General features: G+C 41.2%; 5 protein-coding genes and 2 pseudogenes across 5 annotated transcripts; 3 read left to right on the forward strand and 4 right to left on the reverse strand.

Annotated features, from left to right (window-relative positions):
- Positions 1 to 12,694: 12,694 nt before the first annotated feature.
- LOC130140858 (jacalin-related lectin 3-like) lies at positions 12,695 to 14,706 on the reverse strand. Its single transcript, XM_056321392.1, has 4 exons — positions 14,647 to 14,706; positions 13,801 to 14,220; positions 13,191 to 13,640; positions 12,695 to 12,958 (listed from the first exon to the last, which is right to left on the reverse strand). The coding sequence occupies exons 1-4, from the start codon at positions 14,704 to 14,706 to the stop codon at positions 12,695 to 12,697; spliced, it is 1,194 nt and encodes a 397-aa protein (XP_056177367.1).
- LOC115670068 (uncharacterized) lies at positions 13,827 to 19,354 on the reverse strand (annotated as a pseudogene).
- A 14,017-nt stretch (positions 19,355 to 33,371) lies between these two features.
- LOC115670074 (uncharacterized) lies at positions 33,372 to 37,689 on the reverse strand. Its single transcript, XM_030591271.2, has 4 exons — positions 37,350 to 37,689; positions 36,063 to 36,165; positions 33,929 to 34,090; positions 33,372 to 33,771 (listed from the first exon to the last, which is right to left on the reverse strand). The coding sequence occupies exons 1-4, from the start codon at positions 37,622 to 37,624 to the stop codon at positions 33,607 to 33,609; spliced, it is 705 nt and encodes a 234-aa protein (XP_030447131.1). The 5' UTR covers positions 37,625 to 37,689; the 3' UTR covers positions 33,372 to 33,606.
- A 2,800-nt stretch (positions 37,690 to 40,489) lies between these two features.
- On the reverse strand, positions 40,490 to 43,871 carry LOC130140859 (uncharacterized; annotated as a pseudogene).
- LOC115669828 (probable nucleoredoxin 2) lies at positions 43,855 to 48,141 on the forward strand. The gene is made up of 3 exons (XM_030590970.2): positions 43,855 to 44,088; positions 46,135 to 46,632; positions 47,187 to 48,141. Exons 1-3 carry the CDS (start codon positions 43,936 to 43,938, stop codon positions 47,814 to 47,816), a joined length of 1,281 nt encoding a protein of 426 aa, XP_030446830.1. The 5' UTR covers positions 43,855 to 43,935; the 3' UTR covers positions 47,817 to 48,141.
- An 11,502-nt stretch (positions 48,142 to 59,643) lies between these two features.
- On the forward strand, positions 59,644 to 66,780 carry LOC130134420 (calcium-dependent protein kinase 29-like). The gene is made up of 8 exons (XM_030590965.2): positions 59,644 to 60,542; positions 64,436 to 64,579; positions 64,798 to 64,950; positions 65,302 to 65,417; positions 65,697 to 65,864; positions 65,978 to 66,105; positions 66,371 to 66,470; positions 66,567 to 66,780. Exons 1-8 carry the CDS (start codon positions 59,840 to 59,842, stop codon positions 66,642 to 66,644), a joined length of 1,590 nt encoding a protein of 529 aa, XP_030446825.1. The 5' UTR covers positions 59,644 to 59,839; the 3' UTR covers positions 66,645 to 66,780.
- Positions 66,781 to 67,950: 1,170 nt separating this feature from the next.
- LOC115669804 (probable nucleoredoxin 2) lies at positions 67,951 to 69,793 on the forward strand. The gene is made up of 2 exons (XM_056321154.1): positions 67,951 to 68,451; positions 69,003 to 69,793. Exons 1-2 carry the CDS (start codon positions 67,978 to 67,980, stop codon positions 69,621 to 69,623), a joined length of 1,095 nt encoding a protein of 364 aa, XP_056177129.1. The 5' UTR covers positions 67,951 to 67,977; the 3' UTR covers positions 69,624 to 69,793.
- The last annotated feature ends 1,741 nt before the right edge of the window (positions 69,794 to 71,534 follow it).

Genomic DNA, 71,534 nt, shown 5'->3' on the forward strand with positions numbered 1-71,534 from the left:
TCATTTTAATTAACAAATTTCACTGTTCACAGGAGAATGTATATGCTGTGAATTCACGTTCTTGCCCTTGTATTAAACAAAATTACTATTTTATGCCTTTACATGCATAGTTTCATAATTCTACCATCTTTAGTCATCAAAGTCATTCAACATAATATAGTCATGATCTATAGAATGACTCATATCATCTTCTAATGTTATCATGAACATAATGGACATTTTATGTATTATTAATAATAATCTCATGACAAAAGCACAAAGTAGGCATTAACAAGCATCAATCTCATCTTAAATCAACATTGCATCACCCATGATAGAACATTATATAAAGTCATACATACATATAGTCGTGACCTTTATTAGTTCATCATGTAATCCCTAATTCCTTATAACAACATGGATCTATAATAGTATTTTACGTTAAAATCAAATGAGCATCAAGAGTGCTAAGTGGATCAACCCACTTTAGTCCCTTGAGACTCACTCACCTTGGATGGAAAGTTTTGAGGGAACATAGAGCTTGATCCACCTTAAATTCAAGTGATATGATCTTTAATAAACACTAGTTAAGCACATCAAACACCTAATCTAACAATTTTGAGGTGAACGAAACTTTGAGGGAGATAATCTTACTTCAAAGATAGCTTCACTCGTGCTAGTATTATGAATATATCCAAATGGAAGCTTCTAGAATTTGAACTTTTTGGATATATGAAATTTTTTAGTGTGAAATTGGGTATAATAATTTAAGATGATGGTTTGAGAGAGGATCAAGGTGAAGCTCAAGGCCACAACAAGGAAATGAGAAAGAAGCCTGACATTTTAGATATCTAAGGCATTACTTTAACCAAGGTTAAAGTAATGCCATGCATGATGTGATCTCATGGTTAAAACATATGGTTGAAAATTGAAGAGATGTAGCAAGATAAATTAGTGATAAGTGGCTAACTTCAGTTGGCAAAGCTTGTGGTACAATATTGTTAAGAGTAGCTAATAAATTGTGGTTATGAGAGAAGGAGAGAACATGTGATAAATATCAATGATCATGTGGAACAATATGGGCCTCATGTATATATTAATTAAAGTTTGTGCGTCCTAAAGTCATTTTGGGCATTTTCTATGTGCAATAATCATGGCAACTATGACACTATTGTAAGATTCCATCAATTTAGTGGTACTTTTGTAATTATAATGAAATGCTCATGAAATTTATGCAATTTAATGTACGCTAGATCTAATATCATAATCAGAAAGTGCTAAGCATACCTTATGCATTGTAACATATATGTCATGTAAGGCTTATCTTTGACATGCTAATGGTGTTTTACCTTAATTTTAATGTGGAATCTTATCTCCATATAATAGAATAATTGATACTGTAGTAAATATGAGAATTTAGGATGTCGCACCTTACATGGTCCCCTTTATCTATGGCTGGATCAAAGAATAAATCATTTATTTAGGAAATACTCAAGTGTAAATAAGAACAATTTTAGGACAAAGTCAAGTGCAAGTGAATACCGGCATCTTCTTCCTTCCCATAGATGATAATGAGCTTGAATGTTGCCGAAAATTGAAGTAAGTAGGACCGTCTCATGTTGTATATTGATTGGGTTGAGGGAGTGATTTTTACCACATCTGGTGAGTATGAACGCGATGTAGAAGCCAATGATGTCCTAAACGGAGATGTACAAGCTCATGTTGTTGATGTTCATGCTATTGTTGTTGCTACCTCTATTGATCTTTATTCCGTCTCAAACAAAATCTATATTGTGCTTCAGGCATTGAATTTGCTAGTGCTTATACCAATTTCTTTTGCTTGTCACATGAGAAAGTAACCGGCTCTCTTTTCTTTTCTTTTTTGGACAAGCTGCAGCAATATAACTAGAGCTTGGGTGATTGGGCTTCAACTTGTATTTTTTTTTTGTTTGGCCCATTTGTTATGTTTTACCATCTTTAAAAGAAATTTTGTCCTTGCAATTTGAACATACCATAATTTTCAAACAAGTGAGGGTATTTGTACATTGCCTCGTTCTCGAGCTCTCAAATAGCCTCTTTCTTAATGCGGTTTTGCTGTTGGATCTTCACATAAGAAATGGTTCAACGTCGCAACACCTGATCATTTCTATCGATAATGCAAATAGATTGCTCCTCATATATTAAGTTCTCCTTTAGATTCAAAGGCATTAAATTATGCACATATTCAGGATTGACATATATTTCCACACAAAAAAATGGGTTAATATTATGGGTGTCAACGATTCGGTTCGGTTCGGGTATTCGTGATACCCGAACCGAATACGAAGGACAAAAAGCAAACTATGACACGAACCGACCCGAGAACCAAATATAACCCAAACCGATAAAACGATTTTGACTAGCGAGAGCGAGCCTCGCCCAGATTCTTTTTTTTTAGTCTGGGTGAGGCTTGACCTCGCCAAATCTGGGCAAGGCTCGCCCTCACTAGCCCTCACCTCTGACCGGTCATTGAGGTCCGCCGACCAACTAGAGGAAGAAGGAAGAAAAAAAAAAGAAAGAGAAATAAAAGAAAAAAGGGAAAATAAAAGAAAAAATAAATATTAAATATTAAAAATATTATTAAAAATTGTCCACGTCAACGCTGGCCGTGCCACATGGAATGGTTAGTGTCCATATCAGCGATTTTTTGCCAAAATTAGTCAGATGGATTGAATTGGCACAAATACAAAATGTTTAAGACTCAATTGGCTAAAAAAAAAGGTTTATGACTGAATTGGCACAATCGCAATATGTTTAAGACTTTTTGGTAATTTTCCCAAATTATTTTTTATGGTGACATTTTCTTTTCGAGCCACATCAAAATTTGTTCTTCTAACAAAGTATTTCGTACCAACAGCAATGTCCCGACCAAGTATTTTCACCAACAAAGCATATATGCAAAGTCATTTTGCTAAATTATGTATCTTTTGACAAAATTTGTTTGTCTCAATAAAATGAATTTCATCTAAACTATTATTTAGAGGGAAAAATATCAATTTAGTCTTAAACCTATTTTACGAATGCTAGTTCAATCCTGAATATTTAATTTTGCCAATGCAGTCCTAAACCATTGCATAAAATTCCAATGCAGTCCTCTTGGCTAATTGCCGCTGGATATCACTAACGTAGCGATCCACAAGCTATCCACGTCAACGTGCCATGTAGGATGATCGCGCGAAAATTGGACACCACGTCAGCGATTTCCAGCAGCAATTTGCCGGAAGGACTACATTAGAATTCCACATAGAGATTTAGGACTACATTAGAAAAATTGAAAATTTTAGTTTTAAATTGACGTATGTATTAGGACTGAATTGGTAATTACACCTTATTGAGACAAAATAATTTTGTCACCATAAATATGACATTGGTGACATTTTGATTTGTCACGAGTGAATTGAGGTCACAATATTGTTGGTCACGATTCTAGAATTATAATATGGCACTCTGCGAACAATTATTTAAGTTAGTGGACACATTTAAATACTGGACAAAAATCTGCCATGTCACTTTGTAAATAAATATAGCAGGCGAGTCTTGGCAGCATTCCAAATTCAAGTTGACTTCGGAGGAGTAGGATTAGATAAACAATACGCCGTCTTTTTGAGTTCATTTAGTGATTACTTCTTAATTAAGTACGTCTCTTTAGTTTAGAATTAGGCGTAAATTCAGCTTTAGATTTAGCTCGTAGGGTTCTTGTCCCGAGGCTTAATAATAAATCACATATATTCTTTACCCTACTTGCATTAGGTCAAGCTCATGGGGATTATGTCTCGTAGCTCAAAACAAGGCTATGTAATATACTTTGTCACCCCCGAACCCATCAAGCACGCGACACACCTCTTTGGTCGAATAACGCGACGTCCCAAAATATCGTCGACCCAATTCAACTTATCAGAGATTTAAAGCATCAGCGAAAGTCACAAACACCAGACAATAATTGACTAGGGGTAAAAGGGAGAATAAACATCCATTACTTATCCAAACTTATACAATATCCACCATATACAACCATATAATACGCATGCACACCGAACCTCTACACTATGCACCACCGATATCAAAAAGATCAGTAGCCTGGGTACCCTAACTGCCAAAAATAGAACACTTCAAAAAGCCTACACTCAACCCCTAAAACTAACCCCTACGCCCCCTGGATGGCGTCCACTTCGAGTCTGACTCCTCAGGATCCGAGTCTAAATCCCCTTGAGCCATCTACTCCTCTGAGGACTCTGAATCAGCCTCGATCTCGATCGGGTTGTCTACATCACCCGACTCCACCGGAACCTCCATCCGTTCCTCCTCATCAGACTCCTCTTCAGGCTCTTCCTCTGGCTCATTCCCTGGCTCATCCTCTGGTGCGTCCTCTGGTTCCATCTCGGGGTCTTCTTCTGGCTCATCTTCGGGTTCTTCTTCCAGCGCCTCTTCAGGTTCTTCCTCAGGGTCTTCTTCTTCTGGTTCCTCCTCTGGTATTACATCGAGATCCACTTCCATAGGATCATACCCTGCCTGTGACTCCTCCGACTCCGGATCAGGCTCAACCATGGGAGGTTCAAGTGCTGCAGGTGCAGGGTGATGTCCGGACTGGGCGAGACTAGTATCCAAACTAGTCATCTCGCCATCAGGAGGGGGTATGGCTGACGAATCCCAATCCCCTACTCCGTCAAACGGAACGTCAAATCCACGGACGGGGCCAAACTCATCCATCCTGTCCCTAAACATCCAGGCGGTGTAGGTGTGGGCCTGCCAAAGAGGTAGCCCTACGTCTACCTAGACTACGGTAGTATGTTTGACCCGGGTCATATTTTCGTCTATCGGGTACTCTACAACATTATGATCGGTGTGCATCGGAATCTCAAAACGCTGCGGCGGCGGCGGAAGGTTCATTGCTCAGGCGGGGGTTCTGAAATTATTTGATTGAAACAACCATGAGAACACGTCTCAATAAGTACACACCCTAAACCCCACCTAGGCTAACACGTACCTCCAGACAAGACCAATACAATATCACCCAATAAACACATCTTGCACACAATTGCACTTACCTGGGCTTTTGATACGCACAATCTGCAGGTTAGTCTCAACTATATAATTTCCAATCACATGCACATTTCAAATTAATTTTATACTCGATACACAAGCCGAACACATGGCATTTCAATTCCACATTTCCACACACTCATTCCTGCCTCATCACACTATTTTCACCCGACTCGCCAATGACCCGCGTAATAGTACCGCCTCAAATTCAATGCGACCATCTCATATTCACAACACTCCTTAGCCCGCGTAATGGTACCGCCTTAGGCTATGTATCTTGCCCGCTTAATGGTACCGCCTCAGGCTCAACATCCACCACCTACGGCACAACCCGCGTTGAAGTACACGCCTCAGGTTGGCAGTCTTCTGGTAATACCGGGCATCGTCCCGCGTAATAGTACCGCATTAGGGACTTTCGTGACCACACATACAACCTCACACACAATTTCTCATTTATTCGCTCGCTCGATTTACACGCCAACAGGCCAATATACTAGCCGATCAAATTCGGCCCATGCACTCACCAAACCACACGCATTTCACATGCTTAATAAACACCCAATCACGTTCAATTGCCAATCAATTCAATTCAGCACATGCGCGCACATAATGGTCCACATTTAAATCAATCAATTCACAATTCAACAAACATACAAGGCCGCCATAGGGCCCACAATCACAGCCACTATCGTGAACCTAATTTCAGCATTTCCAAGTCTATTTTCAACCATAACAACCATCACAATCCAGCCACAATATAACACACCCAACCGACACAAATAGTCCCTAAATCGGACCATATGCTCACCAATGCGAGCCCCAATTTCCAGCACCCAATTCAGCCTCAATTCAATCCCGAACCATCACTATTTCACCCACAATTCAACCAATTCCAGTCCCTAAATCAGTCCGCCAAGTTACTCCCTAAACAGCCCCTAAATAACCCCTAAACCGCCACTAATCAACCCGATTTAGCCCCTAATCAAGTCCATCGATACCCGATATCTTAAATAGGGTTTAAGGGGTGACTTACTTGGATTCCTAAGCTAGTTCGGCTGAAGGGGAGGGGCGGCTGACCGGCGGCCACTCGGCGGCGAACGGCGACGGCGAGTGGCTGAACGGCGGCGCACGGCGACGGCGAGCAGCTGGCTGGACGGCGGCTGGACAGGACAGAATGAGGATGATGGTGCTTCCGTGGAGACAGAACAGGGGAGAGAGAGACGGTGAGGTGAGCAGCGGTGGTAGGGCGAATGGCCACGGCAGCGGCGAGCGACTCCAGGCGCGGCTAATCCAACTAGGCGGGAGGACGGTGGTGGCTGCTAGCTGGGCCGGATGGCCACGGTCACGGTGGGGAGGGGGTGGTTCGGTCGGGTGGGAGAGAAAGAGAGAGAGAGAGAGAGAGAGAGAGAGAGAGAGAGAGAGAGAGAGAGAGAGAGAGAGAGAGATGCCGAGAGGGAGAGAGAGTGAGGAGAGAGAGAGAAAATTTGGACTAAATAAGCTAAGGTCAATTATTTGTGTCTAATACACATGCTAATTGACCATCATACCCCTCTCTCACAATTCCAATCAACGGCCAAGATTTGATCTTATTCTAAGATCGACGGTCCGGATTAATCCTTACCAAAAATATCCAGGGGCAAAATTGGAATTTCACAAAATTTCCAAGGGCAAAATTGTCCAAAAATTTCTATTTCTAAAGCTAGTGTGAAATGACCAAAATGCCCTTCCCCATTTACACTTGATCTTAACAAAGTCTCAAGGGTAAAACGGTCATTTTCCATTTCTCGTCGAAATTCGATTTTTCTAAAGGATTCGAACAGTTCTAAGGCTGACTAAGCCAATAACAACGTCGTCCAACTATCATGTCGTAACATTCATAATTTCTGAGACCCAATCTTGGTCGTTAATTAATGACCAAATTTAATTAACGTAACTTGAGCATATCTCGAACTAACGGGTGGCTTTTGGGAAAATTCGCACATTTGACCCGTGGCCGATACTGAATCAAGCCACGTTCAAGTTCCCTCAGGTCGTGACTACCTCGGTTGTCATTTAATCGTGAGGATCGATCGCTAGTTCCGACAGGCGCGATCGTTTGGTATAGGTTTAGGGTTATTCGTCAGTTCATCTCGTAGTCAAGCGGAATCACCCGCGATTCACTAATATGACAGCGGCGAATTGATCCCTAACTATCCTTGGATCGGCCTACATTGGCTCAAAATATCACCTCAACAATTTTTATGGTCGAAAGTCGATTCACGATCGAGTTTCTTTAGTCGCGCGAATTTAAATCTCTAATTAGCCTTTCCCTAACGGTTAGTATCCCCGGAGTGATCAATTCTGGGCGAGATCTAACTACAAGCACGTCCATAAATCATTCATTTCATAAATCCCTAGTGGGCCGGATTTCAGAATGTCACATACTTTATCCGACATCGTATCCGATTACTTTCCGCACTTTATTTCCTATTTCTCCTTTTATCATCGTTTTTTATATGATTGTTCAATTTCTTTATATTGCTTTCTTAGGGGGACCTGTTTGTTTTCATTTTACCTAGTCAAAATCGAATTTAGAATCGTAATCAACATAACACATCTCATGGACATTCTAACGGACAAGGACTCACAATTGGACAAAATATCGCATGTGACAAGGTACCGAGATGGCATTGGTTAGACAATCAGTGTAATCAAGTCTTTGAACTTTAGATCTCTCGTTGGAAGTGGGATAGCCTCTCATGGCTCACTTGATTTGTAATCGGCCCCAACAGGATAATGGCAACTCCGAATAATGATGGACTTCATAGATAGATCAATTAAATGAACTTCCCAACAATCACTACAAAAAAATATGGATTTTGCCACGGAAATTTGCGACGGAGAATTTTTCGTCGCTAATTTGCGACGAAATTTGCGACGGATTTTTTTTCCGACGTAAATTAGCGACGAATAATTTTCGTCGCTAATTTGCGACGAAATTTGCCACGAAATAAAAATTCGTCGAAAATTTGCGACGGGAAAATAAATCCATCGCAAATTTGCGACAGAATTAGCGACGGAAAAAAACTCCATCGCAAATTTGCGATGGAAAAAAAAATCCGTCGCAAATTTGCAACGAATTGAAAAAAAAATCCGTCGCAGATTTGCGACGGAAAAAAAATTCGTCGCAAATTTGCGCCAAAAAAAAATCACAAATTTTGTGCCAAAAAAAAATCGCAAATTTGCGATGGAAAAAAAAAATCTGTTGCAAATTTGCAACGGAAAAAAAAATCCGTCGCAAATTTGCCCCAAAAAAAAATCGCAAATTTGCGACGGAAATAAAATCTGTCGCAATTGCGACGGAAAAAAAAATCCGTCGCAGATTTGTGACGGAAAAAAAATCCGTCGCAAATTTGCAAAAAAAAAAAATCGCAAATTTGCAACGGAAATAAAATCCGTCGCACATTTGCGACGGAAAAAAAAATCCGTCGCAAATTTGCGACGGAATTCCGTCGCAAATTTGCACAAAAAAAAAATCGCAAATTTGCGACGGAAAAAAAATCCGTCGCAAATTTGCGACGAAAAAAAAAATCCGTCCCAATTTGCTACGAAAAAAAAAAAATCCGTCGCAAGCTCCCCGGCAATCTCTCAAATCTGCCCGCCCTAACCCCAATTTTTCTCTCTCTCTCTCTCTCCTACTCCTCATATCCCCCCCTCTTCCACCAAATACCTCTCCGTCGCTCCCTCCTCCCCTCCGCCAGCCATGATGGCCTCCGTCACCGCCACCGCCGCCGTTGCCTCCTCCTCCGTCGCCATACGCTCGTTCCGCGCCCACAAGCCCTCCCTCGCCCCAGATCTGGACGAGGTCGGCCGCCGCTCGACCTCGTGCAGATCTGGGCGAGGTCGAGCGGCCCCGCCCATGGCTGCTCGACCTCGCCGTCGGCGAGCGGCGGCCATGGGCGAGGCCGGGATCCGGTGCTTCGTCGCCGAGGGCCCCGCGATCTCCCAGCCGAGGGCCGCCGGCGGGGGACTGGTTGATTGCGTGGTGGTCGGGGGCGGGATCAGCGGGCTCTGCATCGCCCAGGCGCTCACCACGAAGCACCGCGAAAAGGCCCCCGACGTGGTCGTCACCGAGGCCAGGGACCGCATCGATGACGACCACGTCGTCAGATTTCCGTCCCTTCATCCCGTTATTTTCCACTGAATGCATCTTCAGATGCACTTCTTCTCCAGGTATTACAAACTACAGAACACTCTCCAATCTGCATTTTGTACTTGATATGAAGGCTATGTTACTCTAATGTTCATATGCAGTTGGATCTATATGCCGCATCCAATGGAGTTCTAATTAGAAATGCTGCCAGAACTAATCCCAAAGATCCTTCTATCGAGTTGGGACCTGAATTTGATAAGGTGAAGGTTACTTTAGTTGTGTATTCTTATTCCGCCTATTACGAATATTAATGTCATGTTTCATTATATCTTCCTTTTTCAGTTGGGAAGTTTTGTGAGCCGCTTCGAGTCTATTCCCAGTGTAGTTGAGTTGGATAGCTTGAAAGTCACTGGTGATGTGTAGTTTGGAAATGGCATTAAGCTCAAGGTATAGACATTGCGCTTGGCATTTGTTTTTATATACTTTGTCCGATTATTGAGGATCTACTACAAATTTATGGGACCTACAGTAAAACCCATCAGACCACCGGTTAAATTGTGAAGATTTGCTTACTCTGTTGAGTCCATCTATAGAGTATGAGTTGCAAGTAAATCTATGTTTAGTTAAAGATGCAGTGTTTGCAATTTAATTTAGATCTAGGCTATCTTGCAGACTCCGCTCTCTATAGAATTTATTCTGTCTCATGTGTTAAAGTACTTTTAGATGTAATTTGTAGTCAATCATTACAGAGAATATACTGTGAACTTAGACATATCAGGATGGACATATTTTGTCTAAAATGTTATGTGAAGTAATCATTTAGTACAGATGGCGATTGTCATAACCATTTCGTGTTGTTGATCTCATTTCAGTAGCAATGGATTTTCACTTATGTACTTTGAAGGGTTCACGGTAAAGGGATTGGGATTACAAGGTATGAAATACCTGGATGTCCTTTTATAATATATCTATGTATCTTTAGTACCTTGGTCTCCCCTGATTATGTTGGAGAGTGTGGTTTTGGTTTTGAGGAAGTAACTTAAACATATCGAGAACCTGTAGTAGCAGATTGAACCTAAGCTATTCTACATTGTTTTGGCATGATACTTAGTATTCTTGTTTGAAATAACAGGAGGAAGGATGTTGTATCTTTCTTGGGTAAGTAGGCCAATGAAGAGATGGTCAATGCAATGCATGTTCTGCTTTTGTATCTACGAAGTGCTCCAGATGATGAAAAACCTTTGGTTGCCATACTTATGCTGCACTTTGATCTACTGGTATACTTTCTTGACTATTCATTTTGTAGTTTTTGGGATTTTATTGGATTTTGAATTTGATATTTGTAACTTCTCTTCTTGCCCATTTTTGAGTTGCATCTGTAAGATATGCCTCGGTGAGTATGACGAAATTTTATGGTGATTAACTTGGTATTGGAATTTGAAGATGCAGTGTGAATTTGCAGATTTAATGAAGCCTACTCTTATTTTTTGGTTATCTATTCCAGAAAATTATGGCTAAGATAACACTTTGGTGCAGGTAGAACCTCGGAAGTACAGCATATACAGTGAAGAGGCTGTTGATGCAATTTCTGCATGAGTTATGCAAATGAGAGGTTGCAACAACATTTCAACTGGCATCTGTTAAAACTAGAGCAGGAAGTGAGCATCACACATGGACCGTATCTTTAGTAGTTTTGTTTAGTATTTATATGATGGGGATTGTCGCTAAAAGCCGAATATTCTTTTTTGATTCATTTCTGTCGTCATTATTTATTGTGCAAGATTATTTATTCTCTCATTATGTGTACTATGAAGAAAAATATTTATGTCATTCTTGTGGAAAATGTAGATGAATGTATTTCATTTTCATATTATTATAAATTTTTGATGTTATTAAGTGCTTAATCAATGTTAAATATAAATTTCAGAAATTAATTTTGCTTTTAATTAAGTTTAAAATCGAAAAATAAAATAAATGATTTTATCGTACGATCACAAATTATAAAAGTTCGTTACAAAAATAAAATTTCGTCGCTAATTTCGTCCCTAAACGATATTCGTCGCAGAGTTTGTCGCTAAAGAATTAATAAAAAATCATTGCTAAATTACCACCCGCCTGGGTGGCGCTGCTGGAAAGGGCACTCTTTCTCTTGCAAAAGGTTGGGTGTTCGAATCCCGGGCGCCGCAGGGTGACTTAACCGGTGCACGTGTGTGGTGGCTAGCACGTGTCTCCCCCAGGGTTTACCTCCCGGCTGTCGGCCGTGCAGGGTTCCCTGGGTTACCAAAAAAAAAAAAAATCATTGCTAAATTTGTTCATGAATAATGTTCATGGCAAAAATCAAAATTTTTCGTGACAAATTTGCGACGAATTTTGCCACGAGTAAGTTCGTCGCAAATTACAAAAAAAAAAAAATTCGCGCCAAATTAGCAACAAATTTTGCGACGGAAAAATAAATCCGTCGCAATTTTTGTGACGGAAAATTTTTGCGACGAATTTTGCGACGAATTTTGCTACGAATTTTGCGACGAATTTTTTTTCCGTCGCAAAAATTTGCGACGACCTAGTAGCGACGGAATTTTTTCCGTCGCTAAATTCGTCGCAAAATCGATTTGCGACGGATTTTTGCAATTGTTTCGTCGCAAAAAACATGTTTTTTTTGTAGTGAATGCGCAAGGTAAAAGTTTGAAAGAACCGGCGCAGAACGAGGACCATTAGTTCTTTCTCGACATTACCTTTAAACCCACTCCCTCACGCGCTCGCGCTGCTTAGAGAGGGTCGCGACAGTAGTTTTATAATTTAATTTATAGATTATAATTGGATTTTTTAAACATAAACCCTTTTTCAATTTTAGAGCAGAATTAAGGAGTTTCCATCTTACATGATTGTTCTAGGCCATTCCATCTTCTTTTGCACGTCATTCTTGCATTAACAAATCGTCAAAGTTAAATATCAAGAAGACGTATCTTTAGACAATAGGTTGTTATCAATTTGAAAATTAGACGAACTATTTTTAAATGAATCATAATGGATGTGAAGTGTATACAAAAAAATATTATGGATGCTATATATTATAATTAAAATTAATCCTTTAACAATCTCTCTCCCAATACATGAGCCGACACGAAGATGGAGTGCCGGTTTAACCCTTCGATCTATCAACAAATTCAACGGTTTTGTTTTGGTTGAGAAGTTCTATTCATGTATTCATGTGCATCTCCGTCTCTGATTCAAAAATAGCCCTCTAATAACTATTCATGCTATTATTATCTTCATTTTCCTCTCTTTTACGACTAGTTTCCCCACCCAAATATAACCTCAGCTGCGCCTCAGAGCATTCTCACAGGTAATCATCAGATTGCACAAAACTTGCCAAGAACAACGCCTGAGAAAAAGAGCAATTTCAGCATCATCTAAAAGAAGAGAGAAGAAGAAGAAGAGTCTTGCAATCTTCATGCAACTATTTTCCTTTTTTTACGACTAGCTTGGGGGAGGGACGGGTTTGGTCTAATATGCTTCCAAGCGCGCTCCAATAGAATTAAGATGTGATCCCGCCCTTCCGAAGAAGCCAACGATCTTGCCATCACCTGATGCCGACGGGATATGAAATTCCCTTTCATCCTTTAACCATGATCTCAATCCGAACGGCCCGTAAGTGGTCTTCGTGGTACGTATTTTCAGGTTGCTGATGATAGTGTCAGGACTGTTTTCATTTCCGTTCTGGTAACCCGATATCGAAACCAGACGTTCCTTGGGATAATCCAGCATGACCTGCAAGAATAGCAAAGCGAAACATGTTTTACTTCTGAAAAATGTACGAAAGTTCAAACCTTAAACTCTATATGTAGGATGCCAAAAGACGAGCTTCAGTATTCGATGAAAAGAATCTGTGCTGCATGAAGCTGAGAACATTATGAAAAGCAACATGTATACATGAACGACTTACAGACAGGAAAAAACACTAAAGGAAATAAAAAAGAGAGGGATTGAGATATGGACTAACCTTGCGGCTTAAAAAACTGTACTTTTCTCCGCCATGTTGAGAGCGTGTAACTAAGGAACCATTGTCATCGTATGCAATCTCGATGGCGTAAATTTTATGGAAATAAATGATCTGAAATCCTCTCACATCAGTATGCACTCCATCATCCCATGGAGTCCCACCAGAGCCTCCAAAGGGTCCAATGGTTTTGAAAGGATACAGGTGCGGTATGGCCTCCGCATACACTCCTATGGAATTGAGAGTCTCGCTGCATCTTCCATAAAAGCCGATGATTTTGCTTCCAGTCGATGGATTCCAAAAGTACTCCCCCTTCTCCTTGCCAAAGGGACCGTGTATTCCTCTATTACTGTGAAAAGTGAGCGATTGAATGATACCATTATTATTGTGACCATCCGCTCGCTTGTAACCAGAGATCGATGTCAAGTACTCCCGTGGATAATCCAATATAACCTATGTAGTCTCAAAAGTATCTCTTAGTGGTGTAAACAAGACCCTTTTGTCGAGTTTAATATACTAAATCACATGACCGGACACATATCAACATTGTCTCGACCAATGAGTTATGAATAAGAAAACAGCAACTAGTTGGAGAGGGAAGAAAAACACTAACCCTGTTGCCCTTGGCTTTGGAGCCGTGCGTAACTGAGCATACTTGTTCACCACTCTTGTCGTACACAAACTTAATGCCATTGATAACAGAGTCATAAATTACCTCAATTTCCCTCACACCACTGAATGTCCCATCGTCCCAATCACATCCACCGAGACCTCCGAATGGCCCAATTGATTTAATTGGGTAGAGAAGTGAGACTGATTCAAAATATGCTCCCATTGCTTCAAGATGTTCACCACTCCTCCCGAAGAAGCCGACAACTTTGCCAGCTTCCGATGGTAAGGAGAAGTAATCCCCTTCCTCCCTACCAATCGGTCCCCATATTCTTTTATTGGTTCGAAATGTGAGCGAGTTGATACCACCGGTGAAGAAACCTGAAATTGAGATTATAAACTCATCTGGGTAATCCAATCTAACCTGCAAATTAGAAGTAACTGAAGATGATCATGTAAGGGTTCGATGGATGTGAATCGTTGTATTTCACATATAATAAATAAATTCACTAACTAGTCTTGGGAAATATGAGGCAAATCAAATAATATCAATTGAAAAGGTTATACAGAATCATTATCAACTTTTATTTTCCTCGCCGAGACTTTACATCCTCTATTTCAAAAAGAAACAAAAAATAGCAATTGAACTGATCAAAATAAAAGATGGTTGCTTGTAGTTTCCAAAGACAACCATGCCACTTGAGAAAGAAATCTGGCCAAGAAACAACCTAATTATAGAAGTCCTAGGGACTGGTTTCAATCAATTGCAAAATAGAATCATTCACTTATCGAAAATTTTATACTTCTGATCCTTACAGTGAAAATTAATAAAGGAAATTAGTTTACCAACCTCATAAATACGTCCCTGAAGTCTTGGTTTATGCCTAGTTAATCGAGTAGAACCATCCATGTTGACATACTCAAAATCAATGGAATTAATGGAGGATTCGTAGCTGACAACAATCCTCTTTACATCAATATATTGCCCATCATCCCAGGAATCTCCACCTGCACCTCCAAAAGGCCCAAAAACCTTAATGGGATATGTATGAGGAATCGGCTCATAGAAAGCTCCAATGGACTCAAGACGAGGGCCATCACAACTCCCATGAAACCCGACAATTTTGCCACCAGTGTATGGAAATGAAAAGGACCTGCCTTCTGTTGTTCCAAATGGTCCATAACTCTTAACATTAGTGTGGATTGTCAATGACCGAAGAATGACAAGTCCAGAAACCTTTTCTGTTTGGCCCGAGGCCGAAGTCAAATACTCATGTGGGTAGTCAAGTTTAATCTGGAAAAAAAAAATCAATATTTGAAGGTGAGGAAAGCAAGACAAAAGTTCAAGAAATGAGATTGAACATATGAAATAACGTGTATCTGATAATGATTATTACGTTCACTTTTCTTGGATTTGTGATGTTTCATTTCTTCTGAATTTGAGTTTGACTCCTTTTGGGCCTATCTATTTCCCGATAGCTTAAACGAGCGCAACATGGCTATACAAACCAAAAAAAAACAGAGAGAGAGAATACTAATGACTTACCTTATATGTTTCGCCTCCTTCACTTGTGCCATGTGTGAAGGGACCCATTGGACGTCCATGCTTGTCGTACCAAATAGAGATAGACTTTATTGCTGAATCGAAGCCTATAACGATTTCCCTCACATCTGTGTATTTCCCATCATCCCAAATGTCTGTACCACGGTCACCCCCATATGGTCCCACAACTTCAAAAGGATAGGCACGAGAAATTGGCCCAAAGCGTGCTCCAATTGAATCAAGATGGTTGCCACATTTTCCATGAAACCCAACAATTTTTCCCCCATCAACTTGTGGAAAATGAAAAGATTGCCCTTGTTCAGAGCCAAATGGTCCATATGTCTTTCTGTTGGTATGGAATTTGAGAGATTGAATAACAATAGGAGTTTGGTCGTCTCTTATATGGCCCGAGATTGAAGTCAGGTATTCATTTGGATAATCTAGTTTGACCTGCAACAAGTGCAAGAATTTTGATAAGTGTCACCATCCTCTTTCAAAGATTGAGAATTAGTGGGAAAATTGTCAAAGAAGTCCTAAACCTATTGTACGGTGGCCAATTCAGTCTTAAACCTTTTAAATTTGCTAATTCAGTTCTAAACCTTTTTAATTCTTGTCAATTTAGTCCTTCAGGTGAATTTTGGCCAGCCGGCGCTGACTTGGCCGTCGGCCGGCGCTGACTTGGCCGTCGGCCGGCGCCGGCTGTTCGGCCAACGCTGACGTGGCAATTTTTTATTATTTTTTTTTCAATTTTTTAATATTTTTTTCTTTTTTTTCTGATTTCTTCCTCTGGCCGGTCCGGCGACCGGCCAGAGGGGAGGGCCGGCGAGATCAACCTCGCCGGCCTCGCCCAGCAGAGGCGAGGCTGACCTCGCCATCGCCTGGGTCGCAACGGCAAGATCGGCCTCGCCACTGCTGGGCCTCGCCTCGCCCAGCAGCGGCAAGGCTGACCTCGCCGTCGCCTGGGTTGCGACGGCGAGGTCGACCCAGGTGATGGCGAGGCTCGACCTCGCCGTCGCGAACCAGGCAACGGCGACGTCGGCCTCGCCTCTACTGGGCGAGGCCGGCAAGGTCGACCTCGCCGGCCCTCCCCTCTGGCCGGTCGCCGGACCAGCCAGAGGAAGAAATCAGAAAAAAAAAAAAAAAAGATTAAAAAATTGAAAATAATAATAAAATTGCCACGTCAGCGTTGGTCGGACGGCTGGCGGCCACGTTAGCGCCGGCCGGCCAAAATTGGCCTGAAGGACTGAATTGGCAAGAATTAAAAAGATTTAGGACTGAATTGACAAACTTAAAAGGTTTAGGACTGAATTGGCCGCTATACAATAGGTTTAGGACTTCTTTGACAATTTTCCCGAGAATTAGTACTTTTATTCGTATATGGAACCTAAATTTCATTCTTTTTTTCCGTCCTTCTCATATATTGTGCCATCTACATGGACTTCTTTACAACAATAATATATGAGAGTTTAATATGATATGTTATCGCTTCTTGTGTCATGTGCTAATGTGTGATTTAAGCACATAGTTACTTCTATCCATCTCTTAATCATGATGATTTAGAAGCAAAAAAATTAATAACCCCGTGAAACTTTTGAGAATAACAAGATACTGACCGTGAAAATATCACCATCAGGATGTCCACCGTGCTCGGAAGAACGCACCAAACACCCGTCTTGATCATAATCGATGATGATGGATTCGATAACCGACTTAACAAGGACACTAATTTGCCTTACACCAGAGTATCTTCCATCATCGTAAGCAAAGCCACCTTGACCTCCATATGGCCCAACGGATTGCAATGGGAGAGAAGGTGAACTATAAACTCCATCAATGCAATCAAGATAAGGGCTTCTCACCAATTTATTCAATATTTCATGCCATTGATCTTTTGACTTATCGCTAAGATAGGAACCCAATCTTTTAAGGGCCAGTGGATGACCTCCTGCATAATGAGTCAGACTTTTACACAACTCCTCATATGCTTGTTTAGGTTCTTCTCTCTTGAAGGCATGGCGACGAAAGAGTTGAAGTGCTTCGTCTGGACTCAATCCTCTGACAATGTACTCATCATCTACCTTGAGAACTTTCAGCAAATTTCGATCTCTTGTTGTGATCATGATTCTACTCCCGGGGTGAAACGATTCTCGCTCTCCGGCTCCAAAATAGTCCATTTGTTCTATCTTAGTAACATCATCAAGAACAAGAAGTATCTTTTTACGACACATGCTACTCTTTATCTCATTGATGTTGGTGTGAATATCGTCGTACATCTTCAGTCCTTTCACCTTCACGAGATTTTGGAGTAACTTTTTCTGCAGACTGAGAAGATCACTACGATTCGCTTCTCCAATTTTATACAGAAAGACAAAACACTCGAACTCGCCAAGAATGTCATCACAAGCAACTCCGGCCACAGTTGTCTTACCTATTCCTTCCGTACCACATATGCCTATCACGCGCACATCCTCCTCTCGGCCATTTCTTAGCATGGAAATCACATCATCTGCCAAATGATCCACTCCAATTGCGTTTTTCATGAAGTAGAGAGACCGTGTTTCACGAATCTTCTTGGCAAGGTACTTGATTATTATATCAGTGAGCTTCGACTCATTGCTAATGGTAAACATTAGTGCAAAAATATATGAGCCATATGTATGAGAAAATAAACATACGCATACACCCCAAGAGACACCACACGACCAACATTGTACTCAAATTTCGGTGGTATATGAACAGAAGAAATCGAGCTTGTCTAAATCACCACAGAAGTTGGCATGTGTAACAAAGAAGCGGTGATTAACTAAGCTCTATTATCGATAGTAACCTCATCCTGCGGCAGAGGAAACTGAGTCTAGTTTGTTTTTTATGGTTTTCTCGATCGTCTTACATTGCGTCGTGCCATGCACACGAAGAAACAACAAAATTTGGCCCAAAAAAAGGCATGAAAGCTCGAAAGGAACTTTTAGCGGAAGAACAATAGTAGACCCTATTATACAATTTTTGGATCGAAATTTAAACCCACCCACATTAGCAATTTTCAGTTGAAACTGGCCAAATGGACTCAATTAACAAAAGTGAAAAGTCTAGGGGTCAATTAGCAAAATTGAAAAGTTTAGAACCGAATTGGCAAAAGTGAAATAAGCTTATGACTTTTTTGACAATTTTTCCCATTCCGTTAAGAGGTGCAAATTATAAGTTTTCAAAACTCACAATGCAAACTGATATTGAAATGACAAGTGGAGGTGATTTCAAATAAGCCCTATTTTACATTTGGAATCTTTAAAATAACACATAAAGTCACATCAATTTTTTCATGATTTTTCACCAAAAAAAGGGCAATAAGAATACTCAGGAAAGTCGAAAGAGACTTCTTGTTATTTCAATCCCTTAAGAAAACCAATTCCGTCGATTATACACAAATTCAATCTACAAAGCAAACAAAAAAGAGAAGTGATAACGAAAAAAGAAAAATCACAGATCAAGATATAAAGGTTCGACATGAAATAAGGATCACAGGAACGTACCCATTGGCGTGGTTCTTCAAATTAAAACCCGAAAAATGCTTAGCCTCTGCTAGGGCATCCCTCCACATTCGTATCTGCACATCGTCTCTTTTGTTCCTACACAACCTCTCGAAACCTCTTGCAAATTCGCTTCCGCTCATCAAGTTTGAAACGTCCGCAGCGTCCACGCCATGAAAGATGGGAACAACTATGTGGCCGTGGTTCTTGAGCTGCCTTCTGCACTCGAGGATCTCGACCAGCTCGTTCAGGCACCACTTGGAGTCAGCATAGTTCGCGGAGAACACGATGAGGGCGAACCTTGAGTGGCGGATCGCTCTGAAGAGCTTGCACGGGATCTCCTCCCCAGTGTCCTCCCTGTCGTCATCGCTGAAGTAGTTAATCCCCGCCTGCTCTAGCCCTCGGAAGAGGTGCGATATGAAGTTGTTCCGCAAGTCTTTGCCTCTAAAACTCACGAACACTTCATGTTTCCATTGATGAGAAGAAGAAGAAGAAGACATGGTTTTTGTCTAGTTGATAAGCGGTCCAGAAACTGTTAATTGAGACGCTATATGTGTATTTGGTTAAAAAGACTTCGAGAGGAGACTTCTTGATGGTGGCTTCCACGAAACAATGCACAATTTGACAGTGAGATCAATTTGAACACGGATATTGTTTCTCTTTTGCTTTTTTGCCATGTTGTCTCCAACTAGCTTGCTTGATTATTAGTCTTCCCAAAAAGTCATCAAACTTAATTGGAGAATTTTTCGGGATTGCTGTAAGGAAATTTTAAGTGTGCAACTTGGATTTATTTGACAAATTTTATCAGTTCCCACTAACATTTGTAAAAGAAAATGGATGCAAAGGCAGGAGTAAAATCTCTCTCTTTCCTACTCGTAGGTGTACTACAACCTGCTTAGTAGTTTGGTGTGCGGGAAAATTTTAAAACTAGCCTCGGCGGAGCATTTTACCGACGGCACAAACCTCCACGAAACGACGACCACATGCATGTCACATGCCATCATTTAACGCCATATACAGGGGCGTTTTTGTCCGAAATTGTCTGGGGCCTAAACTAAACCTCCCAAATTGGAACCTAATCCCCAAAATCCTTACAATAAACCCTAATCCCCAATTTCCCAAGTTTCCCAATTATACTAAAATGATCCTTCATTCATCCAGAGTGATGGCAATTGCAGCTTTTTTATTTTTGTCTGTCATATTTTAACTCTCAACTCAGTCTTAAAATTTTACTTTGTTTCTTTGCAAAGCGTGAAAGTCGAAACTCACATCTAAAACTAAACGTCCCCACCCCTAGCCTTCCCTGAAAATGCGGGAAATTGAACTCCTCACCTCCCCCTTCCCAAATAAAAAAGGTAGTCTCAGTGGTTGCAATTGCAGCTTGTTGACAACCAATAAGTTGAGTCATGAATTACAATTTGCTTAAATTGAGGCATCTTATTAGCTGGTCGGAAACGTAAGCCTACGTCTTAAATAATCAACGAGGGCCAAGATGTCATGTCTCAGGTCCTCCTACTGTCTCGTAGAGAAAAACAGCACCGATCTCGCTTGATGAATCATAACTTTGCTTTGACTTTCGTAATGTTCCTCACCAATTAATCTACTTGTTACATACAATTCGTAGCTTTTCTTAACCAAGATGCAATTCCTCCTTTGTCGTCGGGTACTACGATTTGTAATATTCCATAAAACAACAGTAGTTTACATAAATTTACAGTATATTTCTTTTCCTCTTATTAGTAAATTATATATATATAAGGGATCTTAACTTTCCTTCGGCATGCATAATTGTCATCGCTAATAGTTATTATTGTTAACTATCCTTCCGCAACTTTTTTCTTGGAGGGCGACCAGGCGTAACTTTTTTTCTAGAGGTCGTAGATTCTCTAAGTCCCATGGTTCGAAATAGTTCACAAAAATAGTAATCAATCTCGGTTAACGGTAAGCTTCTTTTGTATTACTGTTAGCACGACATCTAATTGATTTTGTAATAGTAAATTTTCTTTGCACGTCGCAACTTTTTCTTAATCAAATATAAGTGTGATTATCTTCGCATCCGTAACTTTCATTCAACGTGGGTAAGTCATGACAGCAAACCGGTTTTTGCAAAGCTTAATTGACTAACCACAAGTTTTTCTCGCCTTTAACACGGCCGTCCACATTGAACGAGGAAAATCACGTGCGATGCCCCATTTTATTGTTCCCTCAAGAAGTCCAACCTCACAAGCAGTCAAAATAGTTGTGCGTCGAATGTCGAACCCACAATTTCTCATCTTGTCTTCTTCACGTTGCCATGTGCAATAACTCCATTTACGCCTTCACATTGTAACTGGTTCACAGCATCTTCTTGTACCGACGCACGCGCTGCAGCTTCAGACCCACGTTTGCGTTTTCAGACATGTCGCTGTCACAAGGCCCTTTCAGCTTTTGATTTGACGAATCCAAACCTGTTCGTCGTCCTCGAGCGAGCAAGTTGCTTCTTCGGTTGTTTGGACCAAATTCCAAGTCCCACTCCGCGATTAGTCTGAACAGTCGATTGAAGAAGCAAAGTCTGTCGTCATAGCAGAACTTTCATTCATTCGTTGTCCCTTCTCGTTTACGACTTTTGTGTCCTCTACGTTGCGAATACACTTCATCTACAAGAAAAAATTGTGACCTTTTTTCGCAATCTCACATGGTCACGCATTGTCCTCGTGGGAACAGAAAAAACAAAGCGATGCTCTAATTTATCCACGTTAATCACTGTTGGAAACGAGTGTCGGGAAAATCGACTAACCTGTTCGATACACTACGAACAAAATTTCCATGATCGTACGTTGAATCACCAGCAAACGATAAACGAATCTACTACACGTTGGTCCGAATACAATCACAAGGAAAGTATTTTTGTTCCACAGCGTTAATACCGATTGTCTTCTCAAAGTAGATACGGAATCCTAATGCGTCGAGAGAAAGAGAGTTCTAAATATCTGGTTCATCATCAAAGGAAGTTATCTTAACTTCCCTTAAGAAACTCTTCTCGCACCTCTTCAAAAGGTGTCTCTCAGACACACTTTTTATTAGAGCAAATGGTATCTCTTGGACACACACATCATGGGCGGACCGACGAAATATAACATCTCCCACTCGCACATGATAGGCTTGATGATGCTCTATTAAGAACATAAGGCATTCAACATTCATCTACCTTAGAAACAATTCATACTGGCAAGAAAGCCGTGCGACCAGTGAGTACACCTGTACTTGGGAGCTCTAATTATGCACCTGTTAGGGACAACATAATGGCTACAACCCCAAAAATAAATAAACAATTGATGTCTTACGGTGCCCCATATATATTTTGTTACATTAGTCCAAGTATACCTATCCCTTAAAGGCTATACTTGACTTTTCTAAAAAACACCATGTATTTACAATTATTTCCGAAGCCATTGAAGATGAAATAATTGGTCGACCAGTAAATACATGTGTTAGATGTAAAATAACAATAGTCTTCCTTCGCACTCATGTCTCTCTCTATTTTGGAACAACTGCTTTCCTAGACACGTCCCATAAGGCCATATCTATTCATGACCGCCGGTAATATGCTAAAGTAGCAACATTGATATTCTATTTTGAGAACATAGTCAGAAGTAATATAGGGCACAAAGTAAGGTAAATTATAAATTACCTTAACGACTCACACGATGAATAAATAGGAATTATTGTACTCATCTCCCTTATTGGTCAAATAAAACATATGTAATATAAATTACATGCTATAGTGGATTTCTCTTTCTATAAGAGCGTATGTCATTTATTAATCATATCCACTATACGAATCTTAGCCTAAACATAGTCACATGCTTCTCACGTACTCATGTTTAGCTCGAGTGCTATATCAGCTCGCTTTCCACAGCGCCCAATTTAGTACTCACATCCGGCTACCTTCAGGCATACATGATTGTGGGACTATCATGTTCGGTCTTATCACATACGAATAACATACCTCATCTTGATTCCAATCAAGGCGACATTAAATCGTTTTATGTACTAAACTGCTCTTTCAGCATTTATAGTACATATCGTCTCATCTCAACCCGCTTACTATAGCGTTTGAGGTGATTGCTAGTATAAGTGAGCCAATCATTGCCTGGTGACATACCTTTCAACAATATATGTGTGTTTGTGCTAGTTTCATAACATTGTACTAATTGATAAAACATCAATTCATTAACAAACAAGTACAATACATATACATACATAATCCAGTGATCCTCAACAATATTACATATTACAATCACATTCTACATAATCCTAAAGACATCCTGTGGGTCAAGAACACGTCTCTAGGAACAGCCTTCGTAAATGGATCAGCAACCATCCTGTTGGTTGAAATATATTGCACGACTACTTCCTTATGCGCTATTATATCTATGATGAAGTTATTCTTTATGTCAATGTGCTTCGTCCTACCATGGTATTTGGGATCTTTCACATAGGCATTGGCTGCTTGACTATCGCAATATAGTGTCACTGGTCTTGGGACATTAGTGACAATGGCTAAATTTTCCAAAAAAACGTTTTAGCCATACTGCTTCTTGCACTGCAGCAGAACATGCAATAAATTCTGCCTCCATCGTAGATAAAGCTATGCATGTTTGTTTCTTGCTATTCCAAGAAATTGCCCCATCATTAAGCAAGAACGCATATCCAGATGTCGATTTACGCTCATCTAGGTCTCCTCCCCAATCAGCATCATAGTATCCTAATAAGCGTAGATCACTCCCTTAATAGCAAAGTCGATAGTCCATAGTGCCTTTCAAGTATCTCAGGATCCTCTTAACTGCTTTCTAGTGTGCTTGACCAGGATTTGATTGATATCAGCTCACTAACCCCACGGCATGACATATGTCGGGTCGAGTATACATCATAGCATACATCAAACTTCCGACAGCACTAGCATAAGGAACAGTTACCATTTCTTTCTTTTCGTCTGGAGTCTTAGGACATATTTTAGTACTCAGACCTTCACCTTGCATGACAGGGATATTAATGGGATTACAGTGCTGCATATTGAAGCATTAAAGAATCTTCAATATATAAGACTCTTGTGACATAGCAAGGAGTTTCTTTAATCAATCTCTTTCAATCTTAACTCCCAATATATATGCAGCTTCTCCTATGTCCTTCATTTCAAAATTAGAAGACAACCATTCTTTTATGGTTATAACCAAACCCTTGTCATTTCCAGCCAACAGAATATCATCCACATAAAGAGATAAAATCATGAATTTATCCTCGGACCGTTTGATATACACACAGTGATCCTCTTCGATCATCATAAACCCAAAAGAAGTTATGGCTAGATGAAAACAAAAATACCACTGTCTAGACGATTGCTTAAGGCCATAAATTGAGCGATGAAGTTTGCAAACTTTAAGCTCTTGATCTTCAGCAATGAAACCTATCGGTTGCTTCATATAAATTTCTTTATCTAGTTCTCCATTGAGAAATGCTGTCTTTACATCCATTTGGTGTAATTCTAAGTCCAAATGTGCAACAATGGCTAGGATAAGGCGTATGGAGGCAAACCTTACAACTGGTGAAAAAGTTTCCTCATAATCTATACCCTCTTGTTGAGTATAGCCTTTCGCCACAAGGCGAGCCTTATATTTTTCAATGGATCCATCTGCCCTTCGCTTAATCTTGAAAACCCATTTGTTTCCAATAACCTTGTGATCAGGTGGTAGATTAACCAAGTCCCAGACGTGGTTTGTCCTCATAGACTCAATTTCGTCTTCCAAAGCTTTTCTCCATTCTTCCTTGTCAGGAGATGAGAGAGCCTCTTGAACTGTTTTAGGCTCCGCATCGTCTTGTGGAGCAATCATAAATGCTTCCCCTTCAATCTCAAATCGACGACGAGGAATACTTTTACGATTACTTTTACGCAACTGAACTTCTTGAGAATTCAGTTCGCCAGGCGACGCTACACTCCCACTAGGTCTTATATGTTGAGGTAAATCTGTATTTCCCTCAATAACATTAGTGGGTGTGTTATCGGGATCTTCCATCTCATGTAATTGGAAGTCCTTATCGATCTCACCTTTACTAGGAAAATCGTTCTTCAAGAACGTGACATCTCGTGACTCCATTTCAGTCACACTTCCATCAGCTTGTTCACCTATGAACACATACCCTTTGGAGTGTTCAGAGTATCTAATAAAGATACACTTCTTCCCTCTAGGGCCTAATTTGTCATATTTATGGAAAGAATCATGAACATATACTGCACACCCCCAAGGTCGTAGATTACTTAAATTTGATTTTCTACCAATCCACAATTCATAAGGGGTGGAAGCAACTGACTTAGAGGGCACACGATTAAGTATATAGGCAGCAGTCAATAACGCATCTCCCCAATATGAGACAAGTAGATTTGCCTGCACCATCATGAACCTAACCATTTCCAATAGGGTTCTATTCCTTCTTTCTGCAACTCCATTTTGTTGCGGAGTACTAGGAATAGTCAATTGTCTTACAATTCCCTTTTCATCACAAAGAGCCTTGAATTACTCAGATAGATACTCACGTCCGCGATCGATTTTCAATACTTTTATTGTTTTGTTCAACTGATTCTCTACCAAAGCTATAAACCGCCTAAAGCAATCCAATGCTTCGGACTTATGGCAGATCAGAAAAACATAACCGAAACGCGTGAAGTCATCTATAAAAGTGATGAAATACGAGACTCCATGCCTCGCCCTCACATTTAAAGGACCACAAATGTCAGAATGTATAAGTTGCAATGGAAGTTCAACTCTGGTTCATTTACCAAACGGTTTTCTAGTTGTTTTTCTGCTAAACAATGTTCACATACGGATAGTTCAACATTAGCGAGTGACCCCAAAAGGCCTTCTCTTGCTAATCGTTTCATTCTTTGTAACCTAATGTGACCCAGTCTAGCATGCTAAGTACTTGCATCAATCTCCACATTACTAAAAGATGCAATTAAAGAAAAACAAACATCAACATTAACTTTGTACACATCTAGTCAATGTCTAACACCATAAAATCATTCAATACATAACCAGAACCGTAATAAACTGTTCCAAACAAAATGTCAACACAATCACCATGAAATTAAATACATAACCTAAGCCAAGAAGAACAACTACAGAGACCAAGTTTCGCCGAATATCTGGAGCATAGAGGACATCATGTAGGAATAGGTTTCGACCACCACGAAAGGTTAATTTACATGTGCCGATACCCTTCACTTCAACTCTTGAATTATTTCCAACATATATCCATCTTCTTCCAAGCTGTATTCGACGATACTCCACAAATGCTCCTCGATCTCTAACTACGTGGTCTGTTGCTCCTGAGTCTACAGTCCACATTGGATGAGATTTAGCAAGCATTACAGTGCTAGAAACAAAAGCATTACTCAAAGTAATGGAGTAATGTAGTACCTTTTTCGGCTCAATGCATTCATAAGCGAAGTGGCCCAGTTTGCCACAATTGTAGCATATCATCTTGACATTGTCCTTCTTCCCTCCGTGCTTCTTGCGTCGGAAGATCTTGGCTCTCTTGGATGCCTGATCAGTCTCTTTTCCTTTGTTGTTGAATTTATGGTTCCTCTTGCGCTTAAAGCCCGAAGCTTTGCCTGAACCTGATTCAGCAACATAAGCATATGTAGAGGATTTTGCAGCCTCTAGGCGCTTATCTTCTAATTCCAAATGACGCGCAATATCGTCAAAAGTGACGATATTCTCATTGTGCGTCATATTGATTTTCATATGTTCCCAGCTGTCAGAAAGAGACCTTATAATAGCCTGAACTTGCTGTTCGTCAGTTAAGATATGACCTGCCGACTTCATCTCACGTATCATGTTTGACATCTCCCGAAGATGCTGCCTCATCGATAGATTTGAGCGCTTTCAGTATGTGTCAAATTTGATGGTGAGCCTCCTCAACTTAGTGGCAGACGTACCCCCAAACTTATCTTTCAAGGCAACCCATATTGCTTGAGCTTTGTCATAACTTTCAAACTCACACATGAGATCATCTTGCATACAACTCAGCAACGTGATGCGAGCAATGCTATTTTTCTTTTTCCAAACTTGAAAAGCTTCTTGATCTCTTTTGTGTTGAGCAGAAGTTTCATGCTCAGGTTCATCCATGGTGTGGTTAAGGGTTTCCAGAACCTCTTGTTCCTCAAGGATATATTGAACTTTTCGGTGCCAAATATCATAATTGTCACCGTTCAGCTTCTCACCCTTATTGAGGTCAGCCATAATGGTCTTGGATGCCGAAGCCATAATCACTATCTATCACATAGTGACATAATAAACGCAGAATCAATACTAGCACATTTTCCACATAAACACACATATTTTAATTTGCAGCAAAGACAAACTAAATTAATGATAATTCAACAAAAGACACCAAAACGAAAGTTCACGATGTTCCCAATCAGTTTCGGCGTACAATTGTTCTACTATCATTAACTTATTTAATTTGTGCAAATTTTAAGTTCTAGGTGAGAATTTCTTCTAATTCTACCAACCTACGAACTCCCACTAGAAAAGATAATTCACAAAAAAATATTTAAAACAATGATCACATCCTTTCTAGCAATCATATAGCATGGCATGATGTAAATCAACAAATAGAACATTCATGCAACAAATATAATCAACAGCGGAATTCATGATGTAATGAAAATATAAGCATCTCCAGCCATTATTTTAGTATGCTCCAAAATTAGGAAATTGCAAGCACGTCAAACCATATAAACATGCCATCAATGAATCATGCTCTACATAATCTTTATGTGGTCATTCACATGTAAGTCAGCTTCTATATTTCCAAAACCATAGGGAAATACAAGTAAAATGCAATAATACCCAAAAAATACACGTATTTAGGGTTCCGTATGAATTTTCATACCTTTAAAAGCTTGAAACATATAAAATAACTATACCACAATATAGAGGATTTCAACACGAACACAACGGTATCAACCACAACCCGATCGAAGCTCCCACGCGCCCATACGCACCGCCTAAGTGCACGGCGCGTGTGGCGCACGTGCCTGCCCTATACGGGCTTCCGAGCCGGTCCGACCAGTCTAACCGGTTCGACCGTTGACCAGTCCTACCGATTGACCGCTGACCAGTCACGGGTCGGGTCGGGTCGGGTCGGGTCGTGGTTGGGTCACCGTCCGGGTCGGGTCGGTCGCCGGTTGGGTCAGGTCACCGGTCGCTGGAGGTCGATCGGCCGGCCATATGACGTCAGCGTGTCGTCACCGACAATTTTGCAAACGTCATCGATGACGTCAGCACGCGCCGGTTGACGACGCGCGCGTGGCCTTCACGCGCTGGCAGTGCCAGCGCTTTGGGCACGTGGCTCCCACGCGTCGCGGTGTCTTCCAACAGCACTCGACCCACTGTTCTACTCGTCTCGACGAGTTCTTCAATTATATATAATAAAAAATAATTTTCACCGTAAAGAATTTTGCGAAAATCATCCGAACAAAACGGTCGCCCGTAACGTTCAAACCCGTTCTTCATTTCAATTCATGTTTGTCGATTCATCTTGCAATTCCCGAGCAATGAACATGCAGACAGTATGAAGTTCATTATCATGATCTCCATATCAAACAGCAAGTGGAAAAAATAAACAGGAAAACAAGGCAGAGATCATAACCGATGCTTTGATACCAATGTTGGAAACAAGTGTCGGGAGAATCGACTAACGTGTTCGATGCACTACAAACAAAATTTCCAGGATCATACGTTGAATCACCAGCAAATGATAAACGAATCTACTACACGTTGGTCCGAATACAATCACAAGGAAAGTATTCTCGTTCCACAACATTAATGCCGATTGTCTTCTCAAAGTAGATACGGAATCCTAATGCGTCGAGAGAGAGAGAGAGTTCTAAATATCTTTTGGTCTTGCCGATTGTCTTTTCAAAGTAGATACGGAATCCTAATGCATCGAGAGAGAGAGAGTTCTTAATATCTGGTTCATCATCAGAGGAAGTTATCTTAACTTCCCTTAAGAAACTCTTCTCGCACCTCTTCAAAAGGTGTCTCTCAGACACATTTCTTATTAGAGCAAATAGTGTCCTTTGGACACACATATCATGGGCGGACCGACGAAATATAACAATCACTAACTAACAATCATTTTAATTAACAAAGTTCAGTCTTCACAGAAGAATGTATATGCTGTGAATTCACATTCTTTCCCTTGTATTAAACAAAATTACTACTTTACGCATTTACATGCATAGTTTTTTTTTTTGTAACCGAGGTGTCCGGGCCAGCTTGCGCGCACCTCGACTATTCCTTGGGGGAGACTAGCACAGCAACCCACCGCCATAGCCCCCACTTAAATCACAAGTGCTCAGCTGGGGAATCGAACCTGGGACCAGTGCGCCTAACCACACAGTCCCAAATACACCCTAACCAACTGAGTTACCCATGGGTGGGTACATAGTTTCATCATTCTCCTATCATTAATCATCAAAGTCATTCAACATCCTCTTGAAATAATCATGTTTTCATTCATGAAATATAGTCATGATCTATAGAATGACTCATATCGTCTTCTAATGGCATCATGAACATAATGGGCATTTTATGTACTATTAATAACAATTTCATAAAAGCACAAGTAGGCATCAACAAAGCATCAGTCTCATCTTAAATTAACATTGCATCACTCATGATACAAAATTATCTAAAATCACCCATACATATAGTCATGCCCTCTACTAGTTCTCATGTAATCCCTAATTTCTTTTAACAACATGGATCTATAATAATATTTTAAGTTAAAATCAAACGAGCATCAGGAGTACTAAGTGGATCGACCCCATTTAGTCCCTAAAGACTCACTTAACTTGAATGGAAAGTTCTGAGGGAACATAGAGGTTGATCCACCTTAAAATCAAGTGATACGACCTTTAATTAACACTAGTTAAGACATCAAACACCTAATCTAACAATTTTGAGGTGACCGAAACTTGGAGGGAGATATAATCTTACTTCAAAGATGGCTTGATTAACAAAGATGGAAACTCTTAGCTACCTTCACTTGTGCTAGTGTTATGAATATATCCAAATGGAAGCTTTTACCGTTTGGACTTTTTGGATACATGAAATTTGAGTGTGAAATGGGGTATAACAAATGAAGATGATGGTTGGAGAGAGGATCGAGGTGGAGCTCAAGGCCACAACTAGGAAATGAGAAAGAAGTCTGACATTTTAGATATTTAAGGCATTAATTAACCAAGATTAAAGTTATGCCATGCATGATATCATCTCATGATTAAAACATATGGTTAAATTTGAAGAGACGTGGCAAGATAAACTAGTGATAAGTGGGTAACTTGAGTTAGGCAAAGCTTGTGGTACAATAGTGCTAAGAGTAGCTAATAAGTTGTAGTTATGAAAGAGAGGGAGAGAAAGTAGGTGATTGAAACATGTGATAAATATCAATGATCATGTGGAACAATATGGGCCTCATGTATATATTAATTAAAGTTTGTGTGTCCTAGAGGCACTTTGGGCATTTTCAACGTGTAACAATCCATGCACCTATGACACTATCGTAATATTCCATCAATCTAGTGGCACTTTTATAGTTATAATGAAATGCTCCTGAATTTTATGCAATAAAATGTTCGATAGATCTAATATCATAATTATGACGTGCTAAGCATACCCTATGCATTGTAACATATATGTCATGTTACAAATTGTCACGATAGTACATTATGTTGCAAAAAAATTTAACCATTGTGACAAATAAATTTGCTAAGAGAAACTATCCATGCTGTCGCAATACGATGGAAATTGTCCAAATATGTTTGAAATTCCTCGTACGAAATCATATACATTGTAACAAAGTCAACCTTTCTCTGTCGCAAATATGCCGTGACAAAATCGATTTTTTATCACAAGAAGATTTTTTTATGGTGAGATTTTTTTTTCCAGCAACAACAAAATTTGTTCTTCAAACAAAATATTCCGTACCAACAACAATGTCCCGATGAAAGTATTTTCACCAGCAAAGCATATATGTAAAGTCATTTTGCTAAAATTATGTATCTTCTGACAAAATTTATCCGTCTCAATAAAAATGAATTTCATCTAAACTATTATTTTGGGGGAAAAATGATATGCCAATTCCAGGGGTGTCAAAAGAACCCGCCCAAACACGATCCGACCCGACCCGACCCGACCCGACCCGACCCGACCCGACCCGAAATTTTTTTGTATTGGATCGGGTTGGACCTCAATTTGTTTGGGTAACAGAAAAAACAATTGGGCTCGGGCACCCGAGCCCAACCAAAACAACTAACAAGGAAACACTATCTTTTTCTTGTTCACACCCGAGCCCAACCGAAACAACAAGCTCAGATTCATTCTTGCGGATGTTCACCGAAACCTTATCTTGACGAAAACTCGCCGTCCCTTCCCTCCTCCTGCTCGCCTTCTCCTTCGTCCTCCCGCAACAACCTCACGCGCTGTCGTCATTCAATCTGAGTTACATCCAGGTAAAATCCTCCGTTCACCTTGTATTGCAGAAATTTCGGAATCGTTTCTCGGTTTCCTTCCTTCCTTCGTGATTTTAATGGTTGATTCTTGCTCCTCGGTCGATGAAGAAAGTAGGAAGCTGCAGAGTGTTCAACTACAAATATGGAGCCGAACTCGACATCAGTTTCTCTTGATGATTGACGAAGTTGGAAATTGGTACTTGCTAAACCAATTTTTTTTATTCTTATTGCAAATTTACTTGTGTCTTGAACAGAGTTTGTTTAGTCCTCACGCTGATTTCTGTCCAACTTCCATCTCATTGGCTTTGGCAATTTGTAATCAGGAGGCCCCTTCATTACCCACATTTCTATTTCCAATTGATATTTGTACGTTAACAAGCAATCAATAATGATTTGAACATTCACCGCTTCCTTTTCTGCTAATTTTACAGAATAGAATCCACATGAAGCAAAACAAGATTCCGCGAGAGTTTTCCTGTCATCGATTGGAACTAGTCAAGCTTTGTAAAAGCTCCTGTCTTCTTTGTGCTTCTTCAGGGCTTGCTGTGCTGGTGCACAGTTTGTTCTTCTTACAATGAAATTTAATTAAGAGGAATTGGGTTTTGCTGGAAGCTGATTTGTATGTTTGTCACGCGTTCCAAGCTGTGGGAAACCTAAGAAACTGAAATCAACAAGAGGAGAACCCTCTGTTCACTTTTGTCACCAGTGTAAGCATATGTTCTTTTTCTTCTGTGAGCAGGAAAGCATAGAGATTTCTGGGGAGAGAGACAGCAGAATTTTTTGCTGTATATTCATTTGTCAAACTCTTTCCTTTTTTCATATGTAAGGTACGGGACAAAATGAAGATTTTGAGCAAAACAAGGTGCTGATAAAGTTATTGAGAAAATGAATCGACCGCAAGAAATGATTAGTAAACCTCTAAACACAAACTCGACCCGATTGTCCGGCTATATCATGTTCGGGTCTTATTTCGGGTCGGGCCAAGCACATATTCACTGTTTCGGGTCGGGTCGGGTATCATGAAAACCCGACCCGACCCGACCCATTGACACCCCTAGCCAATTCAATTATAAACTTTTCAATTTTACCAATGTAGTCCTAAATCTTCACGCAAAATTTCAATGTAATCCTCCTAGCCAATTACCATTAGATATCGCTGAGGCGGTGATCCACAAGTTATCCACGTCAGCATGCCACGTAGGATGGCCATGTGATGACTAGACGCCACATCAGCGATTTTCGCGGCAATTTACTAGAAGCCGAAAGGATTACATTAGAATTTCACATAAAGATTTAGGACTACATTGGCAAAATTGAAAAGTTTATGACTGAATTGGCATCCGCATGATTGATTTAGGACTGAATTGGTAGTTATTTCTTATTGAGACTATATAATTTTGTCACCATAAATATGACATTGTGACATTTTGATTTGGTGACAATATTGTGGGTCACGATGCTCGAATTATGATATGGGACTCTGCGAACCATTATTTAAGTTAGTGGACACGGTTAAATATAGTAGGCGAGTCTCGGCAGCACCATTCTTTCCGAATTCAAGTTGACTTCGAAGGCGTAGGATAAGACAAAAACAGTACACTCGTCTTCCTCCTCTTGCCGTCGTCTTCCGTCACCAGGGACGGCTTGTGCTGATGCTCTAAAAGTTTGACTTCCTGTTCTTAGATTTGTACATCAGATGAACTTTGGAATTAGCATGAACACTGATGATGTAATCTATGTTGTTGAACCTACAGCTTGATTAAAAAACCAGATGAAAACGGAAAAGCTATATATGCTATCTATCTATGCAAGTTTAACCATGACTGCCTCGACATTTTCTTCCGATCTAAACCAAATCAGGTGTCTCGAGCATTTGAACATGGTTTGCTGGTCCAGAAATTCCTCTGGAATAAGCAGTTGCTCATCACCGATCAAAGTCAACCTCGGCCTTGCACATCAAGTCAAGCGACGCTTTTAATTTCTCACATTGTGTCAACCGGCACAATACTATCACTTAATTATGCACATCACCAACATGCTTAAGGTAAAACCGCATCGACATATCAAAAGTCTTTGATTTGATCCAGAGCTATACAGCATCACAGAGAGAGAGAGAGAGAGAGAGAGAGAGAGAGAGAGAGAGAGAGAGAGAGATTTGAAATGACTACCATTAACAGCAAATCATTAGAAAAAATAAACATTTTCCTCGCGTGGATCTCCTTGTGCAGCTATCAGTGGATCAATAATGTTTCTCCATCCACTATAATCTATGGTGGAGTCACTATCGGGCAATGAGAATCCATTGACGAAGAAAGTAGGTGTGCCAAATACTCCTCTTGATGCGCTATACTGCAACAGCAGAAGCAACATTCCCAATGAGTGAGCTGTACTGAGATATGCTTATAGCAAGTAATACCGCATCTATAATTCCAGCAAGGTTGTCTTGGTGAATCTACAGATTTTAACTGAATTGACTGTTGAATCGATATCCAGAATCCAAACTTACCTTGAAAGAAACCCTTGCTTTAAGATCAGTTTGCGTATTCTCGAACCCTGACACAACTGCAGATTTCAAGGAGTCCGCAACGACTTGTGTGGCAAAGTTTGCGATGTAACTCACCACAGCTGCCTTTGACATGTTTACAGTCTGGGCATTATAAAACTTCACCTGTACCAAACATATTAAGAACACTTAATCCCTTCGACAAATTCAAGTATTTCAAAACCATAGAGACTGAAAACAAAAAACATACAGAAACCGTTTCTTTTTTGCATGCAACAAACATTATGTGCTACTAAGGCTCTGTTTTAGAGGAGGAAAGTTTGGAAAGGAAAGAAAAGAAATTTCGTCTTTTTTTTTTCTCACAAAAAGTTCTAAAATTCTCTCCATTTTCCTCACTTCCCTACTTCCACAAACAAAGCCTAGGAGCAAACAATAGGTCAAGCACCAATGAAAATTCACTAAGATGTGAAAAGCAACCAAGAAGAGCTACCTATGCAGTGAAAGAAAACAACCAAGAAAGAGACAAATGTCAGAATGTGCACAATGTGAAGTTGACTACTGAAAAATCTACATGATCACCATAACATCAAAGCATAAGTTGTCACAATTTAACTAGAAGATTAACCCATGCCTTGTCTCGAACCATAATATTTCGAAATCACAACATTATCAATCTTATCATCACTCGAAAAAATTGACATTGTAGCTTTCATGTAATTTTTTTATTTTTTAACATTTGTAACACTCTCTATAAATCTCAATCTATCTAAGTACTTTCCCGTAATAAGGTTTAGACAGCTCCATACATGTATATCAAGATATTTGGAGACCCTTCTATCAACCAAATGAAAAATAACTCCAAAACTGCCGTCCTATATATAAATGCGTGTCAAATTTAAAATTGGGGGGTTGTTGAAATGAATAGTTTTGGGACCATGCATGTTACGTCACAATAAAACTAATAGGATAATTTTTTAAATGATATCCTATGTTCACTCCAAATATTTCGTGGACTCCAGGAGCACAAAAATAGGTAGTGTCTAATAGATTGTCTCCTTCGCAAGCAGTGAATTCATGACCATGTACGAAATTTTCTTAATGCAGTCATTGTTATTAAAACTATGAAGTTGTATATCAATAATGTGAACTTATTTCATTGAGGAGCTTAAACAGAAATTTTGACACATAAATTATGAGCATCAAAATTCCTGATTGTGCTGCAAGTTATGCTAACTTATGATTATGAATTTTTTTATTAAATTAAAAAGAATCATATAATATAGTTTGAAAAAAAAAGTATGGGAAATTTGATAAAAAGAAAAAAGTGAAAATAAGAAGGAGAAGAAACAATGGGCAAAGGTGAAAATTGACAGACAATTAGTGAAAATAAAAGTTAATACAATAAAAGGAAGAGGGGAGCAAGGAAGTAATATATGTCCTTCCAAAACTCTACTTTAGCATCATAGTGATAGTACAGAACAGAATAAAATAGAGGATTTTCTGCACCATCCTTCAGTATCTTTTCATAGATAGATAGAAATGAAAAGAAAAAAATCCACTCGCAACTTGAAAATAGAGAAAGACGAAATAAAAGGCGAAAGCAAACCAAACATGTCATAGTCTGTGATTAATGTATCTGATGTGCATTAACAGTTTTTTAATAAGGTGTGCAGTATTAGTTGAATAAAACAATATACTAAAATAATGAAAGTACACAAATAAGGAAAAAAAGAAAAGAAAGAAAGATGAGTGAGAGATGAGAGTATAAAAAAAGGACAGAACAATGAGAGTAGAGTATGTACCCCACTCTCCCTAAGGAGGGCTAATAAACCCTCCTTTCATCCTTTGAGAAACAAAGACAACATAGAGATTATACAGTTTTTCAGAAAGTTCATCAAACTCCGAATTTCCCTCAGAGATATTAATATCACAAAAACCTCATGAACTACTCTCGACTACACCACAAAAGTTCACCGTGTATCATAAACAAAAAAAGGACGGCGCAATAGGTCAAATATCGCTAACATCAATCCCCTGTACAATATCAATTCAGGAAAAAATCACTTATAACTCATGCATCCAGCTTTTTTTCATTGTAAGAAGAAATGCCAATGACACAAGAACAGGAGGTACCAACCTGCTCCTTGAAGAACAATTCCAGCAGCGGGAACGTTGCTGATGTATTTAGCAAATTCACAATGTTCAGCGCACGAGATGCGACATAAGCATTATCATGATAACTGCAAGTTCGAAAGGTTAAAATGCAAAGTTAGTAAATAGTAATAAATTAAATCATATTTCTGCTACAATATTGAGATCTCTAATCCCAAGAACAACCATGCAGAGCAATCAGACATGTTCTCTTGATCCATATGATGAAAGAAGATGATTTTGAAGATAAAAACTGCAATCTAGTGTAGAGAATACTGGACCTAGAAGAGCAGACCCATGCATACAGCAATTCGACCACACAAGCTATCGAAACAATTACATATATTGCCATCACAATGTAGATTGGATGTCTCTGGACATGTGAAATATCAATTCGAGATCATTTTATCTGACATTTGGCAAATCTGTCCGATGGCATATGGTAGTGCAGACACACAAAAAACACCGGATGAGAAATCCAACCTCAAGGACCAGATAAGCTTTGATACTATAAACCTATACATCCATTGGAAAGTTGGAATGAAAAGAAGCAATTGATAATGCCTAGTTGGTCCATAACTCAATGGCCCAATCTTTTGACTAAAGATAGAACCAACTGGGTATTTTAACTATATTGCAATTTGGCTCAACAAACCGAATCACAACCACGATTTAGCCCACCCCAAGTTGCGACCATGGTTTGACTAAGCAAACCAAGCCCCAACTGCAAAATAGCTGCAATATCAGATTTGTATATGGAAATTGCAGCATTTACTGAGACTTGCTCACTGAATCACTGCTCTGATCAGGCATAAACCAAATTACGGAGGCAATTCGGCCTAAATCTAGGTCAGCCCTTTTGATTGCTCGGGCGCCCAGATGGCAAAGATTCACCGACAATTGGAACAATCAATCCGATTCAGACATCCATGTCTCCCCAAAGCTAAGAAAAACGATACCCTGCATCATCTAGCTAGCTATATCCATCACCCCAAAGTCCTCCGAACCAGATACGATAAAACAACAATCTCTCAAGTTTCTTACCCTATCACATCCTAATCTGTCCAATTCCATATCCAGGTGATGGAAATCCAATCGAGCTCGACCTCAGCAAAACATATCAGCCGAACATATCGTTTCCCGCGCTGTGTGCTAAAGACCATGACCTCGACACGGCCAAACATCGCCGGACAAAAACCTCGTCCTGCCCCCTTCTCTCATCGGTAACGAAAACGCGAAATCAACTACAGCGAGGGAGATTCGAGCCACTCACGGCAGAGGGAGCAGGTGGACGACGAGCCAAACGCGAGGTCCGTAGTAGTCGACGGCCTCCTTCAGGAATGGCCACGCGTCCCGGCTGTCCGGGCAGACCGGGTCCAGGAAGGCTTCGATGACGATGGTGCCCGCGTCGACGCGGTGCTCCGCGTACAAGAACCCGTCGTACCTCGCCGGCGGCAAGGACTGGGCGCTCCCGGTAGGGACGCGGTGGACGGCGAAGAAGGAGAGGGCCCAGAGCAGCGCCGGAAGCAGCGAGCTCGACGTCGTCATGGCCGCCGTCGCTTGACCCGAACTGGATCCGACGGTTCAAAATGGATAGCGAGGAAAGAGAGGCAACATGCGTTTTCATAAAGTGTGTTTTAGACGATTTGGTTTGACCGCAGGCGGGAATATTAGGTTGGAAGAGAGAGATTTTAAAATCATAGAAAAAAGAGAACGAGGAAAAAAAAAGATTAAAAGAAAATAAAAAAGGATTACTAAAATAATAAAATCATTTTCATGGGTATTTCTAATTCCTTCAAAAACACAAAGAAAAGGCTAATAGAGCATTGCTCACTATGGATCGGCCGATTGATTCCTTGATCTTATTATGTGCGCGATAATCACACTAGTAACGCAGCCGCAGGAAATAAAGTGAGATCCGATGCTTTGATACCGGACTTGGACATGCTAACTAAACTGCTGACTAGTCGTAGATTCAAATCCTACTTGAAGAGATTTGATTCATTTCGAATTAAAATCATTTCGAATTTAAAATTTAAGAATGAAAGAGTTCGCTTTGACCATTAAGAGTAGGTAACACGTTTATTCCCTGTGTCTTTGTTCCCATTGCATTTTATCTCATTATATCACATTCTGTCATTTGATATTTGAGAATCACAGCCAATATCACGGTGTTGGTATGGGGTAACCCTTTGTTCCATGGTCTTGGGGTGGGGCTATTTACAACTAGCCAATTAAGAATTCTCAGATGTATTGGTACTAGCAAGTGCATTAAAAATGCAATTATCAATTCTCCTGAGAGGCCGCAATTACCGTGAGCAAACATATTATAATGAGGAATGCATTTTTGCTATGTTACTAATATTTTCACTTGCTCTTCGTGCTTCACATTGGTATACATAATTATAGTCTTGAAGAAATTGTGTAATTTTTATTAAATAGCCGTTTCCATCTCTTGCATGCATTAGAGGTGTGCAATCAGACCGGATTTACTTGAGAATCGGACCGAACCGCCTGAAAAATAGGTTTGAGAACCGGTCCAAAAACCGGTTTCATTTTTTGAGAGCAGGTCCGGTTCTTTGTTCCAAGTAAAAACCCACATGGAAACTGGATCGACCGGACCAATTTTGGAATCGATTTTAGCTAGTGTTAAAAAAAAAACCAGAACTCAGTCGCCTCTCTCTCTCTCTTCGCGCGATCCCTACCTCCTCTATTTCTCAGTCGCCTCTCCCTATATGCAGCAAGCCAGCACCCAACAACCCTAACTCCTCCGCAAGAACCCTTGCCAGTCGCCACCATTGTCGCCAATCAGTTCACCTCTTGTTGTCGCCACCATCGGCGCTGTGGGAACATAACCCAACTTCTTGTCGCCTCTCATCTCGTTGTCGCCAGACTCGCCACCATCACCTCTTGTTGTTGCCTCTCTTTTGCAGCTCACCGACTCCAACGCAACTATCCAGAGCGAGGTGAGTCCAAAATCGAATTTTTTTGGTAAACCCTCTTTCCCTCTGCTTCACCACTAACTCGTAATTGAATCTTATGACCTCCAACTCGTAAACCCTTTTTCCCTCTAGTTTTCTTTGCACTTTGCTTCAATGTCGAGGAGAGACTAGAGAGTCTTTGCTTTTTTGGGAGGGTCGGAGGTTTGATTCCAAAGCAATGTCTAATATGAGCTTTATGTTGCATGTTTCTAGTTAAAAGATAAGATTGTTATGTTGGGTCTGAGACAAAGTTACTAGTACTACCAATGTGATGACCTTGGATTTTATGGTCATTTAAGGAATTTGTTGTTGCATCACCAATTTTTTTTTCTAAGAGTGTAGGTGAATTTAATTTAGTGAATTATTCATACAAGAAGAAACAAATGATTGGAATTTGGATAACACAGAATGCTCCTTGGTCTCCATAGCATGGTTTCTTGTTGATTTTTCTTTATATATGAATTTCAAGTCTTTGTTAGAGATTTTGTACTAAGTGGATTGGCTCGCCTGATTTCACTCTTGTCGGAGGAGTTATGCCTGCAAGCTTCAAAGTCGGTTTTGACTTGTAAGACAAAAAGGAGAGATTATTAGCGGATTTTGGTGGTAGTGTGATAGGAAGACTTGCACCTGTTGATTTAGCGATCTCGTGGATTATACTATTATGGGATAAGTGCACTAGAAGTCCTAAAACTTGTCAGGAAAGTACAATTGAGTCCTAAAACTTTTAAAAAATGCGGTCAAGTCCTAAAACTTATCACGAAAGTGCAATCAAGTCCTAAAATTTTCAAAAAGTGCAATCAAGTCCTAAAACTTATCACGAAGGTACAATCAAGTCCTAAAACTTTCGAAAAGTGCAATCAATGGAAGGACTTGATTGAACTAATTTGATAAGTTTTAGGACTTGTTTGCAATTTTGTGATAAGTTTTAGGACTTGTTTGCACTTTTTGAAAGTTTTAGGACTCAATTACACTTTACTAACAAGTTTTAGGACTTAATTGCACATTATGAAAATTTTAGGACTCAATTGCATTTTCGTGACAAGTTTTAGGACTTTGAATGCACTTATCTCTACTATTATTATATTTTGGATTATTGCTTTTGGTGGATAGCAATTTCTATTGCTTATTTTGGGGATTGTTACTTTTGGCGGATAGTGATTTTACTATTATTATATTATTCATATTTTACTTTGAATAGTTTGATTACTACTCATATTATTTTGCTGGAAAAAAAAGAAAAGCAGGTTCTAGAGTAGACCCTAGAATCGGACCGAAAAAATAAATAGATTCTAAAACAGGCTTCGGGATAAACAGGGTAGGATTTAGGTTCAAAAAATTGAGAATCGGTTATAATATAGTAGTTTCCAGGTTTCAGGCTTCCAGATCTAGAACTTATTCACTTTGTAACCGATCACCCCTCACACGTATACGATGCTTTAAAAGACTTCCCATACCACAATTTTGTGGTAATTATATTTTTATGTTAATTCCAACACAATATGCGAAAATTTAATAAATTTACGAGAGATCTACTCGCATTTTTCATACCAACCAGCATATCCGGAGGCAGATCCTCACGATCCATAGAAACACTCACCATTTTCACAAGCTTCTTCTTGAAAGCAGAAAACGAAACGGCCAATCGACCGATGGCCTGCTTCACGCCGCTCCACCCACCTTGAACAGTTTCTCAAGTTTAACAGAGAGAGAGAGCAACAAGACCCAGGAATAAAGGAGAAGAGCAAATCCCAAGGTGGAGAAGGAACATGCTCCTCTCGGTGATCTTGGCTCTCTCTCTTCCGTTCGCCGGCATGAGCGCCATGCTGGCGTTCTACATCTGCCTCCTCTGGTACGTCTCGGGCAACTATCACCGGGGCGGAGCGGACAAGCCGGCCCGAGACCGAGGCCTGTCGGCTCAGGAGCTCGCGGAGCTGCCGAGGGTCACCGGGAAGGAGCTGGCGGCGGGGACGGAGTGCGCCGTCTGCCTCGAGGAGGTGGCCGGAGAGGAGCCGGCTCGGCTGGTCCCGGGTTGCCGCCACGGGTTCCACCAGGAGTGCGCCGACGCGTGGCTCGCTCGGCACTCGGTGTGCCCCGTCTGCAGGGCCAAGCTCGAGCCTCGGTCGTGGGTCGAAGAAGCCGAAGATCATCAAAGCCCATGCTAGAATTCCGATTCCTCCTGGACTTTTTGACTTTCACGGTGAAGTGGTGGGTCGGCGCTGGTTAGTTCTCTTTTCGTCTCTTTATTTCTTTTCAACTTTCTAAAGAGATGGAAGCAGTTTGGTGCTCCGCCGGGCATGGCGGCAACTAGTGGCAGTGAGCGAGTGAACGAAAAATTCTCAGTGATCCAGGTGTCTAGGATTCTAATGCATCTCGGCCGTTGATCCATGGGGGTTTCAAATGGGACTCACTTGACGATGGTTGAGATTGTTTGGGCTTATTATACACATTCGATTATAAGTTAGGTTAGTGAGAATTGTGGAGCACGGTAGCCCAAGTAAAGGGGATCGTGCGTTTTTTAACGAGAGATCATAAGTTCAAGCAATGTCTTAAGCAATTTTCGTGCTATAGGTATGTGTTATCTAAGTAAGAGACTTATTGATTATAGGGATCTACTTGTATATCTACCGATGATCAAGTAGCTATCGCTATTGAAAATTTCGTTATTTAGGTGGAGAGTGAAAACCACCCCAAAGGCTGCAAGTGAAACAGGAGGGGGCCAGCTAGTGCCATTTAATGAGCGTCTCAAAAAGGTTGAAAGCGTGCAATGCAATTCGTGAGCTCGTTCTCATCGCAATCCCAGCCTGTTCGAAGACCGGAACTGGCCTGACCATTCTCTGCCGGTTCGAATTCCAGTTTTGAAAACTCACGGGCTGGCCGAACATGGATTGTTTGTGATGTTCCTTTGGCACCAAAGGTGACCTCCTTTTGTAGTGGCCCACAACCATTAGCCTGAAAAACATTTACAAGGGCCTTACACAAAATGGTCGGGTCGACCCGTCGTCGCCACGAGCTTGGGCTAGCCCCACCCAGCACAAAGCTTGTGCCATGATGGGCCAACGTGACGTGACGAGCCAGTCTGAGCATGGCCCGTCACGTCGAAAGGCCCGAGCCGGGGCGGTGCTGTGGCGTGCCTCGACTTGCTCGTTTGCCACCCCTAACCTACTTTAAGTCGCTCACTTCTTTTTCCCACTGAAGACATAAAAATTACACGACACTTTGTTTGGAAATTACATGAGAGAATGGAAAAAGGAGAAGACAGACCTGAGATTTGAGATGTGAAACGAAAAACAAAACAATTTCAAGAGATTCCCTCGTCCAATCCCCCCATATTTACCCAAACTCTTTTTTCCCAATGACTGATTTCGAAGTACGACGCAATCCTTGCAGATTCCTTGTCCCACGGTCTCCTACCCCGATCCAGCTTACGTCTCAATAACATCACACGGTCCACCGCCAGATAAATAATGCAGATCGCGGGGCGTCCTGCGGTGTCGGAACCCCAGATGCAAAGGTGGCAAGAGCCCATTGATCCCGATCATCCCAGCCGTCGAAGGCGGGCAAAAGAAAAAGATTATTTTCCCGAGAAAAGTACCCCAGCATCCCCCCCACACACCTGGACATGTAGTCCGTCAACGCCGTTGGATCCAAAGACTGTGCACGTCCAGACAACGGAGTTTCGTACACAACAGAGACCCCACCTCATCATTTTCCGGGAAAAAAGAAAGAGGGGCACGAAATCCTGGCCCCGGCGAGAGAAAAAGAAAAGGAGAAAGCGAAGGACGCCGAGACAGGTGTCCTCCTCCGTTGGTTCGCCTTTCGCTGCCATCGAAAAGTACCAATTTTCCACGGTCTTTAATGATGATGACACGGACCCCTCCTTTCCAGTTCCCGGGCCCCCACACCCCCACCAGAAGCTGTAGTCATCCGGTGCTCCCCGTCGCAGCGGGAAGTGTTTCACTAGGCTGCTGATCACGGGACACGTGCCAGGTGTTTCCGGTTTCGCGTTGACTCGAGAGACCGGGTGTCGAAGCGGTGGGTGGCGATGGAGCGAGTTCAGTGGGGCGTGTCGTGCTGTAGGGCGGCGTCGCTCTCGGTTTTGGGGGGGGCGCCAGTGCTACGTGTTGCGCTGGTGAGGTGTGGTGTGGTGTGGTGTGGTGTGGTGTGTGCTTCTTGCACAGGGATGAGACGATGTGATGCTTGTGCGAATTCTTCTTGTAATTTCCAAAAGCCAAAGAAGAAAATATTGGAGTGTAATTCGGAATTCTTATTGACAGAAAGTCAGGCAGGGGTTCGGGCCTGCTTCAACGGAGGTAGCAGGGGCAGCACCCCCGAGCTATTTATTAATAATGTTTAGGTTTTGATACATAAATAGTTATTATATTTTTCTTATAATTAAGAATTATAATAAAGAGATGAGATGCGTTAATTATAATGAAATACTTTAATTGATATAGTCCTAGTATAAGGATGAATCAAGATAAAATTTTCTGTCTTAATTTTTTTTTCTCGTATTTACTTTTTATTTGTTGTGTTCGCACATGTAATCCTAACGAGAAACACATAACATTATAAACATTTGGATTTTGGACTTTATGAAAAGAGTTTACATTATTAAAACCTGTAATAATTTCAGTTATTTAACAATTGTTTTCGGTACTTGTATCGTATAATATATAAAAAAATATGATAAGACAAAACTAAAAAGATAAATCAATTTGATATGTTCAATTAAAATTTCTTTTGATCTCTTTATCAAATTTAGGCATATCAATTTGTATACCACACTGGCTATATCCAGCATTATTTATTCCCATCGACCGTAATGCCTGCCCTTTCATCCATACTTTTGAGAGAGAGAGAGATAGAGAGGTTGAGGAGATGAACTTCGAAGGAGGAGATCGAGAAGACAAGATCATCAACCAGGTCGAAGCTGCCTTGAACGGTGATGCCGAGAAGGTCTCGACCTCCAGATTCACGTCTCTCTTGGCCTCCAAAGATCGTGACTATCTTCTCTCTCCTACTGGATCTCAGGTTCTCTCTCTCTCTCTCTCTCTCTCTCTCTCTCTCTCTCTCTCTACAGCAGAAGTAAGTAGAGCTTCATATCATCGTCGGCATAGACAGTGGTCGCACGAGTTAGCTGTGTGCAGACGTCTTATCGTGTAATGTTCTTTCGATGTTTCCTATGTTTTGCTAACTAATCTTTTATTTAAAAAGATTATGTTGCGTAGAAACCTCGCATCATTAAACTTATCTAAAGTGAAAAAGAGAGGGGAAACTGTTGAAGAATCCACTCATGTAGGATGAAGCTAGGATCATGTCTTTCTTTCTTCTCTTGGTTTTTCGCTTGATGCTTTCCTCAAGATAGTGTTAGCGATCTCTCGATCATTCCAAGATATGATTCCTTCTCTTACATCTTACATGGGAAGTAAACAAGTCCGTCGTGCGGCAAAGGAATCTTCCGAGGTCATTAGAGGCTTGGATTCAGGTTTGGTCTGATAACTGGAGAACAAAGCTCAGATTTTTGACGTGGGTTATGGTCCAAGTCAGTCTCCAGAGAGCAGTCTTGATTAGGTATTATCAAGACCCTTTTAAGCTAAGGTGCGCAGCAGAATTATATGTACTCAACTATGAATTAGGATAGAGAAAAATGACGTACGGAGGACTAATTTACATTGAAACAAAGGTTAGATCGGTTCGTTGAAGGAAAGACTCGTGCCCTTAACCAGAGCCAAGCTTAGAGAATGGAGGAACGATATGTATTCTCACTATCAAACTGACATAGATTTTGTTACGGTTTTCCATTTCTATAGATACGACTGCATCTATCACAATTTACCGTATTCTAATGTTATCGTGTCAATTTTCTAACATCAACCCACTCACTTACGACTCGTGAAACCACATCTAGTGCAGCATCTTAGTGATTAGCGAAGTGCTCGGACATTTGATGCTTATATGTTGGTTTCACGGCGCATGTCATCTCTTTATTATTGCCTTCCGGGAAATAAAGTAGGTTTGTTGCAAGCTTAGCAAAGGAACTTTCAAGCGGTTCTTTTTGTTAAGTTTACACAGTTATGGAATTTACTCACAAATGCATAGAGAATCTCTAAGTTGACGTGCATCTCATAAGATTTAACCGACAAGAGAGCGAACGTGATTCTCTTGAATTCCAGGTAGAGATGCTGTAATCTGAACATCGAATATGTCAGATCTAAACTAACTGTGCTTGATCCCGGAGTCAAAAGCTATCACCGAGTATTCATTCCCCTCTTAAGCACGCATCTTACTACCTTGTGAAAGACCTGGAGAGGAGAGAACAAACGTGAAACGCATTGCATGGTTAACGTACAATGATCGTCTTTATCTCTCGCCGTTCCTATTGTGAAACTGGAGCTTGTCGTGTTGCATCTGGTGGAGGGCCGTGTCTGGTTTGGCAAAGAAGCTTCTTGTGAAGAGGCCATGCTCTGCTGCCGCCACCTACCAAATTCGCAGTCCTCATCTTCATTTTCCTCGTTGCGGGCGTCCCATAGTCTTTTCAACACCACCGCAAACGAAAAAGGAACACCTAATCATCAGCTTTTCGGGGCCTTTCGCTTTTCCCTTTTTCTTTTCTTTTTTTAATTTCTTGCTCCAGCTAGCCTAGATACGTGGATCTCAGAGGAGCTCCCAAGTGTTGTCGCGTGGTGGGACGTCGTTTTCGAACTTTTTATAAGTCATGAATGAATGAAGATGGTGATATTCCATAGGAAACAGAGTAGGAGGCGTGCAAAACCCTGTCCCAATATGCAGAAAATGCATTGAAAAACATGCGTTCTCTCTTTTATATTTCATGCTTTGTTTGAGTTGCCCTTTTTAAGCGTTTGCTGGTCTTTAAGCTCTTAGCACTATTGCTGTTAAAGGTTAATGATAAGCATCGTAAAGTAGAAAATTCAATTTTGTCAACGACACCAGGTAAAATGTTCCAATCTTTATTGTGGATTCAGGATTTAACTGTTGATTAAAGAATTAAACTTAGTTGAAGGCTTCGGTTTATATGCTGAACAAATAAGAATGGAGGGAGTTATTTGGCTGTGACAGGTGAAGGTCTCCGATCTGGAAGGCCACGTAGTAGGCCTCTACTTCTCGGCAAATTGGTACTCGCCGTGTCGAAACTTCAACCGTGTCCTATCGAACGCTTACGAGCAACTGAAGACCAATCGGTCCAACTTCGAGGTCGTCTTCGTCTCTGCTGATGAGGACCTGAGTGCGTTCAGCAGCTATTACTCCTCCATGCCGTGGCTCACAATCCCCTTCTCCGACTTGGAGTCAAAGAAGGCGTTGAGTCGTAAATTTGACGTCGAGGACATCCCGTGCCTGATCATCCTTCAACCTGACGGTACTAAGGAAGAGGAGGTATTGCACAACGGCGTCGAGCTCGTCCACCGTTATGGGGTCGAAGCATTCCCGTTTACGAGGGAGAGATTGGAGCAATTGGAGAGAGAAGAGAAGGAGAAACATGAGAACCAGACAATTACCAATTTACTCAGCAGCGATGATAGAGATTATCTTTTGGGTCGTCACTCTACGACTGGTCAGGTTAGTATCATTAATTCGGCTTAGATCTAATTATGAATTTGATAATTGGCCTGGCTTTTCCAGACTCGAAATGCGAACTGTTTGAGTTTGGAAACATTTTATGTTAGGTCCGGCCTCGAGCTTAGTGCAATTTAGTCTTCCTAACGGGAAGTTTTTCCTTATACCAGGTCCGTTGGATTGAGTTAACCTTAACCATTAATTTAGTGGATCCCACGTAAGCTACATAAGGAGTTTGTTACTTCTTATAACCGTCCATGGATATAAGAGCAACCATGGATTCCTACGTAGAAACCGCCATGTGATCAGAATAATTTAGTCGGTTCAGAAGAAAAATCAGGATGCCGCATAATATAGCTAACTTTTTCATCCCAGCTTGAGTCGGATTGGGTCAGACCAAAATTGAATCAAATGGGTAGAAAAAGAGTAGTATTAACCAAACTTGATTTAACACGACTTTGCGATCCTAGAAAAACTTGAGATATCAGTAACCAAAGTTCACTCAAAGGTCAAGTAATTTTCAAACACATGGTGGATCTCACTGTTTCAAAGTGCAGGTACCAGTTGCTTCTTTAGTAGGTAAAACACTGGGCCTATTCTTCTCAGCCCAGTGGTGCCTTCCGGGCATGAAGTTCACTCCCAAGCTCACCTCCATCTACCACAAGATCAAGCACGCGATCTCCCAGAGGCCGGGCGTTGAGGACTTTGAGATCGTCTATGTGTCGAGCGACCGCGACCGAGCTTCCTTCGATTCCTACTTCGCCCTTATGCCCTGGCTCGCGCTGCCCTTCGGGGACCCCAACATCAGGGCGCTCACCAGGCATTTCGACGTGCAGAGCATTCCCTGCTTGGTCATCTTGGGCCCAGACGGCAAGACCGTCACAAAGCATGGCCGGAGCCTGATCAACTTGTACCAGGAGAACGCATACCCTTTCACGGAGGCCCGGTTGGCGTCGCTGCACAGGCAGATGGACGAGGAGGCGAAGGGCCTCCCGAAGTCGGAGTTCCACGCAGGCCACCACCACGAGCTCACCCTGGTTTCGGACTGCACCAGTGGTGGGCCCTTCATATGCTGCGACTGCGACGAGCAGGGTTCTGGGTGGGCTTACCAGTGCCTGGAGTGCGGGTACGAGGTGCACACGAAATGTGTCCGGGCCGTAGGTGGGGCTTTAACCGTTGGGCCATGAGATCCTGCTCTGTTTAGCTGATAATTCACATTACTGATGGGGTGTGCATATGATATAGCAAAGTAAGTCGTTGACTTCCTTCCGCTAATTTAAATTGAATGGCTGATGATCAATAGGGTCTAAGTCTTCTTCTTGATGTGCGCTTGGCGATGGTGAATATAAATTAGCTTGTTGTCTCCGAAGAAAATAACCATTATTCTCGGATATTAGCAAGAAAAATCATGGGCTTGGATGGCCTCAATTGTGATTTAGCGCGAGTTGAAATGTATCCACTACTATGTAGCAATTGAGGATGCTAATGATAGATGCGCGAACGTTTAATCCACACATACAATCTAGCTCTTTAGGCACACGATACTAGGATTCTATTTGTTTGAAGGAAACCCATTTCAGAGAAATTATTTTCCGAGTTTCTGGTGTTTGGATGATGAAAAACTAATCGATTTACGGAAAACGATTTCCATTGACCGAAAACAACAAGCTTAGATTGAAAGATAACTACTTCCCCTCCTAGTAAAAAGGAAATCACTTTTCATAAACCATCAAACAAATGAAAGCTAACCATTTTTATTGAAAATGTTTTCATGGAAAATATTTTCCTTTATTATGAAGGTTTCATTAAAACAAATGAACCCTAGATTAAGGGGGAGCACTTCCAAGGTTGGTCTCTGTTCCACTCGAAACCTATCTTGTATACTCTGGAACCTGAAACCTACCCTGTCATAGGTTTCAAGATTTGTTCTAGGGTTTATCTAGGTTCCACTTATATTCTTAGTTGAATGATTGCAGTGAATCATCACCTCTAATGACCATCATTTGCTACTACAATTGTGACATCCCCAATTTGGACCGAGTCGACCAAAGGAAAATGGCCATGGAATTGGCGAGCGGATCGATCTGAGGGTTGGTCATGGATCGGCTGGTATGGTCGGAAAGGGTATTTAAAGGATCGGTCATGGTTCGATCGAAGGATCATCCATGGATCAACCAAGGAATCGACAATGAAATGACTTCCCAGTCACGCAAGTCGATTAGAGTGATTCGACCATGGATCGACCATTCGACTATAAGGGTCGGCAGTGGAGCAATCCCGGATGGCCATGGATTGATGCCGTGCGGGCATGTATCGATCGCGGATGATTCCGCTTGACCATGCACTGGTCACGGGCGTCCATGGACCAATTTCGTGGTATTCGATTTCACGCAGCTATATGACAATCAAGGGTAGTATATGGACCGGTCGCAAATCGACTATGGATCGTTGCCTTGAGTTTGGTAGGCTATGGACAGGCCATGTGCCAAGCCAAGAGCCTTGTGGCTTGATCGCGGACTAGGCTTTGTGCTGGCCGTGCAAGCCAGGCCTTGTGCCCGGCCATGGACCAACCGTGAGTCTGTCAGTCAGGCCCCATGCCCGGCCGTATGCCAGTCAGTGTGCCCAACCCTTGTGCCAGGCCTTATGCCTATCAGTTCCGGCCCAAACCTAGTCCCAAGCCGATCAGACTTGGCCACAGGCCATGCATTGTGCCCGGCCGTGAGCCAATGCATGTGTTCAGCCCATGAGCTGGTCCCTCGTTCATGTATCCCGTCCGTGTGCTCGGCTCCTCGCTTGTGTAGCCTAGCCGTGTGCTCGGCACACCAAACATTCGGCTCGGCTCTGTGCCCGTGCAGCTAGGTCGTGTGCCAAGCCCTGCGCCTGATCAGGCTCGACCGAATAGGCCATGTGCTAGGACATTCCGGCTAGTTCGGCCTTGCGCCGTTCAGCCCAATCTTTGGCTCGGTTGTGTCCAATCATACTTGGACATATTTTTACACCGAACCTCGGTTCCAAACGGGATGATCGATCATTTTATGGCACTTGAAACCCCTAATTGCCTTAGTTGCTTACTAAGTTAAGCCTTAGTGAAAATTTAGTGCCCAAAGGAAGATAAGCCATTGGAATTAGTGTTCTTGAGGTAGGACATGTGATTCATGCCCAAGAGCTTCTTAGAACAAGAAGACAAATTGACTTGGCTAGTTGGCCAATAATAGAACTTGACAAGAAAGGCATCAATACTGGAACTTGTCTTACAAGAACCAATGATGAAGACGAACCTCAATAATAGAGCTATGGACCAATAATGGAGCTTGTCTTGCGATAACCAATAATTGTGGAGCCTAGAGGAATGATTCGCGCCCAAAGGGATTTCATGGGCTAGAAGACAAATTGACAACTTCCTTTGTAAGTTGTCAATAATTGAACTTGGCAAAAAAGACATCAATAACAGACATAAAACCAATAATTGAGGTGTCTTGAGGAAGACACCAATAATTGTATGTCTTGAAGGCCAAGACCAAGAGAGTCGTGCCCAAGCCAAGAGGAGAGAGTGATTCACGCCCAATTGAAAGAAGCCAAGGACAAGTGAAGCTATCATTGTTATCTTGGTCTTAAATGACCTAATAGGATATCATGGCCCTAGATTAGAGACTTGGAGACCAAGTTGGGAATGAATGGTCTTAATTGAAGGCTTGAAGAAGAAGATTAATGATGACTAAAGACTTTCAAGGCCCCTTCATCATTAGCTTAGACTTTGGCTTCTTCTTCATAAAAGGCATTGGTAGGCTACCCTATAAATAGAAGTGTCCCCACTTAGTCTTTCTTTTTCTTCACACCATCACCATCTCACACGCCTACCCCACCATCCGGCCACCCCTTGCTCACGCCATCCTCTCTCTCTCACGCCACTCACTTCTTCTCCCTCATGCCAACCCCTTTTGTTGGCTTTTCTTTGGGACCACTTCTTGGTCTAAGTACAGTAAGTAGATTTCCTAATCTCGGGATAGGATGTTGCGACACGTTGTTGATTTGTGTCTTTACCCGAGCCATGATAGGGATTTGCTTGTTGTTGCTTGTGTGCTTTGTTGTTTTGCAAGACATAGTCGTGAGTCAAGCACGACTCTGTCGCGAAATAGGAAACGTATGTCTTGTACGCACGTTATGGCGTTTGGATCAAGACTTATTTAGCAAAGGTTCGATATTGAGGCGTATCGGATCCGAGTTAAGTACGATTTTATTCAATGCTTGGCGCGTCGGATCAAATCACAGGTCCTGGACCGTGACCGACATATTAGATGATTTAACCTTATTGTCCATGAATCGCATGCACTCATGCCTTCGGGCAACCTTGTTTGCTTGGACTACTAAAAAAAAAAAAAGAAATCGGTTTGCTCGATGTTTGTGATACATGGACACACGAGGGACTAAAGCCGTCGACGATGGATTTCGAGACGTTGCCTGATGGATTTCGGATGCCTGGTGAATTCCGGATGACCGATGGATTTCTGATGCCCGATGGATTTCGAAAGAACCGATGGATTTCGGTTAAGAATAAATTAATCCCGTGTATTTTATTTTTGCATGCTTCACTTGTGTACCATGCTTGATGTTCTCTTGTTTGGAGCGTATGCCATGGATAGCACATAGGCAAGGTAAATGTATCTTTGCTATTGATTTGCTAATGACACTGGCGTGGTAAGGTTGGACGCGTGTCCGACGACGATTGTTTCCTCCCAACTTGATATTAGTGGATTTACTTATTGAGTCCTTGACTCACTCCCTATGTTTTTCCTCAGACTTGTAGGATGGCGTTTCTGCCTGTGCGTTTCGGTACCCCCGTGGAGCTTATAGTGGACGTTATAGACGTCATAGATATGGAGGAGGGTAGAGCCTATCGAAAAGTGATTTCTTAAGTCATGGTCTATGAGGGACTTGACAGCCCCATCCCTCATAAGTACGAAGTTTGGTATATGTGGATGGAAGGCGGATTGTTCGGACCCCTCCACGTGTTTAGTGGCCCTTTTGGTGGTGCCAACAGACCGGCACCCGAGAACGCTGCAAACAGAGCATAGGCGGCGTATCTGACTTGGGAGGGACCGAGCGCGTTTGGGAATAAGCTTTTTAGGGAGAACCTTTTTGGAGGGAATCACGGTAGCGGTGATAGGGTAACTCGATCGTGTATGTTATAGCGAATACACGTATGTGAATCGGCCCTTAAGAAGAAATGGTATGTAAAAATGTTTGGCTTGTAATATATGTCATCAAGTAAATATAATATTTGCTCATGATGATTATTATCTTAACCCCGTTGTTTGATTGATGTTAGTGTGATTGTCCCGAGTTTATGCTTCCGCTTGATTGTAACGATAAGATAAAATTGAACGGGACGTCGCAAAGTGAGCCCACGGGTCACGGTCTTGGCCGGGACGTGACAACAATCCACTGACCACAACTCATATATACATTAAGCATATGAAATATTAAAAAAGTAAAATTTTTAGTTATGGATATTGACAGAAATATAAACTCGGACTAATGGTTCCAGATTACACATCAATCATTGAACGTTATAGAATACCGTACATTTGTGCAAACACATAGAACAAGAAAAACACAAAAACTGGTTTCAAGTTCCAAGTTTGGAAGGTGTCCATTAGAACCGATTCCCTAATTTTTGGAACATGAAACCTTCCCTGCATACCCTGGAATTGAATCGATTATCACCGGTCCAATTCTTTGGATCCCAATTCTACCTTGAAATTATGATCACCCTTACTCTAGATTAGAAAAAGCATTCCATGTTAGGGTCCATTTAATTCGCGGAAAATGTTTTTCAAGAAGTCATTTTCCAATAAAATGACCATATTTTCTGGTGTTTGACCTGAAAATAAAAAAAAAATATTTTCCGTCATTTGGAAAGGAATTTTTCTTTCCTAAAATAATTTCTCTTAACCATGTCATCAAATGCAGAGTTTTTTTTATGACCTTCCCTTCTCTCTCTCTCAAACAAAACCTTACCAAAATCCCCTCCCCCGAAATCGCAAACTTCCTCCTCAATCCTAAACCCTAGATTTCCTCGTCGGTCAAATCCTCCCTTCCCCAGAAAATTCTCTCCCCCGATCCCATTTCCCGTTGGAATTGAACCGGAATTGGGTTCGCAACCGATTCCTAGATCCCAACTCTCGTTCCCCATTTCTCCGAGAATATTCATGGGCGTTCGCAGCATCCGAGCCTCAGTTTGTGAAATTTTTTGCATGGGAAGGTCCTAGACGAAACCTCAAAGGCTTCTTAGTCTTTTTCCTTCTTCTCGCTTCTGCTTCACAGCGGGACTAACTGTGAGAGGCAATTACTGTACATGGATGATGTCATCACTTAAACCCTAAATAAATTTTTGCTTTCTCTCTCTAACACCCCCTTTCTCGGCTTCCAACCTCTTGGCTTGCCTCGGCTTTGTGTTCGACCAGATCGACACAATCAAGAAGGAGCGCGAGCAGTCTCAAAAGGAAGAGACTCTCCGGCAGATATGCGCCTGGTGCAAGGCAAAGAGTGCGCCCTTTTCACGGAGGGTGGGCGCTGAGACAGCAGAATTAGGTAGGGCATCGAGCTTGGATGGTGAACGTAAGGATGATAGTTCGAGAGAGGAAGTCGGTTTGCTTGAGAGTGAAGTGAGTGGTTTGAAAGGAGGAGTCGATGAAGGAAGTGGAGTTGGATCATCCGTGGAGAGAGTGGGTTAAGTTGATGGAGAGATTCAATGAGTAGAAACCCAAGTTAAGTACTACGAAGCAGAGATTCAATGAGTTCGGGGACTTGATTACGCTAGATTACTTTAATGCTCTTTCAGTACCATTTTATTTTTTTTGAAAACATTTATACAGGTAGCTTGGACGTTACTAACATGCAGGGAGTGATCATGCGGATGCGCAACCATTAAAAATAACAACCTATTAACAAAGGAAGCAAATTAGTTGCAAGGAAGGAAAACAAATAAACACACCAAAACAATCTAATATTTTTTTAGGTTTTCTTTCATTTTAAAATTAAGACTAATCACCACCCGCCTGGGTGGCGCTGCTGGAGCGCGCACTCTTCCTCTCGCAAAAGGTTGAGTGTTCGAATCCCGGGCGCCGCAGGGTGACTTAACCGGTGGCACGTGTGTGGTGGCTAGCACGTGTCGCCCCCAGGGTTTACTCCCCGGCTGTCGGCCGTGCGGGGGTTCCCTGGGTTACCAAAAAAAAAAAAAAGACTAATCTATATGACATGCAATTTTTTTTGTAATTTTTATAGATAAGGAAAACAATCAAAGATAAGAAAAATATCATTCCCCAAAAATATCGACAATTCAAAATTGGAAACATTATCTCAACTTGATATTTTCGCAAATATAGAATCAATATCCTAATCTTAAGGCTCAAAGATCAAGATAATTTTTCTGACCGCGCAATCTAATAATTCCATCTAAAGGCTTATAGATAGAATCAAAATATTATCTTACGTTGCTTATTAGGAGATGAATCTTAATCGATATATGCCTATCACTCAAAATATGCACGTTAGATATTGATAAACATGTATTAGCCAATAAATTATCCAAATCAAATTCGAATGAGATTTTACCTAATCTTGCGGATAATGTTGCTAAATTTGAACTTCGATGGAATCAGCTTGAGGTCGCGAACAATGGGTAACTAGCGGCTCACGGCAAGGTGAGACTCACGGATGGTGCCTCGGCCAAGGGACGCACGGTCGAGGTTTGCTAGACGGCTCGCGGTGTTGCTTGTCGTGATGGCAGAGAGGGAACTCGGCTTCGAGGACTTCAAGAATAAAACTTTCGCTGCCCTTTGTATCGTGTATCCCGCACGTATACGTGTTGAGCGTGTCTAAATGTAGAAGAAGTCAAAGTGGTGATATGGATAATTCATGAGACCATCCGTGAGAGATCGTGAGGAATAAACAAAAGTGAGAAAAAATATGTAGAAGTCTTGATTTGCTCAGAGAGAAGAATCTTCCCCGTATGCTTTTCTCATAATGTAGAAGTGGATGCCTCCATGAATAACCCTCTCCAGCCAACAAGATTTCTCCTTTTGTCTTTTCTTTTAGGCTCCCAATTCCACCTCGGTTTGTCTCCTTCTGCAATAAAGCAAATCTTCACCGAGTGCTCTTCTGTGTTGTCTTCTTGTATCAATTGTTACTCTTGGCACGCTTGAGAGTGATCACTGGAATTGTTGTGTCGAGCCTCCTCAGGGTCTAAGCGGCGGAGAAATTTTGACCGACTTCAGCCGTGATCTTCTCTTGCGGAGAGACAGACCGCACGTGTTGCTGTTTATGGACGTGAAGAGACCAAACACGGAGAGTGATACAGAGAGTGGAAGCTTCAAGATGTGCGGTTGCGCGTGGCGGTGCCACCGTGAGAAGCGACGGCGTGGGCTACGAAGTGAACAGCGGTAGGAGCTTCCCCCTAAGATCGTGTTTTCCCTCCTCTCTCAATATTTGCTCTCTCTCTCTCTTTTTCGTGGCCGTGTAATCTATTATGTGTGGACTACCCCTCCGTGGTCGAAACTCCCCACCTTTTATAGCGCCTTCCTTGTACTGCAAAAGAGGAAATCTGAATAAAAAGAATCAGTAAGATTCCACGATTCCTCCGTTATCTTTTTTACTCTTCTATTTATGAGTGTATGTGTATCATGTGTTAGTCTCTATATCTTTCCTTGCATAATAAATAAGAGTGGTGGGCCAATAATCTCGCAAGTTTGTCCTCGCCTTGCTCCTCCTTCATACTTACTTCCCCAAATAGTTGAGCACGTACAAATTAACTAGGAATCCATGCTGATTCAATTCTTTGTGACTAAAAATCTTGATAATATCAAGATTTATTGTTTCAAATATTCATCAAATTTTCCTGACTTGACGCATATGATTTTAGCCACTGCGAGCTTAATCCCTTTAAGCTCAAAACCATCCGCTCGAGTCCATCCACCGCCAGTCCAGTGCAAATACAATTATATGGGCCTAATTACTAATGCAAATGCTCATAATATCTATATGCATTTTAATTAATATTTTTTCTAGAGACCAGGATCGATCCCTAATTTTTTATGCTAAAAATAACTAACTGGGTCACCAAAATTTAGGTGTCAACAATGGCAACTATTTTAAGATTTCGTAACTTCTTATGAACAAGTGTTGTTACCACTTGTTGTAACCGCAAATAAGATTAAGAAGTTATTTTTTCTAAAGATAAGATTAGGAATTTATCTTTTAAATCTAAAGATTGTCTATAACCATCGATTGCAGGCTAAGAGCCACATTGTAATGTTTGTAGAAATCTCCCAATCAATCAGAAAACTCAACATTTTATTGCAAATTTATCTTTATTTTTACATTTTCACAATTTAAATAGCTTGCCGCGATTACCTTTAAGTCTTCGTATCTTGAAATTTTTTGTCTTTTACTTTCCTGTCCAAAATTAACAACAGACCTTTCACAACTTTTGTCGATTCACTCATCCATCTATCAATAAGATATTTCCTCAACACTTTTTGACAAAACATCCTTTCGACACGCCTGGTGAGAAGCATTTTGTTGATTCAAGGAGATTACCATAGCAAGAACAAGAAATCAGTAACAATCTGACAATGTTACCAACAACAGCCACCCATTACCATAAACTGGTAATGAGGCAACTGCGCATTTTGAGTCCTTAGCCACTGAAAAAGTGGCAGAGGATAACTAGTAAGGAGATGTTGATCTTTCAAGGCATCGTACTAAAGAGCGAATAAGAGATATTGCTCCAAATTCTAACATGGTGTCTAGCGTGAGAAGTTCAGCAAAATAAAACGGCTAATCACTTCGTGAGTCACATGTCAGATGTGATCAAGCCAATTGTCATCAATACTGTGAATGATGCTCAATTGAGATCAAGATCGTCCAATCAACCAATACTATTCCAAGCCAATCCAGGCTATGTTCCCAATCTCTCTCCATTTATTGATGTTAGTTAAAATACTCATAATAGAATTAACAATTTGGCAAACCAAAACCGCCATCAAAATGGACCAAAGCCAAACCTTGAAAATATAAGGCCAATTAGGCTGCGCATGGCAACTTGCCAAATAGTGTTTGATTCTGTTCTTTTGTTCCCAGAATCAGTTTGGGAATAGAAATCCGTTTGTTTAATTTTTTGATTATGGGTACAAATTCTTGCAAATTTGTGCCCAGAATCAGTTTTGGAGCAGAATCAAGAATAAAAAAAAAGTAGCGTCTTGATTCTGGGAACAAAAATGAGAATCAGTTTTTTTTTTCTTCTTTTTCTTGGTTTTTAATATAACTTTTAATGTCCGGCGCGAGGGCCACCCTCGCCGTATCTGGCGAGATTAAAATATTTTAATAAAAAAATATTATTAATAAAAAATTTTACCGGCCATGGCCAGCGACCAGGCCATGGCGAAAAAAAAATAAAAAAAAATATTATTAATAAAAAAATTTTACTGGCCATGGCTAGCGACCAGGCCATGGCGAAAAAATATAAAAATTATTTTCAATAAAAATATTTTTTATTAAAATATTACTAATAAAAAAATTATTTATAAAAAATATTTTATCGGCCATGGCAAAAAAAATAAAAAAAATAATTTCAATAAAAATATTTTTTTATTAAAATATTATTAATAAAAAAATATTTATAAAAAAAATATTTTACCGGCCATGGCCAGCGACCAGGCCATGGCGAAAAAAAAAGAAAAAAATAAAATATTTTTAGTAAAATATTTTTAAAAAAATTATTAATAAAAAAATTATTTATAAGAAAATTTTTTACCGGCCATGGCCAAAAAAAATAAAAAATTTATTTTTAATAAAAGTATTATTAATTAAAAAATATTTTACCAGCCATGACCAAGGAGGAGAAGAAAAAAAGAAAATAAAGAAATATTAAAATATTTAAAATGTTATTAAAATATTATTAATAAAAAGAAATTTTATGCCGTTACCAAACGCATTTCTGTTCTTTTACTATTTCAGGAATAGAAATTTTGGGCCGTTACCAAACGCCTTCAAATGCTCAGAATCAGTTCCCGGGCACAGAATAAAAAAGAATCATTTCTGACCAAAATCTGTTCCCGGGCACAGAATGGTTGTCATGCGCAGCCTTAGTATACAAGTGTCACTCAATGGGGCGAATACTTGTTAGGCCTAACACGCTAATTAACATAGATAATCTGGCAAGACCATCATCACCGCCTAAGGGGCAAGATGGCCAACCAAATCCATAGTTGAACCTAGCAAAGATTGTCAAAGAAGTTTGACAACAATTGGGGTTAGACAGTAGTAGTTTATAGGAAATCACATCTTGAATTGGTCAATAATCAGCCTTTTACAAGAGACTTCAAAATCCTTGACTTTGCCATTATTACTAGCGAAGATGAACAATCGACCATCAAATGCATTGGTCGATTAATACCCCGGTGTGGAGAAGTAAGGACAAATAAGTTTTTAAGACTTAGGTTATTTTCCTTGTCTTTATCGAAAAATGCTTTCACTTGGTATACTAACTTACCACCCAATTCTATTGGAAACTAGTGTGAGATGGAAAAACAATTCCATTCTCATATCTATAGAACGATACCTAAGGTATCGGATGCTGATTTGGTCAAACTCTATCGATATAGTAATGAGTTGGTTGATCAATTGTTGCTTGATTCAAAAAGGCTAAAAATAGATGCCTTACTTCATTCTCTGAAAAAGAGTTCACGAATTTGGCTTTCAATGGGTTGAAATTTAATCTTATAGAAAAATTCGAGATTTTGCCGATTTATTTCAATTGGCAACGAGAGTGTCTAAGTATGAGCAACTACTTAAAAAACAAAGATAGAGAGCCACATGAAGACTTTCTGCAACGTGGCTTTAATGGAAAGATATGAATCAGATGATGTATCTAAGCAAGATAAAATTCGGCAAGGAAAAATGCAATTTGTTGATGCCACGGGAGTCTATGATGACTCTAAATTATCTAATTTAAAGGAATCGAACGATCGATAAATTATTCAGTTTTTTTAAAGGGGCTTATGTTGACACAAAAAATGACTAACTTTTAGTTATAATCGACAAGTGACAAACCCAGTTGACAATAGAAGAGTTTGGTGAACAACGATAGTTATTAATAAAAAGAACAATGGGCAATTTGCTAAGGAATTTAACGACGGCAAAGATCAGTTATTACAAGAAACCTCATAAGGGATGAAGTCATTGATATCTGCATGTAACTGCCGAGTTGCAATATTTTCGGATATGTAACTTCTGTTAGACAAGTGTTGCTTATAATAACTGCTGGGTGGTTATATTTATGGCCACTATTTTAGGATTTTATAACTTCTAGTGGATAAATATTGTTGTGATTTCTTTTGAAGATAGGATTAGAAAGCAATCTTTTAAATTCAATAACAATTTGTAACCGTAATTAATTGTAGGTTTTAAATAGCCACACTATACTATTTGCAGAGACTCTAATCAATCACAGAACTCAACATTCTTTGCAAAATTATCTTTCATCTTTACTTTTTCGCAACTTAATTGGCCGGCCGCGATTGGCTCTAGTGTTAAATTTCTTCTCATTTACTTTCCTGTCCAAAAGGTCACAATCTCTATCGATTCACTCATTGATCCATCCATACTTCGAAAGGTATTTTATCGATACTTTCCGGGGAAATAACGGTGGTAGACTATTCGAAAACTTGAGCGCATAATCAATTAATTTTAAATAGCTTGATTCACCAAAATAGAAGGAAATTTGAAAATCTTAGATCTCAAGGCCACCCTCTCTCACGTGGCAAGTTTGTAGAACGATGGAGGAGAGGTCGATTCATTGCGTACGGGGGAGGGTAAATGAAAACTTGCCCTGGGTCTCTTAAAACATTTTTACAGAGATGACCAAACAGCTTACACCAGCAAAAAGAAGAGAGGATTACAAATATTCTTTGGACTGCCCGAGCGAGAACGCAAGGAACCCAAAACGGAAAGCTAAAGTTTGGCACATGCAAGAAAGAATAACCCCCACTAAAACAAATAATAATCATAATGATAAAGAAGACCCTCTTTCTCTTCACTTCATCGTCCTCCTCCATATAATAATCTCTTGAACACGGCAAAGCAACACCAGCATCATCATCATCAGTCATCTCTCTCTCTCTCTCTCTCTCTCCCTCTCTGATCGCCAACAATGGGACTCTGCTCCTCCAAATCCCAGAACATTCCCATCTCTTCTTCTTCCTCCCAGTCTCCCCCTCGCAGGAAACCCCACCCACCGTCTAGAGGCCCGCAGCCACAACCACCGCCAATGCCACCGCAATGGCAACCACCGAAACCGCCACCTTCGTTCACCGGCCAGCAGCCGCCACCGCCGTCCTCCCAGATCGGCCCCATCCTCCGCAAGCCCTACGTGGACATAAACACCCTGTACAATCTGGACCGCGAGCTCGGCCGCGGCCATTTCGGGGTCACCTACCTCTGCACCGAACGCTCAACTGGCCTCCAGTACGCGTGCAAGTCCATCTCGCGGTGCAAGCTGGTGACCCAGAAGGACATCGAGGACGTCAGGCGAGAGATCCTGATGCTGGAGCACCTGTCAGGGCAGCCCAACATCATGGAGTTGAAGGGCGCGTACGAGGACCGGCAGTATCTGCACCTGGTCATGGAGCTTTGCTCCGGCGGCGAGCTCTTAGACCGGATCATTGCCAAGGGGGCGTACTCGGAACAGGAGGCGGCAAGGATCGGGCGGCAGGTGGTGAACGTGGTGCACGTGTGCCACTTCATGGGGGTGATGCACCGCGACCTCAAGCCCGAGAACTTTCTGCTCGTCAGCAAGCACGAAGACGCCCCTCTCAAGATCACCGACTTCGGCCTCTCCGTTTTCATCGAACCAGGTCGGTTGGTTCAGTTGTTTGCTGCATGTTGTTTGGATTAGAATTTTCCTTGTTTAGCTAGACACACGAACCAAAGAGGCGATCCCAGCCAATAGTCCATGCGCACCAGCCACGTCTGGAGGCTAGTTACTCACCGACTGTGAACTTTCTTCATCATAAGTACTAGCACAAGGAAGGAATAGCTACCAACTATCTTGTTCTTTCCATCATCTTATGGACTACACAAGTAGAAGAAGGGACGCCACGAAAGCCTTGCTGTTCTTGATGCTTAGCTTGCCGTTTTGTTTATGGGGGGTGAGATTAGATTGGCGTCCAAGTTTGCATCTCGCTGACGTTGGAGTAATTTGTTTGGCACTTTTCCCTTTCTTGTTCGTGATTCAGTATGGGATGTTTGGCGATGCTTGTCTTGTCGGTTATTCCGGAACACGTGGAACCGTTTTCTTCATCGGTTTGCACACATTTTAATCTTTTGTCTCCTTCAAGCCTCTGATTCTAACCAAGTCTTTCCGGAATCTGTTTGAGTTTATAGAAACGAATGACGTCGAAGAGATGCAGTAATTGACTACATTCTTGCCTTTCGGGCATCGTAGGTTGCGTTTTCTTCGCGGGGTTCTGTCGCCGACTAGAATTAGCTGAAAAGGAGAATGACGAGGGAATCCATATCATCGCGGATCGTGAATATTGGAAGCTGATGATGCTTCGATATGGGATTTTTTTTCTTTTTTTTCGGGTGAGTGATGATGATATTTCGGGTCGGGGTCAACGGGCAGGTCAAGGATGGGTCAACCGTTGTTAATAATTGAATCGAGAAAAGCTAAGAGAAAAGAGAGGGAGACAAAAAGTAATGAAAAATAATTGGGGCTCCCATGAAAAATTCTTGATCAAGTGAGCCCACTTATTTGATTCACGTTGGAATCGCATGATTTGAAGACTAAAATAGAGTGGACCAACATTTGTCGAGTGCTCATAAAACTTGCACTATGACCCCAGAGCCTCGTCTCGAAGATTCACCAAATGTGCATAGGGGAGGACTGGCTCCGGCGGGACATTACTAGGTGGGTGTTGGAGAGGGCCATGATTATTCATGGGTTCAAGATTTGAGTAATCGATCCAGGACAAAATTAGGAATTTTGTCGGGCCCGACCTAAACCATTGGTGAGGTTCCACACCAGTTCCGATGAGACTAGGTTCTGTTCTTCGTTCATGAATCTTGGACCTGGTTGAAATCAGTCCGTTGTCGGCTAACCAGTCAGACGTAGAAACCAGTAGCGAAATCGGTCCAATAGAAATTGCAATCAAATTTCTTTGTTTTGTTACTTAACAAGCATTTAAGGGCACTATTTCACAAAATTCTTTTTTTGTTCTACGTAGAAGTGAAAAATCACATGAATGAAATTTCACATCAGATATAATCTTTATTTTGGATCGAAAATACTCCTGTTGCTTCCTAAATTCTTGAGTTCTGCAGCTTAATTTCCTCTCTGCCTTCCTCATTTTTATTGGGATAGAATTGCTTCTCACTCTTGATTCTCTCTTCCAAAAGCTCCGATGCTAATGAATTGCTTTTATATACCAGTTTAATGGAATTTTACTTGTGTCTATTTCTCTCTCTAGCTTAATTTGTGTAGGAAATTTTGTCTATTTTCGATGAGTAACTTCTAAATTTATTAAATTCATGTACATTTTATACCATAGAGTCTGTTTCTGTTTCTGTCTTATCGTATGATTTGTTGCTGGAATTGCGGACTCGGCGAAGTTCTGTATTTTAGGAAGTTTTCCAAAAGTCACCGTCTTAGGTTCTAAAAAGATTAGCAGCATGTAGATCGCGTGGTGATGCTTGTTAAGTAACTGCATCAGACCATCTCAGGTTTTGTACCACCATGTGTGGTATCTGTACATCCTAAAGTCATGTCTGCATTAACCTAGGAAGAGGAAGGAGTTTTGCAGTAGAATGTCGCTTTTGGCAGAAGGACACTAGAGGTGCCAAAAGTTGGGTACGGCACTCACTTTAGTGCCAAAAGTTTTTTTTAGATCACTTAAGTGCCATTTAAAAAAAAACAATCATTTAAGTGCCAATTCCAATTAGGGTCGCCGAAAATCCGACAATGCCATTTTTTTTTATTAATTTCTTAGTTCAACGTGCTCGCCGGTGTGCCCAGTTACCATATAACCTCTAAATTACGTCGTTTTTCTCCTAAATATAATCCCTAAATCGATTTTTTTTTTGGAAACCTAAATCAATTGACCAAACAAATTTCCACTGAGCTTTCTGTGTTCTTGAATGTGCTCTGTTCCGAAGGACTGGTGGTGGCCGGCGACAGAAGCTAGATGCTAACCAGAGATGATGGACAATGAATAGTGACGGAGAAGCCTCTGGAATCTGTGAATGGATGGAGATTTTTACTTTGCTCCCTCTCGGTGATCTATCGCCCTATGTTCCAATGCCCACAAAAAATCCGATCATATGAGAATGGTCATTAGTTAGATGAGAGAGACAACTAGAGAGACAGAGATTCCACTCCAGCGTCGATGCGGTGACCTCCTTTTGGCGTGCGCTCAACAAATTTTGCTTCGCTTTGCCTCCACGGTGCGTGCCCATTTCCACCATGAGACTACCAAGAAGAGAGATTTACAAGATCCTCAAATGGCCAATTCCCATGCGGCAGCCAAGTCCGCGAAATCGCAAAAATCGGCCTCTAAAAACCCTAATCAGGTGAGTAATTGCTCTCCGAAGAACAAAATTTGAGATTGAAAGTTTGTTTTGGCGAAGAGGAAGGCAAGTAAGGGGGAAGCCAAATCTAGACGAGCGACGTTTGGAGACTGAGATAGGCAGTCCAAATTTGGACAAGCAGCTGGCGAGCGACGCATGCTTGTCCATGACCGTCGTCGACGTCATTCGGCCAGATCCGGTCACCTCAATTAGTGCCGACAACTAGGTTGGTGGCAACGATGGGGGAGCGGTGAAGGTCGAACTCGGAGAGAGAGGGAATGATCAAATGGGTTTTTTGTGGAGATGTGTAAAACAGACCGCCTGGACTGGACCGGTCGGTTTGGTCCGATTCCCTGGAGTGTCGGTCCGGTTCCCAGTTCCAAAGGGGAACCGGACCGACTATATATGCTTTTTTCTATTTTTATTTCTTCAAAAAAATTAGTAAAATGTGAACTAAACCCACGTACAACGCTTTCCCCTTATCGTCGCACCACAATAGCTCTTCACCCATCGTCGCTTCCATCAATATTTTGAGATATGTCACTCTCCCTCGTTGTGGTGGGAAAAAATATAAAATTGACCGGTTCCCGGTCCTAATAACAAACGGTCCGATCCTCGGTTCTCAAAATTGGGAACCGATCCTCCCAGTCCGATTCCCGGTTCCAATTTGGAACCGGACCAGACCAACAACTAATCACCCCTAGTTTTTTGAACAAGAGGGATCGGAGGAATGCAGGTGAGGGAGCAAGCTGACGCCATTGTTGCAGAGAGCGAGCTTAGAAAGAGGGTAACAGTCGAGAGAGATGAAGAGAAAAAAAATGCCCATATTTTCTCTTCTTCTTTGTAGGACAGTAATCAAAGAAGTTCACATGGACTGGTTTTTTATATTAATTTTTTTAATATAAATGCCACGTATATTTTTTGGCTGGAAATTCTCGCTATAAGCACTTAAATGATTGTTTTTTCTATGTTTTGGCTCTTAAGTAAGCCAGCGAAAGCCTTTGGCACTAAATGAGCATTGTACACAACTTTTGGCACTTTTAGAGTTCTCCTGCCATCACTCTTGAGTACACCCTTTGACGGACTAGCCGCTAGGTGTCTAACTCTCTTATTTTCCTCGTGACTTGATCATCCAGCAATGAAATTAGTAAATCTTAATGGGTAATTTGAAACATCATTGCAGGGAAGGTGTACAAGGACTCTGTGGGAAGTGCGTACTATGTTGCGCCGGAAGTATTGAATCGAAACTACGGGAAGGAAATCGACGTCTGGAGCGCAGGTGTCATCTTATACATCCTTCTTTGCGGTTCACCTCCCTTCTGGGCAGGTAAGTCTTTGCTCTTACTATAGTTGTTCGCTGATAACTATATTGTCAGGTGTTTTCCGGATTCAATTGCAGTTTTCCACATCCTTGTAAATCGTTTTTGAGAAAACAAACATCTTTTGTTCCATTGGACATCGATCCTGATTTCGCAATGATCAATTCTTGTTAGACTAGTATCTCCTGATTTTACTGTGAATCTGTAACATTTATCTCCCTTTCAGAGAATGATAATGGTATATTCAAAGCAATATTGGAAGGTGACCTGGATCTAGAAAGCACTCCATGGCCATCCATTTCCTCTTCGGCGAAGGATCTCATCACGAAAATGTTGATGAGGGATCCTAAGAAAAGGATCACCGCCGCAGAGGCCCTCGGTAAGTGCTCCTTTTTCTAGTGAAATTCGGTGGTTTCATATCAAAATCAACCAATTCCTAGCGAGTTCATGAAACAATATTCTTTGATCAAGTTTGTCCACATTAATGTATTGACAGGATAACGAATTAGATCATAGTTTAATTGGCAAATCTGAACCACAAGTCAGGAAAAGTGAGGAATGTCTTCTTCGTCGAATCAACCTTTTGTTCATCAAAATGCGTACTTGATAGCGAACAAAGATGTATTGCCGAGCTTTCTAATAGATTCAGACCGTCAGTTCTGATTAAAAAAAAAACCCAAAAATCATTAAAAGAACACTGACATATTGTTAGCGCACAATGTATGGACAGAACATCCTTGGCTCCGGGAAGATGGACTAGCATTTGATAAACCTATTGATAATGCTATCTTGCGAAGGATCAGGCAATTTAGAGCGTCGAACAAGCTGAAGAAACTTGCCCTGAAGGTAATGTTTTTCTACTAATCTACGGATATATTCCTTGCATAATTGGACATCAGGTTCCAGAAATAAATTAGGCAGTCTAGCTTTGTACACTTCTTGAACAATCATCATCTCGGTTTTACTTGAATTCATAGCTCTTATCAGTAGTCTATATTATATGATTTTGGCGACAAAGGATGCTATTCTATATTCTTGAGGTGTACTTTTTTTTTTTGTCGAATTTGAGGTGTACTTGAAGAGCTGCTTCAAAGTTGCGCTTTCCTTACTGGAATTGTTATTGAGGTAATTGCGCAAAACCTCTCGGAAGAAGAAATCAAGGGCTTGAGACAAATGTTCAACAACATGGACACTGACGGAAGTGGTACGATCACATTCGAAGAATTTAGAACAGGATTGTCTAGGTTGGGATCGAAGCTCACTGAACCCGAAATAAGGCAGCTAATGGATGCTGTAAGCACAACCGATAGTTTGAACTCTCTTTTACTTCTCTATGAAACACTCAGTTACAGTGGAGGAGCTTTTCTCTTCGGGAGGTCACTTCGAAAATGCATTTCTTCTAACAGGCTGATGTCGATAAGAATGGGACCATCGATTACACCGAATTCATCACTGCCACGATTAACCGCCACAGGCTTGAGAAGGAAGATAATCTGTTCAAGGCTTTCCAATACTTCGATAAAGACAGCAGCGGGTTAGTGTTGCTTTCACCTTGTTTCTGCTAGGCTCCAATGTGTTATCCCTAAAGAATAATGAGAATTACCTTATTCGGAGGACGTTTCGCGACTGCTGTTCGGAGAGAGATTAAGGTCTGCAAACGCAATTGAGGGGCCAATGTATCCCAGAACTCCAAAACCTCTTAAATCAAGAACATATCATGCTCAGTGTTGTTAGTGTTCAAAGCTTTTGTATCTGCTTATTTTCTTGACCTGCATTTCGGCTTGCTTAAACTTCTGTAGGTTTATCACGAGAGACGAGCTGAGACACGCTATGTCACGATACGGAATGGAAGACGAAGACACCATAGACGAGATCATCGAGGATGTCGACACAGACAAAGTATCTAATCTTTCCTTGACTCTTAAACTTTGATTTCTCGATCCCTATATCCCCAAACTCATTCAGGTTCATTATGATCCCGCGTATGTGATGCAGGATGGGAGAATCAATTACGAGGAGTTTGTGGCCATGATGAGAAAAGGAACTCAAGATCATAATGGAAACGGGAGATAGGAGGAAAGGTAGATGAATGATTATTTGCACTCCTTTTGTACATTCATCTCTATAATAAGCCTGGACTTCCCAAATTATTATGTTTAATAAGATCGTTGATCATTGGAGAATGGGAATGCAGAATAAATATTTTCCCTTCAGCTTTCTTTTCAGTCTCACATTACTATAAGGATCGCACATCCAATATAAAATATTTGAATTGAGTCATAATTACTCCACACCACTAGCCCCTCGAAAATATGAAGTTTGTGAGCCCGCATCACAGCTTCACCGAGATACTATTGACAATCAGGAAATCTATCCAGGTAGCTATAACAGTTTCAAAATTCACTCACGATCTGAATTGAACTCGTGATCTCGCAAAAGGCAAATGACCATTTCATCTTTCAATCATCCCGGTGGTCTAGAATGTATCCCAACATTTTACAGAGGAGTGGAGAAGATCTCCTGGTGCTCAAAGGGTCGAGCGCACGTGTATCAAGAGGGAAAGAAGAATCTCCTGCCAAACCCTAGAAAATTATACACTTAACATAGACTCGCATTGGCACATGCACGTGCAAAGGCAGATAAAATAAAGATAAGCGAGTGGCCCCGGGGTCATTTTCGAAATCCTTGAAACTTGCTCTTCTCCGTGTCATATGCTTAACCTCTTGTACACTCAACCTTAATGGTCTGCACACGCATTATATTCAAGATTTAACCTTCTCAAAGTCAAGAAACGAGAAAGCAAACTGAAGCGGGACAAGCGCGTCTTCACGCACTTCCAAGAAAAATGTTCCAATCTTTATTGTGGATTCAGGATTTAACTGTTGTGATGGATCTTATGTGGGCCGCCCATGTTGGGAAAGACCGGTCCATGATCTATCATGCCGGCCCATCATCCATTGAGGGATTACTTGCGGATAAAACGGTTACGGATAAAGTAGTAACTGCTAAGGGCAGTTTAAATTGAACTGGGAGATATTCAGAAGATATGTGATTGTGTATCTGAAAATCTTCTCTGTAGAACGTAGTTCTAAAAAAGTCTCCCAAAGTGCAAACAAAGTTCCGCTTCGCAGAGGAATCCGCCAAGAACTCTGAAGCCTGCAAGTGGTGCATTTAATCTGTGGCAAAAGAGGTATGTTCGTTCATGTAATATACTTCAAACGATCGGTGATTCAAGCGTAGAATGGGCACGTTTTTCCGCAAATTATGTATTATGTTTAGGAATCTGTTTCCATCATGTTGATTAAAGAATTAAACTTAGGTAAAGGCTTCGGTTTATATGCTGAACTAATGAGAATGAATGGAGTAATCTGGATGTGACAGGTGAAGGTCTCCTATCTGGAAGGCCATGCAGTGGGCCTCTACTTCTCGGCAAATTGGTACTCGCCATGTCGAAACTTCAACCGTTTCCTATCGAACGACTTACGAGCAACTGAAGACCAATCGGTCCAACTTCGAGGTCGTCTTCATCTCTGCCGATGAGGACCTGAGTGCATTCAACAGTTATCACTCCTCCATGCCGGGGCTTGCGATCCCTGTGTCAGACTTGGAGTCGAAGAAGGCGTTGAGCCGTAAATTCGACGTCGAGAGCATCCCGTGCCTGATCATCCTTCAGCCCAACAGTAATAAGGAAGAGGAGATACTGCACGACAGCGTCGAGCTCGTCCACCGTTATGGGGTCGAAGCGTTCCCGTTTGCGAGGGAGAGATTGGAGGAACTGCAGAGGGAAGAGAAGGAGAAACGTGAGAACCAGTCATTTACCAATTTACTCAGCAGCCATTATAGAGATTATCTTTTGGGTCATCACCCTTCGACCGGTCAGGTTACTATCATTAATTCAGCTTAGACATGATCACGGATTTGATAATTGGCCTAGCTTGTCTAGACTCAAAATGCGAACTATTTGACTTCGGAAACATTTTATGTTAGGTCCAACCTCGAGCTTCAAGTTTGGTCTTTTTAATGAGAATTTTTTCCTTATACTAGGTTGGTTGGATTGGGTCAATCTCAACCATTAATTTTGTGGACCTTGCATAAGCGATAAAAGGAGTTTATTATTCTTATAATGGCCATGGATATAGGAGCAACCATAGATTCCTACGTAGAAACTACCATGTGATCCAAATAATTTAGTTGATACGGAAGAAAAATGGGAATGCCACGTAATAGGGCTAACTTTGTTATCCTAGCTCGAGGTTGGATCGAGTCGGGCCCAAATTGAATCAAGTGGGGAAAAAAAGAATAGTATTAACCAAACTTGAATTAACATTACTTTGCGATCCTAGAAAAACTTGAATTAACATTAGTAGCCAAAGTTCACTCAAAGGTAAAGTATTTCTCAAATACATGGTAGATCATTGTTTCAAAGTGCAGGTACCGGTTGCTTCTTTAGTTGGTAAAACACTGGGCCTATTCTTCTCAGCCCAGTGGTGCCTTCCGGGCATGAAGTTCACTCCCAAGCTCACCTCCATCTACCACAAGATCAAGCACGCGATCTACCTGAGACCGGGCGTCGAGGACTTCGAGATTGTCTACGTGTCAAGCGACTGCGACCGAGCTTCCTTCGATTCCTACTTCACCCTCATGCCCAGGCTCGCGCTGCCCTTCGGGGACCCCAACATCAGGGCGCTCACCAGGCATTTCGACGTGCAGAGCATTCCCTGCTTGGTCGTCTTGGGCCTGGACGGAAGGAAGCATGGCCGGAGCCTGATCAATTCGAACCAAGAGAATACTTACCCTTTAACGGAGGCCCAGTTGGTGTCGCTGTACTGGCAGATGGACGAGGAGGCGAAGGACCTCCCGAAGTCGGAGTTCCACGCTGGCCACCACCACGAGCGCACCCTGGTTTCAGACGGCACCGGTGGTGGGCCCTTCATATGCTGCGACTGCGACGAGCAAGGGTCGGGGTGGGCTTACCCGTGCCTGGAGTGCGGGTATGAGGTGCACACGAAATGTGCCCGGACCTTAGGTGGGGCTTTAACCGTCGGGCCATGAGGGCATGCTTTCTTTTGCTGATAATTCGGATTTCTAATGGGGCGTGTGCATGATATCGCAAAGTCGTTGACTTCGTACCGTTTATTCGAATTGAAGGGCTGGTGATCAAGAGGGTTCTAAGTCTTCTTCTTGATGTGTGAATGTACTGCGAGCATGACGTCCACTTAGATGAGTCCAAAAGAGACGCTACGCTAGGCGATGGTAAATACCAAGTTTAGCTTGTAATCTCCGAAGAAAAAGCACGGGCTTGGATGCCTCAATTGTGATTTAGCGTGACTTGAAATGTGTCGACTACTATGTAGCAATTGACAATGCTAATGGTGATGCGTTGAACGTCCAATCCACATAGACAAGTTAGTTCTATAGGCACACGAAACTAGTGGGTTCGTTTGTTGAAGGAAACCTATTTACGGGAAATTATTTTTCAGTATTTGGACGATGAAAAACTAATTGATTTACAAAAATACGTTTTTCATGTACTAAAAACAAGCAGCTTAGATTAAGGGATAACTACCTCCCCTCTTAATAAAAAGAAAATCACTTTTCCTAAATCACAAAGCAAACGAAAGCTAATTATTTTTCTTTAAAATGATTTCCATGAAAAATATTTTTCCTTTATTATTAAGTTTTCATTGAAACAAATGCACCCTAAATTAGAAAAAGTATTCCATATTAGGGTCCGTTTGTCTTGCGGAATGGGCCGGAATTGGGTTCGCGACAGTTTCCCATATCCCCATCTCTCATTCCCCCTTTCTTCGAGAGGATTCATGGGGCTTCGCAGCATCCGAGCCTCGATTTGTGGAATTCCTTGCATGGGAAAAGTCCCATATGAAACCTCGAAGGCCTCTTTGTCTTCTTCCTTCTTCCCGCTTCTGCTTCACGGCGAGACTAACCGTGAGAGACGACCACTGTTCATGGACGACGTCATCACTTAAACCCTAAATAAACCTTTCGTTTTCTCTCTCTAACAGCCCCTCTCTCGGCTCACCTCAGCTTCGTGTTCGACCAGATCGACGCGATCAAGAAGGAATACGAGCGGTATCAAAAGGATGAGACTCTCCAGCGGATACGCACCTGGCGCAAGGCGAAGAACGCACCCCTGTCGCGGAGAGGAAGTAGGTTTGCCTGAGAGTGAAGTGAGTGGTTTGAAAGGAGGGGGAGTCGGTGAAGGAGGTGGAGTTGGTGCTTCCATGGAGAGAGAGGGTTGAGTTGATGGAGAGGCTAGTGTAGCGAAAGGATTGGGGGAAAGCAGTTTCGGAGAACGAGATGAAGAAGCGAGAAATAAAAAGGAAATCATTTTCCCCAATTTTAGAAAAGTATTTTCCGTTAACTGGAAAATATTTTCTTTGACCACTCATTTTCCACGCCCCAAACACTAGAAATTGTGGAAAAATTTTTATTGGAAACAAACACAGTCTTAATCTGATACTAGTTTTTCTTTGGCCAAGAGATGTAATATTAATCGAGTGTAAACGATTTACATGACAAAAAACTATAGGGAGATAATTTAAATTTTTAATCACATTGAAAGTAAGCGGATGCAAAGATTAAAAAAAAAGAATATGCTTATTAGAAGTCCTAAAACTTATCACAAAAGTGCAATTAAGTTCTATAACTTGCGAAAGATTCAATTGAATTTTAAAACTTGTTAACTTAATTCAATCAAATCCTAAAGTTAACACCATCTAATTTATTAACTGAAAATGCTGACATGTCTTATTTTATTAATTTTCTTGAGACACATGGCATCTAACAAGCGCCACGTCAGAAAAAGTTAAAAAATATAAATTAAATTAGAAAAAGCTACAAATAAAAAAAATATAAAAAAAACAGAGAGCCACAGCCGCGGTGGCCAAGCCCTGCCAGTGGCCATCGCCAAAGCTGCCGGGAAGAGCCGGCAAAGGTCGCATG

Source organism: Syzygium oleosum, unplaced genomic scaffold, assembly GCF_021117445.2.
Source record: "Syzygium oleosum isolate NSW1041296 unplaced genomic scaffold, Sole_v2.1 Sole_v2.22, whole genome shotgun sequence".
Taxonomy (NCBI): Eukaryota; Viridiplantae; Streptophyta; class Magnoliopsida; order Myrtales; family Myrtaceae; genus Syzygium; species Syzygium oleosum.

Bases quoted from the DNA above. Each gene is read 5' to 3' on its own strand.
- LOC130140858 (XM_056321392.1), bottom strand. From the start codon at position 14,706: ATGGATGGTTCTACTCGATTAACTAGGCATAAACCAAGACTTCAGGGA. The intron at 13,641-13,800 runs GTTAGTGTTTTT...GAGACTACATAG, and splicing joins CCAAAGCCAAGGGCAACAGG to GTTATATTGGATTATCCACG. The intron at 12,959-13,190 runs GTTAGTCCATAT...CTATTCTTGCAG, and splicing joins ACAGTTTTTTAAGCCGCAAG to GTCATGCTGGATTATCCCAA.
- LOC115670074 (XM_030591271.2), bottom strand. From the start codon at position 37,624: ATGACGACGTCGAGCTCGCTGCTTCCGGCGCTGCTCTGGGCCCTCTCC. The intron at 36,166-37,349 runs GTGAGTGGCTCG...TCGAACTTGCAG, and splicing joins GTCCACCTGCTCCCTCTGCC to TTATCATGATAATGCTTATG. The intron at 33,772-33,928 runs GTAAGTTTGGAT...CTGCTGTTGCAG, and splicing joins AAGCAAGGGTTTCTTTCAAG to TATAGCGCATCAAGAGGAGT.
- LOC115669828 (XM_030590970.2), top strand. From the start codon at position 43,936: ATGAACTTCGAAGGAGGAGATCGAGAAGACAAGATCATCAACCAGGTC. The intron at 44,089-46,134 runs GTTCTCTCTCTC...TGGCTGTGACAG, and splicing joins TCTCTCCTACTGGATCTCAG to GTGAAGGTCTCCGATCTGGA. The intron at 46,633-47,186 runs GTTAGTATCATT...TTCAAAGTGCAG, and splicing joins GTCACTCTACGACTGGTCAG to GTACCAGTTGCTTCTTTAGT.
- LOC130134420 (XM_030590965.2), top strand. From the start codon at position 59,840: ATGGGACTCTGCTCCTCCAAATCCCAGAACATTCCCATCTCTTCTTCT. The intron at 64,951-65,301 runs GTAAGTGCTCCT...ATGTATGGACAG, and splicing joins CACCGCCGCAGAGGCCCTCG to AACATCCTTGGCTCCGGGAA. The intron at 65,418-65,696 runs GTAATGTTTTTC...ATTGTTATTGAG, and splicing joins TGAAGAAACTTGCCCTGAAG to GTAATTGCGCAAAACCTCTC.
- LOC115669804 (XM_056321154.1), top strand. From the start codon at position 67,978: ATGCAGTGGGCCTCTACTTCTCGGCAAATTGGTACTCGCCATGTCGAA. The intron at 68,452-69,002 runs GTTACTATCATT...TTCAAAGTGCAG, and splicing joins ATCACCCTTCGACCGGTCAG to GTACCGGTTGCTTCTTTAGT.